Source organism: Amblyomma americanum, chromosome 1 (assembly GCF_052857255.1).
Source record: "Amblyomma americanum isolate KBUSLIRL-KWMA chromosome 1, ASM5285725v1, whole genome shotgun sequence".
Taxonomy (NCBI): Eukaryota; Metazoa; Arthropoda; class Arachnida; order Ixodida; family Ixodidae; genus Amblyomma; species Amblyomma americanum.
Genome location: NC_135497.1, coordinates 422,763,546 through 422,828,647, shown reverse-complemented (window position 1 = coordinate 422,828,647; position 65,102 = coordinate 422,763,546). Strand labels below are relative to the sequence as shown.

The 65,102-nt window shown below is 44.5% G+C and overlaps 1 protein-coding gene and 1 pseudogene across 3 annotated transcripts; both read right to left on the bottom strand.

Annotated features, from left to right (window-relative positions):
- Positions 1-4,550: 4,550 nt before the first annotated feature.
- Positions 4,551-29,554, bottom strand: LOC144115844 (tRNA methyltransferase 10 homolog A-like). 2 transcript variants are annotated; one of them, XM_077650349.1, is made up of 7 exons: positions 29,152-29,554; positions 26,249-26,411; positions 24,361-24,432; positions 18,713-18,784; positions 12,765-12,911; positions 12,080-12,185; positions 4,551-4,830 (listed from the first exon to the last, which is right to left on the bottom strand). In XM_077650349.1, exons 1-7 carry the CDS (start codon positions 29,385-29,387, stop codon positions 4,676-4,678), a joined length of 951 nt encoding a protein of 316 aa, XP_077506475.1. In that variant the 5' UTR covers positions 29,388-29,554; the 3' UTR covers positions 4,551-4,675. The 2 variants fall into 2 exon arrangements, with proteins under 2 accessions (XP_077506475.1, XP_077506474.1); XM_077650348.1 differs by lacking the exon at positions 4,551-4,830 and adding an exon at positions 5,037-5,360 and having other exon boundaries at positions 29,152-29,520.
- Positions 29,555-37,238: 7,684 nt separating this feature from the next.
- On the bottom strand, positions 37,239-59,588 carry LOC144115843 (MOB kinase activator 1B-like; annotated as a pseudogene). The gene is made up of 3 exons (XR_013311571.1): positions 57,916-59,588; positions 55,529-55,926; positions 37,239-48,054 (listed from the first exon to the last, which is right to left on the bottom strand). The product of XR_013311571.1 is annotated as an MOB kinase activator 1B-like (transcript).
- Between the last annotated feature and the right edge of the window lie 5,514 nt (positions 59,589-65,102).

Sequence of the window (65,102 nt, the reverse complement as noted above, 5' to 3'; positions counted from 1 at the left end):
ATGCTATTAGCATCGGTCGTACCGCGTATACTGTGGTTTTTAATATTTCAATTAGCTCGCAAAAACAAATTCGTGGCGCTGACGGTGTCACCATACAGTGACGGTTTTTAGAAGCCGATATGACATCACTTTGCGCGAGCTTGATGATTGGACAAAGGGTAAATATAATGCAAATTGGGTTAATAACTAGAGATACGTTTTGTCGTTTTTGTTTTATATTACATTAACAAAACCAGCTTGTTTACCCTAGATAAAAGCACTGTAAATCAAGTAAAACAAAACACGCCACCAGAGGCACTGGCTACTTTTGGCATCGAAGGACTTTGCGCCTCTCTGTAAACATCCTACGACCTAGCACTAAACACTTATGGCTACTCTTATGTATCTGAGAGCGGCTTTGCGGAATCGATCCGATCGAGCCATTACACTCTATAAGCGTTCGTTTCAGTCCCAAGGAAGGATGCGTTCGTTTCACATTTAGCAGGCAGTTCGCATCATCAGTTTGTGGAGAATAATCGGGCGGCGGCGCCAGATGGCGCCACGTTCCCGTCAACAGCGCGCGCTCCTTGCTCGCCGAGACCAACCAGCACGCTAGGAGGTAAGCAGTAGCGGTATGCGCTACGATAAATGCCTGATATCTTGCGCAGGCTGTCACACCGTCGCAGTATCTCGCGCTCAAGTTCGGATCCATAAGTAAGGGAACGTCACTGATCAGTGTTCCCTTCTGCGCCTTCGACATGACGGTGAAGCATCGCTGGGTCAGTTGGGCGTTCACATGGTTGTTGTAACCATGCAAACGGCGCTGCCAGCCTTGGCATGAACGAGTTACAGAGAACAGGCAACCATGGAGTGCAAACTTCCGCCACGTGCTAAGATAGGCTGTTTTGATTGGTCGCCCTGAGTGTCGTCATTGGGAGAGTGAAATGGGAATGGGAAGCTGCGCGAAAATCGAGTTGAGGGCAGCATTTCGTTTGCTTCTATTTTGAAATTTCTTCATTGATTAACTCCCGTTCCTATGCATCGATTCTCGCAATTCTTTTTCACTCAGCATCTGTGTGACATAAAGAATCCATCTGAAGCGTAACTGGCATCCGTTCAAGCGGTGTTTCGCAGCCCCTGTAAGGATCAAGGCCCTCCAGATAAAAATATGCGAGCTGGTTCCCTATACGCACCAACTACATTATTTGTAATCTAGACATTTTAATTCAAATAAAATTTGTTTGAGACCGGAACCAGCCTCACCGGCAGGTACTGCTAAACTGTCTTCACTGCAGAACTCGTACTATCGTACTCAATATGAATTGTAAGGTACAAAATGTGATAGGAGCTCAGTTCTCAAACCTCTATGAGCCCAATGGTGCTAGAAATTGTTCGAATTAGCAGTTGTTGCAAACAGCAAAATACACTGAATGCTTGTGCAAGTCGGGTGCTCTTTGATATGGGGCATTCATTTACCATAAAGCTGAAACACCAGTGCAAATGAGTAAGAACAAAAATGTAATGCACAGAATAAATCGAGATTACTTTGGGTGAGCCCTTATTCCAGGAACCCATAGGCTTCTGCCGCCGCTCTTGCCCGGTTCACAAGCCAAACTGGGTCTTTCATGCTAAAGCTGAACAGCTCCAAGTCCTCAGTTGTTGGGTTATTGAATCGCGCAATATCTCTGTTGTTCTGACATGCCCATACCATGTGGTATAAGTTAGCCATTTCACCGCGGAAGGCGCAATGCGGATCATACGAATTTGGAAACATATAGCTGAATTTGACCGGGTTATAATAAATTGGTTTTGGGGGAAAGGAAATGGCGCAGTATCTGTCTCATATATCCTTGGACACAACCGCGCCGTAAGGGAAGGGATAAAGGAGGGAGTGAAAGAAGAAAGGAAGAGGTGCCGTAGTGGGAGGGCTCCGGAATAATTTCGACCACCTGGAGATCTTTAACGTGCACTGACATCACACAGCACACGGGCGCCTTTGCGTTTTTCCTCCATAAAAATGCAGCTGCCGTGGTCGGGTTCGAACCTGGGAACTCCGGATCAGTAGTCGAGCGCCCTAACCACTGAGCCACCGCGACGGGTTGATATCACGATATGTAATTTCCTTAGGATGACCAGGGCGCTAGCTCCCCGTTTAGATTTTTGTCCGGTCCGGCGTATACTTTCCTTGCTAATATCAAATGTTGGAGTCATTCCTTATAGCTTATTAACGGCTCTGAATAATTATGCTTCTGCGAATGTAGGGGAACTTTGAGTAATAGCGCGTGGGCGGGAGAGCGCCCGGCTCCCATCTTTAGTGTGTTGCCATCGCACGGGTTGAAAGCTATTATGAGTGCAACAGCATGTACTTACGTGCCGCCGCCTGTTTATCTGGCAGTAATATGCACTGTGGCTCTCTGCCAAGCAAGTATGTACAGTGCCGCTTGACGTCAATATAAACACATCGTAAGCGACGTATCGTAAGCAATGCAGGCACGAGAGTGTTCTGCAGTGAAGACACAGTTCGGCATTATCTACCGAGGTTGCTCGTTGAGGACTTCAAAATACCTTTTCTCGCCTTAAACAAAATTTACACCAATTAAAATTTCTTTATTACAAGCATCGAAGGTGGAGTGTAGTATAAGCCACCTCACATTTTTCTTACCTGGAGGGCCTTACTCCTTCATTTAGATCTGGATCTCAGTAAAAAGCCACTTTTTGAGAACTTTGGAAGCAATTTTCTTGAAAGTATACTCACAATTTTAAATTTTTAGCATTAACCAAAGCAACAGGTGAAAGCGGAAAAAATGGCTGCGACGCTAACGTAAAGAAAAATGTTAAATTACATTTTTTGTTTTACTGAATCAAGAAAACGCAGAAAATTCTTGAATGGCTTCATTATTGAAGTCAAAGAACAACGCGTGAAATATTCTAAAATAAGATTTGTAATTGTAGCTTGCTTCACATTTGATAAAAAAATTTAACTCCAAGCAACTTTTGCTTCTTTGCGGAAACTTCAAAAGCTCTCACGTGGGCAATTTTTCTTTTTTTTTTTTGTTTAGTGAAAAATAATTTGTTGAAACTCAATTCACACAATCGCTAACTAGAGCAATTTTTTTCAAAAGAATCGGCGGTGGTCGCTCTTGGGGCCTGGGACGTTCCACATGGAATAACCTACATTCCAATAGTTTACGGCCTCTGATATTTCTCTGGTGATTATACCTGCTTGTACCAACAACTTGTACTAAGGTGCAGATGACAGTGCAACAAAAGGAGATCGTCGTTATACCCATCAGCTCACCCGCGGTATGCTAAAACACCACGCACAAGAATGCATTCTTTACTCAGTTTCATGACCGAATGTCTTCCAGAACACCGGCCAATTGGTACATCGCTTTAGTGTGAACGACCTGCCCCATAAGTCGGCTTCAAAAAACCCAGTAAGGAAATCTCTTCTGTATGTACGTACAGTACACACTTGAACGTCCTGCTTCTGACGGCGCATATCCATTAACCGTGCCCGTGGTGCCGGCGATGAGACACACACAAAAAAAACGACGCTCCATTCGTTTCTTGTTAGCACGATGCACAGCGAGCGAACGAAGGTGAATTCATCATCAAACGAACGGCCACAGAAGGGCGCTTACTTCGACAAGAGCCGCCATGTTCCAGACTGGAAGCAGACTGGGGACAGATAGAGAAAATGCTAGGGGAGAGCGTAGAGCGCAGTGCAGAGCTAGGGCAGCTAGGGGAATAGAACTAGGGAGAAATCTGACACTCTGTCCTCACTTGTATAACTAACCCCTAGCTCTGTCACCTCAGTAGTGTGCTTGCCCTTTAGATGTAGTCTAGGGCTGGCAAGCTGTACCCTCAACCTTACATCCTCCTTAATTAACCCCCCATAATTACCGGGAAAACTCATGTGACCGGTTCCACGTCCGCAGGTCATCACTAACTTGTTGAATGGACCTAGGTAGCGGCTGTTGCCTTCGCGGTAGTAGGGATTGTGGCTCTACGCTCCCTTTTCTAAAATGAAGACTCCCACTGTCTCCTCCCCCAGAAAGCTGAGACTGCCGATTTCCATTTGGTCCGGAAGAGGAATTAAGCGCCCCGGGACCTCGTTCTTTTTTTTTTTTCTGTTTTCGCAAGCAAGCTGGTTGTCTCGCATGAGACTTTAATCGAACCGAAAGTGATGTATGATAGACCGGTTTACAGAACTGTGGAGATAAATACGCCGTTTTTATTGGGATAATAGTGCACTATACAAAAGGCCAAGAAATAATTAAACTGGTAATTTTTGTTTCCATACTGTGCATTTGGTCATGGTTCTGCTTTGCTATAGCTCAGTTTATCTTCGTCTCAGCACGCTGAAATTGAACTGTATTACTTCTGTGAACAGGAGAAATAGAAACCTTCCAAAACCACTGCCCTTTACAGAAGTGTAGCACACTGTAACTGCCACAAGCGGTATATATGCAGTAAATATGCACAAAGCCTCACCTTGTTTTGTGACAATCACATAATTCATAAATCAACCTCTTGTACTTGTGATGCAAATGAAGACTGCTGTGCACTGCTGTATAGCACTTGCTGCTAGATGACATTTAATGAACACCATTCCACAAGTTAGTTCCCCTCTCTTCAGAGAGGAACTTCGTGCTGCTGTCTTCAAACTCCTTGACATCATCACCAAACTGTCTCACATGTCTTTCGACTCATCCCCGTCACTGTTATGTAAAGATGAAGATTCAGATTCATGGGCCAATGCCTTGGCACCCTTTCGCTGAGGGATGGCAGCCAACAAAGCCTCAGTCCAGGACTTTCCCTCAGTCACCTTGAGCAGGATTGCGAACACTACAAACAAACAACACATTACACCTAGGTTACAAACAAGAACCGTACAGCATGCAGTGTAGAAAAATGACAGCATTTTCCTGAGAGGAGTATAAACAATATATTTTTTGTTGTAAGTTTTCTTCTTTGGAATAGTGCATAATACATCAGTATACATGGATCATTACGTAGGATTTGCCTATGCCCAATAGATAAATAACCTATAATTGAATTTCTTCTCTTTGCCGTTTCAGCTTTGGTTTTAATAGTTGAATGGCTGCTATGACAAAGCTAACTTCAGAGATCATGCGAGGCATAAAAAAATCCTGACTGAACTGCTGCTTTGTTTTAACTCACTACATCCCTTAAACCAGCCTGCCTAGAGAAGCGGAATGACAACGAATGAAGAAGCAGATACAATATTGCTGTTTTTGTATGCCTCATGTGAATGCACTCAGGACGCGCTGTCAGCCAGGCAAAGTCCACTGCAGCACAGAAGGCCTCTCCCAGCGGTTTCCAATCAACTCCATCTTGCGCAATCTGCAACAACCCTGTTAAAGCAAACTTCCTCACCACACAACACAATCCAAGTCGCTGAAAGCTTTGACTAGGATCACATTCTCTTTGCGTCCACTCTGTCACTCACAGAGATGACTGTTAATCCATTTTGAACATTTTATGTCTTAACAGGTCCATTTTCTATTTCAGTTTCAAACTAGGCCATCATCAACTACCCGCTTTGTGATCAACGATGCTCTTTCGGGTCCTTATTGTTACACTTACAATTTTCCTTTCCGTTGCTCGCTGCAGTGTTTTGATTGTCCTTTCAAGCCTTTTGTTTAGGTGCTTCACTTTCACAGGTATTCACCTGTGAAAGTGAAGGAGACAAACAAAAGGCTTGATACATTGGCAGGATACATTGATCATGTACAGAATGCGTCAAAGCTCTTAAGCCACAGGGTCTGCTTTTGAGACGCAGTGGGGCATATACAACACCCCCTAACCTCGAAATCTCCGAGAGGGTAGGAGAAGTATTGTTCTCACCTCTGAGGACTTTGGTAGCTTCATAGGTGGCTTAAGTGCCAGAATATACTACTGAAAAGCACTCTGTAGGCTGGAAACTTTTGATGCATCTTGTACCTTCGTATGAAGAAATACTAGTAAGCTGCTGTTATATCATGAAGTGTAATAAGATGCACTCATACCCATTATTATTCTACTCCTTAATCCCTTCTGCTGGTTTGGATCTGCAGTGACCACTAGGCCGAGACAAGGGTATGCCCTCACTACTTTCAATATCTCGCTACCTATCATAGAACGCTGCTCCTTTGCTAGATTGCAGCACATTTGTCTTCTCAATATTAATATTTAAGCCCACCACTGTATTTTTATTGTTTAGATCCTCAATCAACTCCTGTAATTTGCCCCAAGTTAGTTAGCAAAACATCGTCATCACTAAACTGAAAGTTGCCGAGGAGTTCTTGGTCAACTCTTGCATCTAATTCTTCCATATCCAATGATGTAGTTACTTCCTGAAAACATACAAAACTATGGACAGACTGTGTATGGACCTACTGTGAAGAAATATGGTTATTGTGCAGATTCCACATATGTATTTTCCAACACACTCAGTATACTCCCTTACTTCTGTGGTTGTGCAATGCCTGCACGACTGATGATGTACTGAATCAAACTTTTTTTCCTGTAATCTATAGTGGCTAAATATAGAGGCTGATAATACAATTCTGTAAATTTCTCTATCACCTGACTGATGACATAAATGTGATAGTATATAGTCAAGTACCAATCTCAGAACAAGCCTGTAGCTTGGAATGTCTAACAGTGCTATAATTCTATTAGCCAATACCCTAGTAAATATCTTGCATTTAACGCAGGGTAAGCTAGAGGGTCCATAAATTCTGCAGTTTCTGCCGTATTTTTTTTTATGGACACTTGTATTATGTTAACATTCTTCAACACCTCACGATAGCTTAATTTTCCAGCACCATCGCGGTGGCTCAGTGGTTATAGTGTTCGGCTGCTTACTTGAAAGATGCAGGTTCGATCCCGACCGTGGTGGTCACATTTCAATGGCTGCAATGTCAGTGCGCATTAAAGAACTCCGGGTGGTCAAAATTATCGGGGGCCGTCCGCTACAGCCTCTCTCATAGCTTGAGTTGCTTTGGGACGTTAAACCCCATAAACCACAGACCAAACCATTTTTCAGCACATCTGTGGTCACTTCATCAGCCCCTGCCATTTTTCCACTCTACACAACTTGTAAAGGTTTCTTTACTTGTAATTCCTTAACTGGAATTCACATTTATTTAATAACATTGCTTTTACGAACTGTACCCTGGCTGGTGTGGCCAATGTACCAATCAGTACAGAATCACTCTATCTCATCTATCTTACCTAAATCAATGATGGCACTGACATCTTTATCTATTTCTATGCACAGTCAGCATCAAATGAAATGCAAACAAGATAATGACAATAGATACAGCAAAATGAGAAGATTTTAGCTGAAGGAAAGTGAATACTAGTTTACCTAATTTTCACTTCGACGGTGCACAGACCGTCGCATGGATGTGTTAAACCAACGTATGCATTTCTTATGCACAACCTAATAGTTTTGTGCTCTTGTGTTCAAACTTCATCTGATGCTGATGATGCATCTTGTCTATACCAACACCTAGTGTCTTCTTCACTGCTATCAGGATTTCCTCCACGCTTCTGTTTCCTCTAATGTCTCCATGTTACGCATCTGAACAATTCTCGCTATCTAACTACTGATGAAATTAATCATTGGGGCCCAAAATTTTCACGTTGTCATGTTTTTTTAATAAGCCTCACTGTTTGCTAAGAGAGCTTGCTAGTATTTTGCGCAGTTCTCCATCACTTCTCTGGCAAGGTTGCCTTGCATAGTCTGCACACTGCATATGTCTTGCTGGGCTTAAAAAGGGTACCCATTTCTTTGATAAGGTCTTTGATGCATAGTCTCTACTCCATGTCTGTGTTCCTCAGTGAAGAAAAACTAGCTATTTAACAAACTAAAGAGTGCACTGCTGCACATGGCAATACCTCCTTACTCCTACTAATATGTTTACCTTCAACGTAAAACTCTTTTCTTACTCACTTTTAAAATCTACACCCATAATAGCCGTTGCGATGCTCTGGTTATGCTACTTCACAACTCTATACATATTTGCACGATACTAAGAGTGACACAGTATGACAGCTTCCATTTTTGTGTTTGTATTGAGGCTCCTCCATGTCCACTTCCCTTTCTTGCATTCACACAAGAAGACACTCGCAGTTTATATTACTTCTTGCGCAAATTCTGCACACGAATTTTGTTCGTTTAGATTATACAAAATTTCGGATAGGAATTTTTTCGCGACCCTGCAAGATTCGTATCGCCGAGATTCTACTGTAGTGCTCCAAATTATCCCCTAAATAAACCCAAGAAAAACCAAATGACATAACTGTTCTTTCAAAAACTTGATTTGTACAGTCTGCGTCACCCTTGTGTAGAGTGCTCGGGAGGTGCACTTCCCTGCAAACAAATCCAGAATTTGTCGCAGGCTCTCGGGTCCAGAGGGGCAACAAATTTGCGCGGAACTAGTGCCAGATTGACTCTCAAACAAAGTGGACATGAGCACTTCGCCAAGAAACCAGGGGCTGCTCTCCGATTTCAGTTTTTGTTACCAGGTACGCACTGCTCTATTGCTCTACACAAGGACACGGACAGTACTCAATTTTCAACTAAAATACACTGCCCAATTAATTTTTCAGTTCTGAATTTAGAAAAAAAGTAAACATAAAAACAAAGGGCCCTAGACAGACAGTGTCTTCCTGCTTTGTAAAGGAACCCCTCATAAGAAAAAAGCACTGCAAAGGAACTCTTCGATGGTCTACTGTTGTTCACACAGTCCACTCTAACAGGATGTAAGTGCAAATATATACTGTTGTCAGCCTCAAATGAAGGAAAAAAAAAAGTCCTCACATCCCTTGATTCACTTCACATGTCACCTGTTTCAAGCTTCTGCAGGAACCAGTTGTGCAGCCGGCACTGGTGCTTTTGTAAACAGCACAAGTGCACACAGTAAATGGGTATCACATAGACATACCGTATTTACGCACATAATTTGTGCCCTCGCATAATTTGCGCACCCTTAACTTATCACCCAGGTTTACAAAAAACAAATTTTTACTCGCATAATTTACGCACCGCGCTGCGCTGGATTACCATCATGCACGCGGGCTCTACCCAGTAGCATTCGCCTATTCCGCGTGTTTGTTCGGAAGGCTTTTTGAATCTTCTGTGCACTGGGCGTTCATGGTGGCGTCAGGGGCCGCTGTTACAATCGCGGTGGCACCAGCGGCATCGCCACTCGGAACGGCCAGCAGCGATTCCAGGGAATATCGGCAGCTGATAGAAGAGCCAACACCGCTGTTTGTTTGGCTGATGCATGAGACTCGACTACTGGCTACGCTTTTCTTGGTGGCTCTGACGGCTTGTGTTTGGGTTGTTCGGTCGTGTCTTGCGATGGGATATCACAACTATACGGCAAGTTTCAAATTGCTTGTTAGCGCCTTATCACGGCGCGGAGCGGTGAATCCAGCGAGAATAACTGCGTGCGCACAAGTTTGCCCATAGACGACAATCGTTGTGTCGGGAAACTTGTGCGCACGTGGCTATTCTCGCTGGCTTCTCAGCTCCGCGCCATGATAAGGCGCCGACAAGCAGTTTGGTCGACGCTCGTGTGGTACTGTTAAAGAATTGTGTGGTGTGATAATTGATTTATTGATTCGCGGTTGCTTTCCCGGGCGAAGTTGCGAAAGCAAACTTACGGAAATCCGGAACTACCAAACAATTGGCTGGGCTGCAAGCGATGACGCTGTTTTATCGTCTTATTCAGCTCCGTGCATGCACCTTCATGCCATCCCGCAAGGGGGGGGGTGCGTGGACTTTCATTTAGAGTGAACTTTTTTCCGGGGGCCGGCCAGCGTAGGGTGCGGGTCGGGGTGCTGACGTATACACAGCAACATACTCTATACCTATATTGCGCGTTATGACCTTTGTGGAGTTCTTTAACTCGCGAGCGCGAAATCCCCGCGTAATTTGCGCACCCCCTTCTTAGAGCCCTAATTTCTGAATAAAAAGTGCGCAAATTATGCGTGTAAATACGGTAACTCCAGTTGATAACAGCACGTGCTGCATGAATATCCGGGCCTTATGCTGCCATGCCTCTGTACGTCACTGGAGAGCAGACACATCGTTTATTCTACTTTCTTTGTTACCAGCCATAATTTCTATACATTACCAACAAATCTTGTCTATTTGTGATGCACGCCTGCCTTATTACCTCCAGCACACTGCAGAGGAAGTGTGGTGCCGAGAGCGAATCCCGTGTAAACATGTTGGTGGGACAAATCAGAACAGCTCAATCAAGCAGCCATTGATAGCAGCAATCAACATGCAACAGTTGCTTTTTAGAGCACTTTGCATGGCGTCAGGGTCGTAATGGCAAAGAGCCACTCGCACTACAGTCCTACCCAGACCACAGTCTTGTGCACACTCAAACCTTACAGAATTTGCATTTCTGAAATACCAATTTCGCTAGCAGTTGCTAGCCAAATATAAATCAAAACACACAATTTTCCAGAGCAAAAGCTCACATGAGTTAGCATGTTGTGCCATATAATGTGCACATACCACTGCCCCCTTAGCACACTAGACAGGAGGAGTTTCTAGACCAACTGAGTGCTACTTATTTCAGACGAGCGCACAGACAGACATGACAGATTGGGCTCAACTACTTTTCTAGAAACAATACAACACCAACTAGCACCTCAATATGTTTTATTAAGCGTGAGGAGTGCTTCGTTGCTCTCTCAACAGGTGGCAGGTCTCATAGCAGGCCAGGGTGCATTTGAATTTACCGTATTTTGCACAAACTCAGCAAGCACAGGAGTGGGCACAGGAAACTGAATGAATCCAGCTTCCAAATTCAATAGTATATCCATGAAGTTTGTATCAAAGAAAGCCAGTAGTTACCCTTCCTTTCCTCAAAGCCATCGCTGTCTAGAACATTGTCAATGCCAACGAACACACTGAACGCCCACATCTTTCGCTTTGTATATCCTGGATTAGCTGAGCTAATCTACATATATTTTATTTGTATTTAAGAAACATAAGTAGCTATCGCTAGCCAACCCGTCGTCAGAGCCAACGTGAACGGCATTTCAATATTGATATATGCAAGAAGCCTGAGTGATGTGGCCAAGAAGCAATGGGATTACAAAGTTTAAAACTGCTTCACAGAAAGGAATGTGTAATTTGTGGGGTTTAATGTACCAAAGCGACAGATGGCCTACAAGGGATGTTGCAGCGAAAGGTTACGAATTAATTAGGCCACCCAGGGCTCATTAATGTGCAATGGCATTATACAGCACATGGGCGCCTTTTGCGTTTCATCTCGATCAAAATGCGGTTGCTATGACCAGAATTGAGCGTGGGTCCTCTGGCTTGGCTACTAAGCTGGAGGACCCGGGTTCAATCCCAGAAGGAGTTATGAAGTTGTAGATGACAGCCTATCTTTCCAATCACCCAATCTGCTTGGTGGTGCTTGGAATGGTTGCATCAATAATGAAAAGTACATGACTGGATCATGAACACTGCCACCCTGAAAAACTGTCTTAGCCAGCCAATCACCATAAGCTGGTAAACAAGCCCCACTCCCCTGAGAAGTCATTTAGGCCTTCTCGATAAAGTCATTGAGAAGACATTTAGGAAACCAAGAATCAAACCCACAAGAACACGACAGTATGATGATTATGGATTTTTATGGCACAAGGGCATCTATGGCCAAAGAGCGCCATGGAACAAGGTATTTTTTCGATTACTCAAGGTGGGGTCAAAGACCCATTTTCCAAGAACTTCACTCCTGACAAGCCGAGCACCAGGCCAGGGGAAAGATTGTACCCACTGTATCACCGGTGGGTACCCGGCGGCACTGCAGATCGAACCCCGCACCTCCCGCTTGCGAGGCGGATGCTCAACCACTCGGCCACCGCTGCGGTCCCACAGTATGAGAACAGCCCAGCTACTGTGACACTACAACAGCAGTCTCCTGACCACACTTTTGAGCATGCACATCAGTATTATTGCACAAACTTCACCCTATAAAAGCCAGCATCATCATGGCTTTTCTGGCACCCAGCAGCCAGCCTCAAAAAGAGACTCCACAGGACTCCAACTTACCCTGGTCAATTGTCAACACCTGGCGGGTCTTCATGACAAGACAGTTTCCGATGGGCAGTCGAGCATGTTTCACGCCCTGTTCCTCCGCCAGCCTGTGGCACAAGCCCTGAATGGTAAAAGACAAAACCTTTTTTTTCTGCCAATTCAACAGTGGTAAATGGGACACAACACCAAGAGCAATTTCTAGAGAGGAGGAAGTATCTTTCAGAGTACTTTTGATTACAGAAATTTCTAATGAAACTAATTCGCAGGCAAAGGGAGGAGTGCACAACTCAGATTTTGGAGAAAGTGAAAGCACTGTAACTCAAAATAATAATAAGAAGAAAAACAAAAGCCAGTGAACCAAATTCGGATCCTCAGTGGAACCAATCATGCTTTGGTAAAAGTTCTTGGTCATTACGCAAACTACCATGCACACTGCAAGAGAAGCTGAGCCGAACATGAGTGCCTGATGCACAACCTCTGCACTCTGCACAGAGTGCACAAGCTGGGTACATGCTGTAGGAACATTCGTTTTTTCCATTGAGGCACTTCGCCCCTTTTATCAAGAGTTACCTTTTCTGTGCTCTGCATTAAGCTGCACCTGAAAACATCATTCAGCACCAAGGCTGGCTGGCCCCAGAAATGTTGCATGTTTGAAAAGTGGCACCACAATGAGGAAAAAGCACAGTGGCAAGTCAAAAACCTTGCTGTGGTTGTGGTCGACAAGGCCTCCAATGATGTATGCCTTGCCTTCCTCCAGTTCCTGGAGTTCATTCTCCGACTCACTCGACAGGTAGACCACATTTTCCTTGCCAAAGCAGCTTAGATGATCAGCATCCGATGTGTGCACCTGCAAAAAATGCCATAACCAGTAACAATGAAACATACAGTCTCGCACCAAGAAGCAATGTTATGAGTACTTTGTGGCAAAAGACTGCACAAAACGTGGATAGGCCAGCCAGAAGTCTCTTTAGTGCTCCCCTCTTTTTTTCTGAGAACACAGAGTACAAATTTTACAGTGCTGTCCGACAGGACCCCTAGCAATGCTCCCATGCACAGTCAAATTTAGAGCATAGGTGCTTCTGAATTTTTGCATGTACTTTCAAAATAGCAACAAATATATCAAGCATGTGAACATGCAATGGTGGTCAAATAAGGTGAAACCCCCAAGGTGGAGTAAATTTACTCCACCTTGGGTATTTCCCCTAAACATTTGACCAAGACTGTTCCCACTTCCAAGTTATTGATCAATCCGCTCTCGCCCTACCACAAGCTAGCCGTCCTGGTTAGCACAGTTCGTAGAGCGACAGCTCCGGTGAAGCAGTGGTCCCAGGATTTGAACCCCGGACAAAGACGAATTTTTCTTTAACTACTAAGTTTCTGTGGAAGCTGCATAGCTTTCCTTTGTAGCCGTATAGCTGCACTTGGGTAGATGCCAATGAGCAATTTGCTTCCTGAAAACACAATCAGGAATGAGCGTTCACAGCACACTGTCTTGATGCCATGCTTCCCAAGGGAGACAGGTGATATCAAATACGAGTTGGTGCCAGTATTATCACCAATTCTCCCAAGACCTTAAAACAATAAGAAAAACGAAGTGCATGGAATGTCACCCAAAATAGAGAGCTAGGAAAGAAAAAAGAAAAATCAAAGCGCAAAGAATTTTTTTCTACTCTGCTATGTGTACAAATCAACATACATACGTACAGAACCGAAATATGCTCAAAATTAACACTGATGATGCAGAAGCATATCTCATTTGTAAACATTTCTTCAGAACAACAGGAAATACTAATTGCTTTCCTCCTGACTTACTGCATCAGAAAAAAAAAAACAACAACAAGAAACTCCATAAGAAGCAAAGCCTGAATCAATTGTAACAGTAGGAAAGTGTATATCCAGTGGAACCTCACTGATACATTCTCGGTTCGTATGACTTCGCATTTCATATGTCTAAAATTGTAAGTAATAAAAAGTTCGTAAAGTTATTGCTTTCATTCCTGGATAATGGAATTTCCAGGCATGTATGATCATAAATTCATCAGATTCTGGACATATGATGTGTTTAGCGACACCAGAAGGAGCGCTAACATAGCAGCAAAGTTAAGCCTGGGGGCACGCGATATCAGCAGAAGCGCAGCAGAATGTAAGGGTGGCTTTCGCAGTGAATAATCACAACAGGGCAAAGCACAAAAAGAAAAATGCGATTCGACGCGTGACCGTACAAGCGGATCGAGCCAGGGGGCACGCTACACAAAGAGCAGAGGTGCAGTGGCAGTAAGCTGTCAGGGTGGCCTCCCCGCAGTGCAGTACTGCGATGAGGCGAATCGTCAGATAGTGACAACAATGCGTTAATGAGCGGGCCAGGCAGGGCAAGCGTTGAAGCACTTGGCAATTTTGCTACAGCCCGGCAAATCCTGTGGTTGGCGATGGTACCCCTCAACTCTACCTGGTGCCGTCACCAGACACAAACCGAAGTGCAGCAGCAGTCAGCTGCTAGAATGGTTTCTCAGCAAACCATAAGTGCAATGGGGTGAAACATTAAAAAATAATGGCAGTGTAAACAGACAAGTCCCAGTAACTTTTGCCCTTGCCGGCCTGGATATGCCGCGAAGTTTATTTCACACTAAGGACAATGAAAATGCCAAGAGAAGTCTGAAAGCACTAGAAATGCTTTTCAGACCTTGCACCAACAAGCACTGACCGGGCCCTTTTAGTAAGTAAAAGTGTCAACAATTGCCTTTCTTCTTCATTCTTCCCACATTTTTAAAAACCTTAGTGTTTTGGATGATATGTTTTTTTCAGATAACACACTTTTTCCCCCATTTCTAAAAAGGCATGTCAACTAGGTTTACTGTAGTGCATCTCTTTGTCCTTGATATATGTATGAAGGAGGTGTCCCTATAGTGTATTCAGGCTCCTTGCTCCCTTGTTTTCTGAAAGTGATTCCTTTTAATGTACAAAAGAAGCTGCTTGTGACATTATCATATAAAAAAAAACACGCCGCTTCTAATGAACCATTTCTTCCCGGCCATCCTCAGAAAGGGCTGCTTTATCAAGTCTACAAGGAAGGTGCTGAGCTGTTACTACACTGATGCAGCTTAAATACAAAGAAGTGCTCATACCAGGTCATCCGAAAAGATCAGCTTTCTAGTGAAAAGCATCAAAGTGCAACTTTTTGCTGGTATGGCAGAAATGCAACCTGTCCAAGGCGTTAGTACAATTTGCCTCCAGTGCGTCCGCTATCTTGGAGGCGTCAGGTGTTTGAGCTTACCAACAGAACCAATAGCTACGGTCACAGTCACCAGCAAAGATGCTCAGCATGACAATACCCACAAGGCTGTTGATTAGCCGCACTATTATTTTGATCAATGAAATACCCTCTGAAGACTCCACAAACAATACAATAAAGTCGTTCCCAAACTATGAGGCTGATCTCCAGAGTAATCCGTATTTTTTACTGGCTAAATGCTGTCATCCATTCAGTGCTACATGAAACAGCGGACTTTTTTGGCTTTTTATCAGCAAGCAAACAATAAAAAATCTCCAATGTGAACAGCACAGTATGTAAATGTTTTTACTGCCACATCAGCATTGTAGATGCTTTAACAAATAACACTGCTGTGCTACGGTGTTTCAAGAATTCAAACTCACACTCAGCTTCATGCAGTTTCCCAACAAATGTCACTCACCACAAAAAGTTGGTATGTGCCATATTTAGCACACCATGTATTTGTTTACACAGCTATAGTCAAAAAGCCACACAACAAAATCCTCGCCTATGGCAACCCAGACAACAACTAATCTGCCAGTTAAGGGGGATTGCAATTTTCAGCAAAAACTTTCATTTCTTGATGCATTTACATGAAATTTTTTGAGCATATTAGAAATAATTTTATGGCTACTGTAACAAAGTTTGACTTTATATCTACAGAAAATTGGTTTCTAATAAATATTTTTCCTCTGAATCTTGAGAAAAGGCTGCAGAGTTAGGAAAATTTGGCAGAAGACTGGTTCAACATTCACTGAGTTCATACTGGCGTGCTACATGTCAAGGTATCCTTAGAAATTTTTTTTCGAAAAGCACAAATTTTGGTTCCCAATTTTTGTGATGTAGTGTCCATCAACATATCTGGAGTGAGAAAAAAATTTCGTACAAAAGCTTAAAATTCACAAATTTCAAAAACAAAGAATGTCTTGACCTGTACTACTGTCCCAGGAGTGCAACCAAATAAGCGGGGGTTAAAACAGATGGAACAGTCATGACGAAATCTGCTCCACAATGTGAGTATCTAGGCAGAAGACCGTAATGGAGAAAAACGCTCATTGTTCAAGCCTTTCCCACAATGCACAGCAATAATTCATGGCACACTTTCTTCACTTCCCAGTTAATTCCAGCAATGAAACTTCAGAAGAGCATAAAAAACGAGGCATACAAGTGGATACAACAATTATTAAAAAATCTATTTTTTTGGCAACTTTTGGGATTTCAATGTCGCGTCCTCCCTTCAAAGCATAACCCCCTTGAGCACGACGTGCATACTGAGCTCACAAAAATTAGGTATACCTCATAAGGGATCGCTACTTCAGCACTATGGTACACTTTTATTAATTCTGTAACCATAGGTTACTTGTCAAGCAGGCAGAATGTGATATCCATGGGGCACAGTCAGAATAAACAAGCAAAACTGCCACCTGCAGGCACAATGCATCCACTCCCAGCCTACAAGTTTCTAATGGCTTACGTGAACCTGGACCACACTCCTTCATCTTTAGCAAGCAGGTGAACAAGGAAGTTTTCAGTCAGAAAATGTCACAGTGACGATGACGCCATCTATGTCAGAAAGAACCCCTTGTAAACCTACTGGTGTAAAACGGAAAGCTTGAGCATAGCTGACAGCGGTAATGCAATTCAGTGAAAAGTTGTTTTAGAGCCTAGGGGGTTCATCACTTAATAGCAAATTAGTACTGCATTAGTAGTGTATGTGGCTCTTAAGAGTGTGACCGGGGCAAGCTGAAAATGAAGAAAATGTGGCTGAAAGTAAATGCTAACCTTAAAACAATCGAGACCAATATCCACAAAGTTGCTTCAAGGTACACTACTGGCATCCCGTCAACGTGAAACTTAATGCGTATAAAACACTCGTAAGACCGACCTTAGAATACGCGGATCTTATTTGGAGCCCACACCAAAAATATTTGATAGGCAAGCTGGAACGTATTCAAAACCTAGCAGTACGCTTCATATACTCAAATTTTTCTAGACATTCTAGCGTATCTAACCTACTTCACAAAGCAGATCTTCACACCTTAGCACAGCGCAGAATAACATCAAGGCTTAAATTTCTGTACTTACTTTATTACGGTCATTTGAACATCTCAAGAGAAACATACCTCCAGGAACCATTCCGTCACTCTTCAAGAAATAACCATGAAAAAGCACTTCATCAACCCATAAGCCACATTAATGCTCATAAATATTCTTTACTCCCATCGGCTATTTTTTGCTGGAATAAACTACCACCGGCTGCTGTAAACTGCAACTCAATCGAATCATTCATAGAGCATGTTAACAGAGTTGAAACACTGTCAGTACCACCGTGATGAACCTATGTCGCCCAATTTCCATTTGTATTTTCTTTGCAATTACATATGTTTCCTTTTCAACCCGCTAGTTTCTTCTCCTGGCTTTGACGTCATTAGTACCCTGTGCCACTATAGCGATGAAATGTTATTTTTGTACCCTTGTACTTTACGTATTCCCTTTGTTTTATATTCCCTCCTTGTAACCACTCCTGCATGGGCCCGAGAAGGGCCTGCAGTATCTGTAAATAAAAAAGTGCAGACTTGCAGCATTGTGTCCATACACCATACACGGGTATTGCAGTGGAACATGTTCTTGCGCAAGTTGGTGCATAGCTTGAGTAGATGAAGCGCATGAAAGACAGAACACAGGCAAAGAATGACACGAGACAGGCACCTTGCAAGACGCCCGTCTCGTGTTATACTTTGTAGGTGTGCTGTCTTTTGTGCACTTCATCTACTCAAGCCATACATGGGATTAGACCGGAAGCATACGGCTGTTGAAAAGAGCTGCAACTCTTATTCCGATGCACTAACTGTGAAGAAAATCACACTCGTTTTCCTGGTAAGCAAAACTCCCAGATTGTTCACCATCCTGCGGGTGAACAATTGACAGCAGTGATGCAGACCCTGACGGACGAAGACCTCAAGAGACCATTATTGAATCATGTGCTCCCCAGCCCACATGGCCCTGAAGGGCCACGTAGTATGATTCTTAAGACACATGCCATAGCTTATCACCATGACATAAAGTGAAGGTCCCAAAAAAAGTCTCTACAACATGATGAGCACAGAAAGACTCGCAGCACTCGAAAGAAAGACTCACAGAAAGGCTCGCAACACAGTGGCACCTTCAGCTACAGCTAATGGTGCCACTGTGAAGCACCACCAGCTGCAGCTGTTTGCTTGGTGACTGCTTCTAGGGTGCTCCTTGCAGGCATTTCACAAAAACTTGTTGTAACTGCCTCTGCTGCAGTATGTAGGTCGCAGCTCAAACTGCTAATTGCAATACCATCATATTTCATTCCGCAAAAAAAAAAAAAAATTAAGGGTGCTATGGCAACTTACATCCCACTTGTCGAAGCCATGCATGTAGGAAGAAATGTTTTTGAATGAGCCAGCCATGCCAGTCAGGTACAGCTTGAGGGAAAAAGAAAGGGAACAGTAATATTTAAGACACAATTCTTGTGGCACCAAACAACAAACCATGAGGGAGGTGCAGAAAAAATAAAGAATGCAATACAGGTCGTGCTGACAAAGGTATAGGCGAAAACACACGTGGCACTTCGTAGTGCAAAGGCAAAACAGAAGGCTCATCAAGCTGTACTGTAATGTTTAGTACTAAAGCCTTTTTGGAATGAAGGATTCAATACAAAGTTTGAGTACGGAAAGGCCTGCACCCTACCTTCAATACTGCCCAAATGCAGCCATTTGGGCATACTTTTAAGACAAGCACACTAACGCAGTTTTCCGCTATCGCAGTGTACATCATTTTGCACATAATTTTTGTTTACTTTCCCCTTCTCCTAGTATGATACACGATTTCTACATTGTGTGGAAGAGGCATCTACACTTTTGCAAAAAATATTTAAGCCACAGGCTTTGCTGCTGGGCCACTCAGTAGCACTCTTGAACCACCGCTATAACTCCCAAGCTGTGGTAGGGTGAGGATGGTACGAGGCATGTCTGGAAAGTAAGAATACACTGCATGCCACCCGGTAATTACAAAGGTAGTCTAGCGATGGGAACACTGTCATACATTTTGAACCTTAAGCTTACCTCTCCCCTCCACTTTACAGTTCCCCAACAGCGTACGGTTTAGTAGCACACTTTACAAATTATCTGTGCTAATCCAGACTTTTGCCAAATGCAGGGTACAATCCATGATAAACCTTAAAAGGACTATGCAATGAATAAAACGTCGCTTGTAAATGTTTTCAATGCTTAGAAATGATGCTAAGAAGCACTCACACCAAGTATGAGTCTTCAGAATTGAGCTGGAAATTTATTATGAATTCTTAAAAATCGTGTTTTTCAAAATTCGCGGGCCGATTGGTGTGCTCGTAGTGACCGATTTTGAAACTAAAATTGTGAAAAAAAGACGTCACTGCACCCATGACGTCGCCAGGCCACCACACGCTCTCATTCGCTGGAGCCACGGCAGCCACGACGTCACAGGCACACTTCCGGTAGCCGTGAAAATCGTCTGCTCGTGCCGCCGCGCGACCCTCTCAGGCAAGCGCGAGCCAGGGCATTGCCTCCGCGCATATGGTTTCAATTTTCCTCTGCCGCCTCCTTCTGTCAGGAGTTCCGGAGCCACTCGCAGTGGCTCGCCGAGCCGCTACTGTCGTCGCCAGCGTTCAGCCGGTACCGCCGTACTGGTACGGCGTTCACGCCGGTACGGCGTGAACACATAGGGCTCGATGCCCATCGCGGCCGTAAGAGCGAGCAGTCGCGCCTCAAGGTCCGGGGCCATTATTGCTAACTACAACAGACGACAAGCAACGAAACCCGACGCGCGCCGCAATAACGCCGCCGCCGCTGCTGCTGGGGTGCTATGTGCTACAACCGGAAGTTGCAAAAGGAACGTCAGCGGATGACGTTTTCATGGGCGGGGCCCAGTCCCAGAGCTGTTTTCTTTATTTTTGTCTGGTGCCCCACGTGTACGAGTTGAGGGGGGGGAGGAGGAGCGTAATTTTTAATCGTCTATATCTTCGTTGTTATTGATGCTAGCTTAAAAATTCTTGCGTTGGGGTGATGAGTGATGAAATGCCCATCTCTCGTCTGCTTTACATAATCTCAATTAATTTATTGCATAGTCCCTTTAATGCACACTAGAGGTGGGCCACAAGCAGCCATTCACAGACTGACCTGTGCTGTTTAGGATGATGTTAAGAATCGACAGAATATGGTGAAGAGGTGTCATGAATTCTTGGAAGGCAGAGCCGATGTTTACGAGGAAAAAATGAGTGGGAGCCCGTCTGTGGTCACTGATGAAGTTCTTTGCAAAATCGAAGATGGAATTTGTTTGAATAGGTGGGTGACAATGAGGCATATCCCATGAGGCATATCCCATGAACTTGAACTTCACGCCTCTAGGCACAATAATTAATTCTGTTGCATAATGAGAAACCTTGAAACAGTTACGGCAGTGCATTTAAAGTAAACAGAAGGGACTGCTGACATGTGGCATACGCTTGCTTCATGATAGCCCCTGGGCCTATACCGTGCACACCACCACCTCGCCTCTGGCAAGATTCAAAGTGGAAGATTTTGGAGCATGCTCTGCATAGCCCGGACCAGGCGCCCGGTGATTTTCATTCGTTTCTTCATCTGAAGAAACGCCTTGCTGGAAAACGAGTTCACAAGAGTAGTCATGGCATAGTACACAGTAGGTGGGAGACTTCTATGACCACGGAATCCAAAAGCTGATTCCCAAGATAAACAATTGTTTGGATAATGGCAGCAAATGTGTGGAAAAATGAGGAAATGCAGAATAACTATACTGCAGAGTTAAAAGTTTTGGGGAGTAAATATTTCCCCACAGCCATGCCGGCCTTGTATCTTTACTTTCTAGGCGTAATCCCTCATCCTTGAGGGATTTGGAGCACTGTTGACACGAAGCGATCCACCCTGCATAGCTCTAAAATAAATTTGGTAGCCTGTATATTTTTCACAAAACTTGTTAATGCCCTGTGCCACCAATAAGACCTATCAGTCCTGGAATATGAACAGGCAGACCTAAAGCCTAGGCTTGAATATTGAGTCTACAGACTACAGTGACGACTGCAGAGGTTCCGTAAAAATGCAAAACCTGCTGAACAACACATGAAACGTCCTGAAATTAAATTTTGGAATTAAACAGGATGCACTTTCAACAGGATACACAATAGTAACTAGACCCTAAGAAAAGTACTACTGTGGAGAAAGATGAGCTTCCAAAAAACCTAAAAATATGTAATGCAACCAGGTGAGAAGAGGGTTCATTACGTAAATAAACTAAGAAGGCAAGTCTTTGAAACCAAGAAAAGCAACATGAAATTTCGAATGAATGCATTTTTAATTGCAAAAGTGAAATCATGCTGTTACCTGTTTACACCGAAGATGAGGCGACAGAAGGTGGAACAAAAACACAGCACAAAAGAAGACTACTTTCATGCTAAAAAAAGATTATGTATTTGTTGTACCACCTGTACAGGGCCTGTCTAAATACAAGTATTTTGCAAGTTGAACCTTCTGTCAAGTACACCAAGCATCATAACTATGACGTGAATCATGGTACGTTTGGCAGTTCACAATGCAAGGACACAATATATTCACATCATCTATGTGTGGTATCACCCTGAAACTAGCTGCCATGTTTAAGGAGCACTAATTTCATTCCAAAAGACTAATTGAATCAAATGTTATGTATATCATTGTGGTCAACACATCTGTACAGGTCCTTTTGAATCAGTCTTCTGATGTACCAAAGAATGCAACTCAAAATGACCAAGATAGAGCCCAGGAATATTTAGGAACCTTATTTGGCCAGCCTGGAAAATGCTCGACGAGTCTTCCAAGTAAAGTTTGGTGCGAATATAAGGCCTGCAGGCTCACAACAGTGTTCGGGAGAGCTCCGCAAACTGGATTTGGTTCACAACGAGGGAACAACGACTATTAATCTCCACCTGGGTGTAGCCATATGGTCACAGAGGAAAGGTCTACAGCTTTCTCAGTTCTTCATATATACCTGAAAAACCTGCCCAGGTCTTGAGGCCCAGGACCAAGACAAATTTTTTAACTGCGAGGAGTGAAGAAGCTGTACTATAGCCTTTCAATGCAGCCGTATGACTGTGCTTGGGTGGGTTGCGGTAGTAAAAATACTTCTATGCCAACCAGGCTGTGCTTTCGCTCCAAACTTTGCTTGGAGGGCTCTTTGAATTTTTTCAGGGCTTTCAGGTGACTAAACGCCTGGTTTTTCAGAGAAAGCCCACCACTAATATTTAAAAATAGGCATTTTGAGGTATAAAGATGGCTTCTACGGTATATATACTAGTGTCGGCAGACATCAGAACACAGGTGAATCATGTTAATTAAGTTCTGAGAGTTAACATTTAACTATTACAGTTAGGCACCTGGCTGCAACTAGAGAATGTTAGCGATATACCATATCAGTTCTCAGAATTTCAAAAACATGATTACCTTTGGTGTTGTGGCCCAACAAATTTTGGCCACCTCCTGCCCCTTTCAAAAAGTGCGTGTCTTTAACACACACAAAGCAACGCCCACCAGTACACATAACTCTGTGTACTGGTGTGTGGTGCAGACTGCGGACTGGTGCAGTGGCAAGAATCTCAGTCTGGGCGAGAGAGAGAGGCTCATGTGACATGTGCCACGGAGCAAGACATTAGCTTTGTTGTCCATAGTATACTACCAATAAAATCTGGTTCCTCTTCTATCCTGATGAAAATCCAGTTTGCTAAATCTGTCAGGTTTTAAAAGTACTGGGGCTCCAGCTACTGGTAAGGTCACAACCCCCATCCCCACCTTAAATTAGCCTGCTGTTGCAATTAAAATTTCAAACAAGATGTTGCCAAACTACTGTCAGCCACAATCCTTAAATTGGTTGGTTCCTATTTTTATTACTTTATAGTAGCACACTGTTTTTACAGGACAAGCTGAAAAAGTACAGCAATCGTGACATCGTGGCTAAAGATGCAGAGCCCATGTCAGAACAATGTCATAATTCTTTAACGGGCCCTGAATTACCATTTGAGCATGGTAAACTAGCAGATTCAGGGGGAAAAGCATGAGGCTACGACATGCTCTACGTAGAATGAAATGCTCAGAAACAAAGCACCGCGTAGGCACTATTTTCTTTCAGTGGGTTTTCTGTCTAATTCATGCTGCCACAGAGCAGCAGCCATGTGACACGAATGTTTGTTCCTATGTATGGTGGATGGCACCTGTCTTGCCATGTGCGGTTTAGGAAAATTTATTTTGGTACAATATCATCAAGGCCACTTATTTCCCTCATTTTATACCTTCCTGCAGCAGCCGCCACTGTGCTGACGCTTCTTGCCTTGCTCCTTCGTGCTTTGTGCTGCACAGGTCTGTGCCCGTTTGCCCTTTTCTCGCTTCCCTACTTCTTATGGCTCTTTCACTGCCTTTTTCTTCTTTCTCTTCGGACTGAGCTGCGTTCTTTCAGCATTCGTAGAAACCCCCTCTCGCCAGTGCGTGACATGCGCTTCACCTCGTGGGTCATCGAGAAGCTGGCATTCCCTCACAGTTCATGAGCTTGGTGGGTGAGCTCGCTGTGGGTCATCTCAAAGAACAGTGAAAAGGATTTGCGCTATATTCCTAGTTTGGTTCCAAATATTTCCTGTGAGCACATTGCTGCCAGCGTCACATCATTTCATGTGCTAGCTTGCTTGTGGAAATGAGGGAACAAGCATGGCAAGGCATCAGCAGAACTCCGTTACTTTATTCTACCTTTCAAGCGAATTCAGATGATTCAATTAATCGCATTCCCATCATTCGACACATCTTTGCTACTGATGTCCACAAACAAAATGTCACCAAAAAGGAAAATGGTGCTGCACACTTCTCTGCGAAAAATGCTCAAACCCACAACCACGACATTTTGTTGCGGCCAATGGAGAGGAGTTTTAGGGCCCTTTTAAAGCAAGGTAAATTGTAACTACGATAAAGTGATACTGAGATGGCAATGTTACCTGGACGGGAGCTGGAGACCTTCGGTTAAGCGAGTAGCAGCGCTGGATCTGCTTGCGACACTTCACCTTCTCCTGCAGTTAGAGCAGAGTTTCCAATTAGGCTTCCGCAAATTAAATTCAAGGCATTTTTGAGCCTCACTCTCGAACTGAAGGTTCTTTCAGCCAGTTGCTTGTTCATGTAGCCAGGTCACTTGCACCCCTATAGAAGAACAGACACCTAATTTTTGGGTGTGTGTTTTCTTCTTTGTAATGATGCGCAAGGCATTACTATACATGGATTACCATGTGGTATTCACCTATGACCGATAAATAATAATTTACAATCGAATTTCTCTCTCATGATGTTGCGGTATCGGTTTCGACAGCCGAACGGCAGCTGTGACATAAAAGTGGTGTTTGGGTCATGCGAGGCATGAAAAAACTTCTATATATTCACTGCTTCATTGTTTTAATTTATGACAACGCTAAATCCAGCCTGACTCAACAGCGAATGAAGAAGCAGCGGTTATATTTCAATTTTTGCATGACTCAAATGACCTTAACGCAACTTTGACATCACAAAGCAGCTGAAACCAAAGGCAAACATCATGAGAGAAAAATTAGATTATAAATTATTAAGCGGCTGTTGCCGAATACTGCGTGGTGGTCCGTGTACAGTGATGTCCTACATATTACTCCAAATACGAAAGCATACCACCAAAATTAGGTGTCTATACTCTCTCAATTCTATTCCAAACACACCCCAGAAGTGAGTAGTCAGGATAGCAATGAAAATAATGTAAGACAAAGCGACAGAGGCAAAGAAACTGACAGGATGAGCACTCACTTTAGTGAAAGTTAGCAGTCATTCTGTTCATTTCTTTGTCTCCATCTCTTTGCGCTATTTTCACTGCTGTCATGTCTTACGAACAAGCCCAAATTTTTACTCTCCTGGAAGTGAGCAGTCAAAATGAATAAATGACATGTTACTCTCAATACAACAAAGCAGAATTCACAGTGCCAGTACATTGCCAAATGAGGAGGGGTGAGCGGCATCTAAAATCACAACCATAATCAGAGTGTGATACTGCCAGTGGCAAAGTACACTAAACTAGGTAAATATGCTCACGATAAAGTTTAACAAGCTGTTGGTTCACAGCCTAACAATGATGATCATTGAGCATGATGTGTAACTCCACTTAGAAAGTATTCCTGAAGCCAAATCATGGCAGATACTATGGTTGGTTAAATAAAAAATGGGGTCGAGTTGCCCACTTTGGGGGGAGAAGGTCACATAACTTTAGTAACGTCGAACGTTGGACCAGCTGGTAATGATTCATCATGAAACAGTGTGCACAAAAAGGACAAAACACAAAAGTAGAGAACTTAGTGTTTCATCCTTTTTGTGTGTGCTGTTTCACAATGAGTCATGTAACTTAGGTCATGAACTCCAGATGGAAGATGGAGGACAACTCCATCCAAATTTTGTTCTCAGTAAAAATTGATTCTCTGGCTCTTTCTGACTATGTTGACATTTGTACGGCAGCAAAAGACGTGTTTATTACCGAGAAAATTGGATTTAATACCCCCCCCCCCCCCAGTCGATTCAAATTCATGATGTTCTTACCAAAAAGGACGGATTATTTTGCAGTGAATGGCAGTGTAACTTACCCTCTCGTATCCACACCAAATATTGGCATCAACGCGTGCAACTGACTTGCAAAACTGGCTCGTGGTGGCGGCACCTGCATTTCCTTTTTTGGTCTTTTCTAGCTTACAAAAGCTGTCTTTGGTGGGAGTGGTCTCTGTCTTTAGACTGCCATAGTCTATTGATGCAGGCCAACTTCAATTTGTCCTCAGTGTCCCTTTAAAAGGAACTCCTGTACTGGTGATTGTAGGTTTACACTACCTTGTCAGTCATGTGACCATCTAAAGAGAGGTCAATGGCCACCCTAATCCTGCAAGAGGATTCCTCCATCTTGGTAAACTTGGGCCTCTTGTATGATGCAGCTTCCCCATTCGCACCCTTGCATTCCTCGCGTTTGCGCTTCTTCTTTTCTTTTTCCAGGGCTCTGCAAGGAAAAGGTAGGACCATATCCCAGCAGTCCAAAGCAAAAACTCTCAGGTTAGATGGCCTCGAGCAATACATTTATGTGAGCATTGGAAGCTTTACATCCTCACAACAGTTAGTAGCAGCCAAATCTGTTAACGAACACACTCATCCTCACAAAGGTCTCAAACAAGGCACTAAGATGACAATGCTTCTATGTGAAACACACATCCACCAATAGTACAGTCAACTTTCATTTCATTAACTTCATAAGGCTGGACATTTTTGCGTGACTTTTTAATTATATTTTAATTAATGTCTAAGAACTGAATAAATTTGATCCAAGACTAAACTGCATTTTCAAAAATCGCAAAGAAAGAGAAGATGTTGTTACCTTCACAATCACTGACAAAATGCTTTTAAATACTTCACAGCACTACACCATGGATGCAACATTTCACCCGCTCTTCACATCATTTAGCTTCCAGAATAGACCGACACAGATTCTGTTGGTGCATCTTAATTCAGCTTCGCCTATAACAGCCAGCCCCCTATTTAGGGAGTGAGTTTTATACTTTATTTAATGAGACAAGTTTTTAAAGGTTAAAAAGACAGGTGAGGATTCACAACTAGTTGACAGCGGCGGGTAGGTTCGCGTTAATTTTCTGGTAATGACACTGGTGAGTGCCAACTTTCCTTGAGATTCTGCCAGGTCTTTTGGGCAGATGAAGATTGTCTAAAAGGGCAGATAGGTTGCTGCTCATTGAAGGTGTTGGCTTTGTATATTAAGAGTTCCTTCTTGGCGGCTTTGGAAAGCAGAAGTCTATCTTGAAGTGACCATGGATCTGAACAAGTTGAGGAAGCTGGACATAGTGCTGATCGGCGAGGACTTGGGACTGAATGTGGGGAACATTTACAGGAAGCTACATCTAATCCAAGCAATTATAGATTGGCAATTTACTGGCACCACAATCTAAGATTGCAGTGCGGATGATGATTGGAGCAGATGATGACGGGAGAGTGTAGGTGTGGACGATGATGGGTGTGGATGATGATGGGCTTTCTAAATGTTGAAACCTCATTCAGGAGAGGCAAACAAAAGAAGAAGGAATGAGCAGATTTTGAATGCAGAGAGGCTGAGGAACGAGAGTGTCTTAAGTGCAAAAGAGGAATTCGAGCGTTGCAGATGCAAAGAGGAGTTTCAGATACAGAGCAAACACCAAAGAAAAAAGGAAAGGTTGCAGCCTTTAGTAGAACCTTCTGGCGTGCGATCTGTATTTCCCACTCCTGCCTAAGGCCTCAAATGAAGGCTGGCAGTATCTTCGAAATAAATAAATAAATAAATATAGAAAAGGCGAGATAAACCAAAGGTCAGGAAGCCAGCAATCGGGGATCTTTAGTAGAGGCTGAATCTAGTAGATGTGCTGCGAAAACAGGCACACAAGGGCAAGGATGCAGCAGCTTCAGATCACCACGAGCTCCATCTGGTTGGAATGCGCCATGAGGACATCAAGGTAGATGAATATGCACCACCTATGGCTTAAAACGTTGCCAAATAACATCTGACAATAGCATATATCTTTGTAGTTATACTGGTTGTTCTATTTCCAAATTTTAGACGTGTCTGTTAATGCTTAAATGCCAAACTTGTCCATACCAATTACCTAGCCCAACTTTTATTAATATTTATCACCAGTTGCTTTTATAAGTGGAAACTCTGTTCTCAGGACACTACTTTGGCATTTTGATGAAGGTTATTTAATAATGTACTGGAAAGATAGTGGACCAAACAAAACAATACAATTTTTTAGAACTCACTGAAAGTGCGAGCTACCAACAGTTCAACACTCACAAGCCAACTGCACGATCTGGTGCAAAAATTCTCAGACCAGTGCACCCTAGCCAACAGCAAGGTTGCACATGTCTTGGCAAAACAACAGCATTAATTTGCACATGCTTGTGTATGAGTAATCACTGCGTTGTGAAACAGTCAGCCCCATGCCTATCCTGGTCATGGCTGCTTTGCTCTTCGGGAACTTCCATGACCGATGGTTCTGAAGACTGTCCTTTGAATTGAGTGTACAGTAGCAACTAACCAGATGCTGCCCACTGGTGATGGGACTGGCTTTCCTCATCCTGCCTGAAGTACCATGTCTGAAGTATTGAACCAACTGGCCCGACAACACGTTCTACTGGGTACCATATTGTTCTCTGCAACCAAGAAGACATGAACGGGTGCTACCATGAACTTTGCCCCCATTATTATGGAAAGACCTGTGCCTGTGCACGCCTATACCCAGCACAAATGAACAGAAGCAGTTTCAACTGTATGCTCAATGCTTGTTCATAACCTCAAGAGTAGCGATAAATGATACAAAAGGGTCAGTAGAGTGGCTAGTGAGCACAGGCAGACCAAAACACTACGAATAACATTTTCAGCTGTCTGGTGATCAAATAAATGGCCAAACCGTTTAGCAAGCAAACTGCAGAAGATTCCTGAAAAAGGCTGTCTTCCCTCCTGCATTCAACTGGAGACGCGTGAGAATTTTAAATAATAGGATTGATGAACCTGGGCAGACTGTCTGCATTTGGCAGTTGTCAACAATAACAGAACTCCTAGCGACTCAGGTTCATTCTAACGCTGCAGAACACGCCACAGTATGAGACGCAGTAAGTGCAATATGACGATCCTGAACGCTCAAACACAACTCAACTCCGTGTTTGCAGCGCCACAGCACTTGAACATATCAGAGCCCCTTTACCTTCTCTCTGGCCTCCGCTTGAGCCACTGAATTCTTCGCAGGACTCGCTTCCGATACCGTTTCGAGACCGTGGAATGCGGGTCGTTTAGCACAGCCTCCAGTTCGACGATTGTCATCATGTTGAACTCCTTTTTCGGCGAATTACTATCCACCCCGTTCTCGATGGCACTCGACTCAACTTCGCAATTAACAGAGTCGTTCACAGGGGTTGCGTGTTCATCCATCCTCGTTTCCATCGCTGCTACTGGTCAGCAGCAACTTCACTTCTTTGTTCTGAAGTCAGTAATGAACATGAAACAACATACCACAAGAAAAAACAACAAAAAAACTTGCGAATAACACGCGCTGTTCTAGAACAGCGCGCGCCGCGCTCACGAACGCCCGCACACGTGCGCCATACAGGAACCGCCGGAACTACCGGAACAACTAATGTTATGATCCGCAGAAATGTTACTAGCGCCCCATGCGACAACTTTTTCTCCATTCTGTTCGTGTACAATTTGCTTACAAATCCTGTTTGGAATTTTACACACAGAAAAAAATAAGCATACGAGGAAAATGTGCGTGCAAAGGAAAAACAACACAAAAAGAAGCTGGCATGCTGCTTGTGCGCTGGTGCGGTAGGTGTGCGCTAGGTTCAAGGCATGGCCTCTGTCATTGCGTTACACACGATGTGCTGTGTGTTCCATGGTGAAACAACATTTAATGCTTCAAATACTTCAAGCGTGCAAGTGCGTGCAAGCAAGCATGCACATCGTGCGCGTCAAGAGCATGCAAGTGATGAAAGCGGGCGCGCTTGGGGAACGCTGCACTGCACGATCCCTAGACCCCTGCCTGGATCACATGCTGCATCATGACACGTTGTCGGTTGCTGCTGCGACAGTGCGACCGTCGCAGCCGTGGGACAGTCTGCGCACATAAAAAGAGGCCCAACTCGCGTAACATGTTCTTTGCGTACTTTCTGCGCCAGCGCTGCGTCCGAGCGATTGCACGTGCACACTGCTTGGTGTGCGCTGCAGCTTAACAGAATTTTTGTGTCGAGAACTGGAAGGGTAATTTACATAGGTTTTATGGGGCTTTATTTTTCAATATTATGGCGTGTGGGTTTTAACGTCCGGGACGTTAAACGCCGAAGTGGAGATCTCCAGATTGACTTAGCCTTGCCCTTTTTGTTTCGTGGGAACAGTGCAAACGCGTTCTTTTGCGACCTACCAGCGCCTCCCTTGAAAGGGCTGGTACGAAAAAAAACTTTCTGCCCGTGCATGGTTACGTAATAAAACCATTAACGTCGTGTTTTGGGGCTATGCTGACTAGCAACGCTAAACGCGCACTATATGCGAAACAGATTGTTATAATTATGGGTCACCAATGCTGCAGACGATTATAAATAATTCTGATCAGATCAGGAAAGTACATCGTCCAAAAATGGTTTTGGAAAAGGCTCTCGTATATGCCATCTCTGCGCCAAATTACAGCGCGATAAGCGATCGGTTTTGACCAGAGAAGCATTTTACGGTGTGCGTTTAGCGTTGCAACGTACTGCAGACAACCGCTATGAGCGACAACGAGCACAAGCGTATTTAGGTTGATTAGTTTAATAGTTTTATGCCTCGCGGCTTATAGCGACAGGCGCAAACCAAAGGTAGGGACTTGTAGGTACTTTTTGGCTAGAGTGGGGATTTTGAGGCAAATTCGGTCGGCAACGCTGCCGCGAAGCGCGTTTGCGAAAAGCATAAAACCCTGTAGTGCAAAAAATTCGTGCACTCTCGCTGTATTCGCGAAGCGGCGAGAGTTGCGTTCGGGAGCGCCACCACGAAAATATGGCGGGCTGTTTCAAAACGGTAGAGAACATTTTCAGCGACAGCCCCAGACGAATCGCTCAACATTCGGCTGCTGTTCAGGCTGTCATTCACGCCGGAGTTGAGTTCACACAACGAGGCTCACCTGTCAAGTTGCGCTGGATTCCCTGGGGGCCTGCTTATCTCGGGGCACTACACTACGAGGCTCGCCTTAACCCAAGACGGCACAGGCGGGCGCAAAATGGGAGAAAGAGGGGGGGGGGGGGGGGGGGGGGGGGGGCAAATTTTGTACCATATACCCTGCTTCCCAGAATGCATGAACGGGCGTAACCATAAACTTCGGTCCCCTTATGGAGAGACCTAGTGCACGCCTAGGCAAGGCGGGCACCCTCAACCCCACATGCTCTGAGCCGACTTATATTCACGAAGTTTCGGAGAGCGAAATTAGGCGAAGAGCCTGCCAGCGCGACGCACCTCCCCCGTTTGTGCTAATCCGTCCTACACACAAAAATACCACAAAAGCCCAGGACTGCGGCTATCAGACGTCCAGACGTCTATCCCCGCGCACACAAGCTTCAACTCGTCAAAATCTCCTAGCTGTAACCCTCCCTCCCCGTCCCACCGAGTTTCCCGGCCGGCGCCGAGCACATCCTTCTGAGCTGTCGTTTGCACGAGCCAGGCCGCCGTGAAAACACTTGGATCCCTTTCAGGTCACCCTCCGTGCCCCGGGCCTTATGGTCTCTGGCCCCAACGGGTCATTACAGGCGTGGTCCGGACACCACGACCGTATACCTATCTCCTTTTCGGCGTCGATCTTGTAAGACTGCTAGCTTCGCGCCCAAGTAAAAAAAAAGGTTTAATTGGGCTTTCCAATGGGAAATACCATTGTGTTTTTGACACCTACCTCCAACTGAAATGGCTGCTGATTCAAAGAAAAATAACTGGTTTCCACATCAAAGTTCCCAATTGAAAAGTAGTAGTAAATTAAGGACAACAGGCAGAATGGAGAAGTGAAATGAAAGAGGTGAGGGGACAGGAAGAGAGATTAGAGGAGAGAGGTAATTTACATAAAGACTATTTACACAATAATAAATATGTACAGGAATTGAAAACTTTCAAATTCTGTTTTTGGAACGAATTGGAAGTGCCAACTGGGGCTTCCAATTGGAATGCTTATACTCCTGGTGCCCAATCTCAAGTGGATAATAACTCAGTATGCCTGAAGTTGCCATTTGAATGCTGCACAGATTGCCTGTTGACTGCAGGCAACAGCTAGGTAAGTGCTTGCATGAAATGTAAATCAAATACACTAAAGACCCAGCTGAAAGAGGTGACTATAGGGCTTATATAGTTCGATCGCTCGTATGGGACTGTCCTCCTGGAGCCAGCGGTGCTTGTCCATTGAGAAAAAGTATTGTATTTAATATCGCAATTGTAATAGTGGTAATGATGAAAACAATTCAGCAGATTCAGCTGTTAATATCTCTTTACAAGAGCATGATTAGTTCGTTGTTTCTGTTTGTTTGTTTGTTTGTTCATTGTTCTGTGCGTAGAGAGCAATATGCAGGTCCCACTTAAGAAAATTATAGAAAGCTTCCTACTGGGCTTTAGAATTGGGATCAATTGGACTACCCTATATACTGGAAGTAAGAAAACCAATTGGGCTACCCAAAGGGACACAGTGTTTCTTTTTTTGCTGGGCAGACATGTCTCCGGTCCACTACCTTGTCCCTCAAAACTCGATTGGATTCCTACCCTAGCGAAAATAGCAAAACTGATAGCCTATTTGTTTACTGACAATTAGTTGGAAATAAATCTTAGAGATTCCCTGAAGCTGGGAGGTTGCACATTTTCAGGGTTACCACCGTGACAGAGGTCTCCATTTGAAGCATATGTGTATGCTACCATCTTTCAAGAACACTGCAACATCACAAGCCGAGCATATGATCTTCTACACTTACCGTATATATAAACAGGCAGCATTTACGGGGCTTTCATAGCCACACTGAACGGTACAGCCATATGTACTGGTGGTGAGGTTGTCTCAGCAAAATTTAACTGTCTAAATAGATATTAAGACTGGATATTTATTTGTGTTGCGTAAAACTGCATGAGCATATATTTGCCTATGATGTTCTGTTAACTGAAAACCACAGTAATTGGTGCCATCAAAAGATATTATAGTGCTGTTCTTGTTCCAATGTGTAATGTTGCTCCCTCTTAGATTAACACAAATTAACTGATATCAGTCTATAATAGGAGACCAAATGCAAAAATGTACTATACCAATACTTACTATATAGTGTTGCAATTTTCACTTGGGTGTCCCTCTCTCCTATTCCTAATGTCATGACTGCTTGAAGCACAAGAGCCAGAAGTCAGCACAGTGCCCACTCCTTTTTTATTGTTCTTTGAAATAAACGTTTTATGAATTCAACAACTAGCAAAACATTTTTCATTAGGCATGCTCTTTGGGCTGTTTTGCTATGTCCAAGTTCCAGCAAAAAGTTACAATTGGCAAAATAACTCCGCTTATGTTATTTGGCAGTCAGTGCAACCAACATCGCCATCCCTTTCAGATGCAACATATCCAGGGACCCCGCGGAACAGGGGAGGCAAGGGGGCGGTCGCCCCCCCCCCCCCAGATCTCCAGAGAGGGCAGCGCCCCTCTGCCGTCCCCTCCATCTACAACTGCTTGCACCAGGATTATATTTTTGATAAACACTTCAGTTTTAGGATGTTATCAATGTAAGCACAGTGGGGCTGAGCTAGTTGGCTTTGTAGCCAGTAATTAATTGTAAAGCATTTTCAAGCAACTTAGTCATGTCCCAACGGAAGTCACTGATTGTCTGACCCTTGCTCACGAGCAAGATAAGTAGAATCGAAACAGATATGCGCAAGCTTTTTTAATCCTGTTGATCACTTCTTCTGTGTACGATCAGGCCGGAATGAAACGCGAACACGTATATGCCATACTTTTCTACTTTGCAGCGAGATATTCCTTCACAACCGGTTTATGAAAATAAATTTAGGTAGACCGGCATGTGCCCAGAAACATGAATCAGGCTAGTTGTGTACTGCAGCTTAAAGTACACAAGGTAAATTAAATGTCTGTTCACAAGCGCTGCCCATTTCATTTAAAGTTTTGTATGCACTGGCAGCCTTTGAACAGTACATGATTTGAAAATATAATTAAAGAATGTAAAATTGTATATTTATAGTATAATATGAAATAATTAAATAACAAAACGAACTCAAAGCCTTGCCACCTCACTTAAAAAGAAAAGTTCAGGAGTTTCTGAACATATCTCTTGACTTCCATCAGTAACGAACAACATTGCAAATATGTTTACAAAGTTTCAAGATTTCAGACATCATGATAAACCACTAGAAGTGAGAAAGATGTGGCAGACTCTCGCATAGCATTGGGCTCTGTATGTATGCATTGATCGCTTCCAGATGATCGAGGCATGGTTAAAGGATGTGTAGTAGGTGATGTAAATTAGTAAGCCAGAAACGACCCGCAGGCATGAAATCACGTGACCTGTTCACACAAATTGTAGGCAAGCACTGATACTGCAGCTGATAAACAAACTTTCTGTACAGGGACTTTGGAATAAAAAAGCGACGGGGTGGGGAAGTATCTTTAGAATGGTTGGCACACCACACTTCTAAACCTCCTCACCTAACTAGTGTGAAGCAAAAATTAAGTGTCATGGTCAAAGTGTGAAGCAATAATGTCATGGTCCCTCTTGCATGGAGGCATAAATGGAGCCCCCACATAAAAACTAGTGCTTTTATTTTGTGCACGACTGCTTTGCACCACTGGGATCTGCAATGCCTCGAGCAACAGCAGTAGAAACTTGTGTCAGACTTAGTGAGATTCAGAACAAAAAGGCCTGCGTTAGGCCACTTCAGTATTCCTTATGCAATTATAGGATGTCCGAAGATTCGAAATCTCAAATACGAATCGAATATGTTTGACCAGATTATTCAAAATTGTCAAATATTTCATTACTTCCCGATTTTCATTAATTCAACCGTGGCAAAACCACAATATATATCTGGGAAAATTATCCAAAGATCGAGTTTAAAGTGCCAGGAGAAAACAGTACAAAGGCTTCCTCCTCGCTTTCTTCTCTGTCGTACCGTCGTTTATCGCGTGACCTGATCACGTTCGGACGCTGAAAGCTACATCACGCAAAATTGTGCAAGTGGGCCTTCCCGCATATGAACTAAATGGCCGCGACCACACCACGTCGAACAACCGCAGCGAGAAAGGGAGCGGTTTTTTGTTTGATCCTTTCAAAATGTGTTACATACTTAACGCCTACATCCATGACACTCGTACGTCTTGTCGCCTTCACAACTATTCTAGCGTGAGCTTCGCCAACTCGTTTTGCTGAAGCGATATGCGGAAAGCCCACTTGCGGAATTTTGCACGAGGCTCCCAAAGGGGCGAGCCGAGGTGTCACAGCAGAGCAATTTATTGCGTAAAAATCCCTCCTATTGCTTAGCGCATCGTCACCCGCGGGCGCCATAAGTGTGCGTAACGGCAAGACGTGACAGCAATTGGTCAGCCACTGTCACTAGGCCAAAAAATAGCCTGCAGCTACGTAGTTCCGGTTTCTGAACTTCGCCGCGAGGGTGTCTGTCCTGCGAAACCATCTACGCACCGCTTTCAGGCGCGGACTGTCACGTCACTAGTAATTTCTCTTCCCTTTTTATAAGCAGTCTCGCCGTTCTTACACCAATGTGCACTCCCCTCGCATATGTCGGCGTTCTTCCAGCATGCAGAAACTGCGCGCTCGTCACAGGCTTTTCGCAGGCTTTTCGGTATTTGTGATTTGTGATGGAGCCTCCCAAGGCTTCACCACATTTTCACTTTTTAATGTGACAGCTTTAAGGAGCTCTTGAGGCGGAAAAGCCAGCGTCGCTACTATCTGAGGTTACCGCGGCTTGGCTGCGTCGTTCGTGTCTGAAAAAACCCAGTAGCACCAGCAGCGGAGGCTTTGCGCAGCTGCTCCGTCAACGCGTGGAACCGGCAACCCCTCGCCGCGCGGCTGCCAATGAGCGGCGGCGGGCCCGATAGCGCTGTCGCGTTCTACTCAAGGGCTTAGACATTCAAGTTTTTATGCATTTTCTTTTCGGAGGACTCGGCCTGGTATTAACTCCACCTATGAATAATTCGGCAATTTCTTCCTGTCCCATGACATTGCAATCAGGCAATGAGGTTTTACTAGCCATTTTTTTTAATTTGATCATGTTTATTCATGGATTTCGTCTGGTTCATTTCGCATGACCACATTACAGGTTGCATACCGCTACACTAATCATAGTCAAGCAGTATACATTTCTGTGCATGCAGTTTGTTTCTTCAATCATGCAGAGTGAATCTAATTTTGTTTATTTCAGCTGTAAACGTTATTTTGAAAACAGTGAGGGCAACATTTGTGCATTTATCTTTCTGAAATTTTTTTTTCATACCTAATAGATATTTTTAAGGCACTGTTTCTTAATTCCAATTAGAAAATCAATATTTGCACACCCCTAATTATAATACACGAAAAATTGAGAGAATGAAGGGGTTCACTCCGTGAAGACTTCCAAAACCCTTACTCTGTATCAGGCACATAGCCAGGAAATTTTTCTCGGGAGGGGCCCAAGGCAATTTCTTTAGCTGGCTAAGCACTGCCGAGAGAACAGGGGGGGGGGGGGGGGGGGGGGGGGGGGGGCTTGGATACGTGTGCCTGCTCTGTATTTTCCCCTCTTTGGAAATGTGGCTCGTGTCCAGGTACACCTTGGTTAAAAATCTCTGGACCACATGCTTTGCCTTCCAGCTGTGTGGTGGGGGGGTTATGGAGTGAAGCTTACAATCTGTGCTGGGCAAGGTGAACCCTCGTCCATCTTTTTTTCGGTCTTTATAGGTGCTGGTACAGCTCCAGTACTGAGCTCAAAAGCAAACTATGTGGCCTGAAGACTTGACAGAGGCTGCAGTTAGCCGGCACTACATTATTTTCGCTTCCTTCTATTCCACCGTCACGTGCCGGGTTGAGTAGCCAAGTTGGGCAATAACACGGGCATGGTGGTGCCCAGCCAGTGACAAAGGCGGAAAGAATAGAACTAAAATAGCCTTGTCATACTATTCTGGCCCTCCAACTTTGTGCACATGCACAGCAGAATGCCATTGCTGTTGCATTACAAACACTTAAGAATCGCTGTGGCACTTCAGTGATCACTCGAGCTTTTTACGACCAAGGCTGAGCAACAGCAAGCAAACAGACAATGCAGTCATTATCAAATAATTTTTACATCCTAGGTGCTCATTAAAAGCAAGTGAATCTGTCGTCCCATTTTGCACAGCATACAAAAGGAAAGCATACGCCATCAAAAGTGCACAGCTCAGCTGCCCTCAAAGGCAGCTACATCAAGTTACCTCGTACAAAACTGAATCATGTAAAAGAATTTTCATCTCTGTGCTATAGATGTACAAAAAGAAATATACATTGTTCACACGAGGTGTGAACTTCGCTAAAGGATCTTGGAAGAAAGATCAGTTCTTGGGGCTGACCTTTTTTTGACAGCCAACGTGTTGTGTAAGGTCACTTTGTGCAGCTTATGAAGAGCCTTAAAAACATGAGGCATGAGAGCTAACACAGTCACAGCTCTACTTACAACTGCTGCTGCATTGCATACAGGTTCTCTATTTCCTTAAGTGAATGCCAGATTAGTTCTTTTTTTTTTTAGCCAAATGCCCCCAAAGTGCTTGTACATTAAAGACACACACCAGAGAACAAATCTTCCCACTTCAAACCTCTTCAAAAGTATTGAAAACTAGAGGCAAAACATTTAAAGGAACTTTACTGCTACATTAACTTTTTTTTTTTCAGCTGATGGAGCACACACATGAAACAGAATTTAGCAGATTTCAAACTCAAGCCACATGAGTACAACTTGTCAATCAAGCTGCTGTACCAACACCTTCTTGGTTTCAATGTCAGCCAGATCAGTTAGTTCAGGCAAATCAAACGCTGTCCTACTACCCTGCCTTCTGCTCTCCCATTCACCAGCCTTTGCGTTGGCTCAGCACATACAGTGAGAAGGGGAGAGAACCCAGTAACTAGCGACATACAACAGGAAATGGGCAAACAAATCCTTCCTCTCATTTTCTTGTGGAGTGGCACTTTATAAAAGAGAATTCGCCAATCATGCCAGCAGCTTGCATTATATACCAGGTGTCTCAGCTAAAAGTAACCAAGCTTTTAAAAACACGGAATGTCCTAGCCGCGTGAAACTAACTGAGGCTTGTTTAGAGTCGCGTGACCTAGTCTGCAGTATTTTTTTTCATTCTTAAAATTAATTAGTTATGTGTAATTAGCTAAGTTTTTAATTACTGAATTGAGGAACAAAGTGTCGAGGTAAAAGTTGTAGATAGTCTCAAAAAACCGCTAGCAGTGCTGTTTACATCAAGGTACAATTTATGTAGCTTTACTTGGCATTAAAAGAAAGCTATCACATGACCAGCTGCCTGGTCACATCTCTGCCCCAATGTGCATGCAAAGGCTCATCGGGGAGAGCACTTCAGTAAAAATGGATTTTGTTCTCTAAGACGCATCTTGGGATGTTTAAATGGCCCCACTGTCACGTAGATGCTTTTTTTTTATTGTGCAAGCTAGGGCTTAAGGCAGAAAAAAAAAAAACTACGTTAACCGTATCTCGATGCAAACATTGCAGTCAACTGTTTTTCAAAGTGATCTACAATTTTTCCATTGACACTTTGTTCCCCAGGATAATAATTAAAAAGTTAGCTAATTAGGCTCAACTATTTAGTTAACTTTGAAGAGCGAAAAAATACTGCATACTAGGTCACGCGACTCTAAACAACCCTCAGTTGGTCTAACGCAGCTAAAACATCCCATGTTTTTCAAAAGCTTGGTTACTTTTAGCTGGGACACCTGGTATAAGCCATGGCTCCACGATGAGTAAATGAACCAAGGCACCCATACGGGTCTCAAAGCAAAGCGAGTGATGTGGCTGGTATTGAAACAGAAGATGCACTGGCTGTGCATTAGGTATCAGACAAGCTGTAACCACTGTTGTGATTCTTGGCAAAGCTTAAGCAGCAAGGGGAACCTTCAGTATACGAACACTCGTACATTATCAATGCACAAACAGCTGCTACAATCCACACTCAAGACATGCATAGCTTATCACAAGTAACTATGATGAGGAACAGCAACTCCAGGTGAGTGACTGCCACAGCCATTAGGAAACATCTCATTGAGTGCAACTGCACTAGTCCCCCAACTGCATTTGCACCACATAGCTCAAGACACCTGGATGCATGGAAAGAGCAGACAGCAGCACACCAGAAAGGGTCAAATTTTGTGTGTCTTGGAAAAAAATATCCTACCTTGCTAGTATGCAGTGTACATACAAAAAGCGTTGCCTCTCGGTGGCTTAGTATGCTCTACGATATTCAGCCACTAACTTCTTTTACCAGACTTGCACTGAACACCAAAAGTAGAGCACAAGAAACAACAAAGCATATAGATTTTGCATCCAAGAAATGAGAACAGACAGTCAAACAAGTGGTGTGTGTCTGGTTGACAGGAAAAACAAAACAAACAAAAAATCAAGTTTGAAGATCACGCACAAACCAACAAAAATATTGCTCTGAGTGTTTGCACAGAAACGCACATGTAAATAGCATCTGAGTCTCACACCACACCCCTAAAATGTTGCATGACATGCCAACCTCTGCATGCAGTAAAATGCGGCTTTTACACTCAAATGAAAGTCAAGTGCCTTCAAGCTGTTCACTAGGTTTCAGATGCAGTCAAGCTGAAAGCAACACCTGCACAACTCTACTAATGCCTCAACTACATAAGGCTTCTGCACAGCCTGGGAACAAGACAGCTGTGTTGCGACCCACTATATGCAAGTGCCGAAACTCACAAATAAATAGTGGCGAAATGATGGAAAGACCAGACATTTACCAACATGCACCAGAAAGTGCAAGAGTTGCACCACAAATCCAAAAACAATAATTTTTAGTGCTTTATGGTGCAAACGAAACAGTGGCCACCAACTACCAGGACTGTCAAAATACCCTCAGAAGAGTACTAACCAACTTGCACTGCACGTTATTAGATAGACAAAGCCTGTGACCTTCTGAAGTGTCTACACAACTGGAAAAGGTATTTATTTCTCCCCCCCAAGATGGATGCACAAGACATCTTTACCTGCTTTCACTACTTAGGTTTTCTCACAATGGACGAGAAAAGAGAAGCAATGTCGCACTGAGCAGAAGAAAGACTACTGATGGAAGGTTAAACCGCAAGCTTTAAAGGAGCCCAGAAAGGGGCTCTCGATATAGTTGCGATATGTCTGGGATGTTAAAATACGCTGCTTCATTATTATCCTCCAGCAAGAATTATTCTAATGCCTTTTGTGGAAACTGAGTTATATGCAGACAAAATTTGAACTTCCGCGTCTTCATGCCTTTCCCTCTCCTCTCTCACAACAAAACGGCGGCGCTCCTCAAAGAAATTGGTCTGTGAACCAATGATAACCCCCGGCTGCTGAAGTCACTTGCACGACGAGACGTCATATGCCAGGTTTTCGCTTGAAAGCCCAGCACCGCGCGTTGCCGCGAAGTGCGAAAGCGGGAATTTTTAGAAATGTATTGTAAATTTCCCGCTCTTTTTTTAGGTCTTGTATGTGGCATGGACTCTCGTTGGCCTGTACTATATGCAGTGCAAGAATTTTAAAGCCAAGCTCAAACACCCCTTTCAGTGGCCCTTTAAGGATAAGATGAGAAAACTAATAATTTGCCACAATTGCACATTTCATGTTCAAACTGAAAACAGTGCAGCAGATATTGGCGCCACTGACACAAGGCAATGTACTACTACTGACAAAAGTTTCCGGGACATGAGTTCTAGGAAAAACGTTTACTGTAGCTCCACCTCGCTACCCATTGGGCTGATATTGTATGAAGGCATTAAAGGCCTACATGCTCCTTCCTCTCTTCACAACATCACGCGACTGAGTAGCGAGGTGGAGATGCAATAAACGTTTTTCCTAGAACTCATGTCCCGGAAAGTTTTGTCAGTAGTAGTACATGCTTGTAATGCACAATGTAATATCGTATGACTTCTTTGACATTGTTTTTATTTTGCTCCATAAATTTGGCATCAGCCCTAATTCATTCAGGCCAGCACCTCAAGCCTCAATCATTACTCGGCTACAGCTAAATTCCAGACAGTGTCACAAGTCTCTAGATATAATGTACAAGGTTGGAACGAAAAGTGATAGGCTTCTTGCATACAAGGATGAAGCGGACACGACCTTAATTGCACCGTAAGCGCATATTAAAAGTTGCTAAAAAAGTGACCCAAAAAGGTGGACCCAAAACATAACAAAAAAAACAACACTGAAGCTGAAGAAAAGGAAGAGTAGGCATTGAAACATACCATAACATACATTTCTCAACATCACGAAACTTTTTGGATGCAAAGCCTCCACTTGTAGTTTTTTTTTTCTCCCATAGGCAATTTGTAGCAATTCAGCACCTTCCAAGCCATGCTGAAAAGAATTAAAATAAATTACACTGCTGTGAAAGAAACCAAGCACAGAAACTCAAAACTTAAAAAGAATACAGCAGATTGCTGAAGGTTGAAAAGCTCCTGTGGTTTCAGCCGCACACTAAAGACTAACACCACTTGGTGTTCATTTTCTAGAACCTGTCTAACACCTGCCTTAACACAGAAAACTGAATTTTCCCTTGTGGTTACACTTCAGGTTTAGGGGGTTTAACGTCCCAAAGAAACTCAGACTATGAGGGACACCGTAGTGAAGGTCTCCAGAAATTTCGATCATTTGGGGTTCTTTAACGTGCACTAACATCGCACAGTACATGAGCCTCTGTGGTTACACTTCAATATCCAGCTTATAAGCACTAACCAATGAACCCTTTGCAGTTGTGGTCCAGTACTATTTTGCAATTTTTTAACATGCGAAAAAACCCAGTGCTGTGTATAAACAATTAGTGAAGCATTTACTTAATGCCATGCCCTCATGCCTGTGAGTCCTTCAAAAGTTACGTTATCCATACAGGCAGTGCTCAAAGAATTCTCCAGAGTGATGGCTGGAGTGTTCCACCACATGCCTTACAGTGGAACATACTTACATACTTGTTCTCTTCCCTAAAACTGTATTCACAGCCAATGAACTGTAAATCGATTTTGTAAAACCCAAACACAAGTGTGAAAGATACTGCCATGATTGACTATGGCACTGAAGTTTACTGGCCAACTCTGCATTTTTCCTCTGACCACAAAAAAAAAAGCTTGCCGCAAGGGCTATCAATGCAGTACTACGTGTCCACTAAGAGAAACAGCTGGAAAAATGTATGCAAAAGAGCTTAGTAATCATTTTGGGTAGAAAACAGCACGACCGGACAAATAACAGTGAACAAGGAAACACACAGACGTGCTCTGGCTCGGAACTACATTTTTTATTCCGAACAAAATATTTATAGCTAACAATCACGTGACCCAATAGCTCCTGCGCACATGCCCACAGTACAACCTAAGAACCACATCAGAGGTCAATGGCTAAAAACCCTATGATAACCTATGATGTGGTTCTTAGATTGTACTCTGGGCCTGAGCATGGGAGCTATTAGGTCATGTGATTGTTAGCTGTAAGTGTGTTTTTCTGAATAAAAAATGTAGTTGCGAGTTAACACTAGTCTGCGTGTTTCCTTGTTCTCTATCTTTTGTCCGTTTGCACTGTTTTCCACCCAAACTGAACACATACCAACTAGCCAACTACCCATTCTACTAGAGCTTGGTAAATGCAGCCCAACAAAAGGGTTGAATGGCCATTCACTTTTACTGGCTGGGACTCAACTAACAACTGCAAAGGGTTAAAGAATCTGACAACCACAGGGCAACATTAACAGCTTCCATGGAAGTTAGCATGGCTTTGTGCACATGCTTTGCTTTTCACATTTACATGTGCACAATGCAACGCATGCATGCACACACACACACAAAAAAAGACAGCACAGTGAAGCTACCAAAGTAGTGGCACTTCAATGCAATGCAAAGGGTTTTGCCAGGACATCTGAAATGCAGACGGCAATAGTCGTGAGGCCTGGCAGCACAAAAGTGGTAAAAAAGATATAGAACTCAGCAGACAGTTTGCTTGTGCACTCTCAGTAAAGCCAGGGCCAATTTGATTGCAAAGCTTCCATGTGAACAGGACCATGATGCCTGTGTGATATGAGCAGGCTTCCCAAGATGAGTACAGAAATGGTTCACAGTCTGGTAACAAACAAATACAAATAAAAAATAATGATGGCCCAGAGATTCTCCAAGACACTCAGGCACACACTAGACATTTCAACTTGTTATAGTGAGTAAGTTCCTCGGCAGCTTAGCAGCGAGGCAAGATATTTCCAGATAGAAAGTCAGAACTCAAAGGGAAATACAAAATCAAACATGTACTTGGTGCACACCAGGTTTTTAGATATTCAGAGGTTGTCTTTGGCTACAGCAGGTTAGATGCTTCCACTCCTCTTACACAAGAAGGCACCCGAACTGCAACATTCTCAAGTAACCAGTAACAGAACTAAGATGGGAAGAGGTAAGAGAACACCAATGTTCAAAAGCTGTGCCACTCATCTAGCTATACACCAAACATGAAGAGACCAACCATTAGCTGATTTAATGCTCTGGAATTCTCTTCACTGCTGAACCTGCACAAGTTTGTAAGGTACGCAATTTTTGATTGCAGCTTTCTGCTCCCACTGAGCATGCCTTCCCATGCTGGTTAGCAAATTCAGTAGACGAAAGCAGATGCTGTCGTACATTGCTGAAATGTGGCACTTGAGTAGGAAGAGTCACAAATGCATAAATTAACAGAACGGCTATGGTAACATGCATGCATTCCATCTTTTTTAGCAGGCTCTACAAGAGCACAAAAACTTAAAACCATACAGAAGCACACTCTGCCCTAGCACATTTCGAAAACCTATACAAAACAGAAAACACCTGGAAGAGCACTGAAATATCACTCAGGTAAAATAAGTAAACAAACAAGTTGGGTAGAGAATATTAGTTTTTTCACAGGCACTTGGAAACAGAAAAAAGTTAACAATCAGGACACAAAAAGAAAGCGGTTTTTAATTTACGCCATGTCCTCCATCACTGGGCAGCTTCAAAACAGCAAGCACCAAAACTAGCTTAGACACAACATTACAGCCTTTCTAGGAATAATGCTTTTCTATGCAGCACATGTCACTCACAAATTTGCCCAGTAAGTTAACTCTTCTCGCCCAACAGGACTGTCACGTTACTGAATTCTTAAGCACCTTTTCACATTGGCAACCCATGCCTGCTGTTCATTACTAAGTCCAAAAGTGATCAAGGTGAATGAAAATGGATACAACACGTGATGTAAGGAGCACTGGGGCACCAAAGTTGGCATAGAAGAGGTCAGTGGCACAAGGATGGATTCAGCATAAAAAACGGAAGAGACATACACGCTGCTAACATCTCTGTGGCGAGCAGTAGACTGCCTCAGGTTCCAGTGGCAATGAACTTAAACAAGAAAAAGTTGGAGATAAAATCCTACACTGTTCAACAGGTGTTTCAGGGCACTTCAACGAAGTTACTGATTGTAATCAGGGTACAGATAAGAATAACAAGCACCAAAGAATGGAAGCAGAGTGGTCAGGACAAAGCATGGATGTCAGAACCAAAAGTGGAGTCTAGCAAAATAGGATGCTGCTCTTACCAGCTATGCAAAGGAGAGGCAGGGGGGAGGGGGGGACAACAGGCCATGGCCTACCTTGACCCCTGGAAAAAAAAAAATGCCAATTTGCTAGAAGAGGCGATGTGGGGGAGAAGGTGCCGCTGAAAAGCCTGCCATCACCCCCTACCCCTTCACACACACACACATGCTTGGCGAACAGCCCTGCGGTCCTCAACCATACAAAATGCAGTCAGTTATTTATCAATGACAATGCAGGCATGCATTAAATCCTTGGTGGCTGCCACACTAAATACTACCATCAGTGCTTGGACTCTGGTCTTCATTCTGTGCTCAGATGTCTGTTCCAGCCTCTCGGGCTCCTTTGCTGGGGCATTTTTCTGTGGCCGCAGCATGACACCACGATCATGGCATCATCAGCCACGCCCATAGGAATGCACCTTTTCTGTTACAGCATATACCTCAGAACAGAGAGGGTGGCATATGGGTGGTGTGGCGGGCCAGAACTCCAAAATTTTGTGGTGGACCCATCAAACGCATGCAGTTAGAAAATACCAGCCGACACCTTTCGAACAGTACGTTCAAATTTCTCGCAACTTTTATAGTTTGCATAAAACTTAAAGTGACAGTTTTGCGAATGGGAACTAAAGCCCTATAGTCAAACATCATATAATGAAAACAATAGAATTACTCGCTACATCAAACACCTTGTAATTATTTTTAACAAACACGTAATTTCTACTTCATATATATCGAACACAGTTGGCATGAAACGGATATATCGGAATTCCCCAGCGCCAGGGGTGCCCGTTCAGATGGCAGGCTTTGCTGCAGCTCACAAGCAACTGGTGGTGGGGAGGCAAGCCTTCGTGTCAAGTTTTGCACTTTTATCTTGCACTAGTGTTCTCGCACTCGCCAACAGCGCCCTGGAAGATACAGCAGCCTGGAGGGTTGGCAGTCCGGCAGTCAGCACATTCACGTCTCTCGCACCATTAACAAGCAACCTGGAAGCAGCGGCGTGGATGGTTGTAGCCTTGAATTAACCATCCTGCTCTCATGTCAGCTGTCATGGAGGTGGTGAAAACAGTGACAGCTTCCGCTCTGACATACCACTTTCCACGCAACATGGATGTGATACAGGGAAGCCACCCTGACTGCTGTTTAACCTGGCGTTGTGCGCTTACAGTGCTGTGCAGGGAAGCCGACCTAACTGGCACTCTGTTCCTTGTGACTATTGGAAACGCCACGTGCGCCTTTGAAACGTCGCTACAAACCTGGGAGATCGCCCCAATTCTCTATTAAAAATTGCCCAAGTTTCAGTCTCTTCACCAACTAAACTGCACTGCTCTGGCAAGCGTTTCTGAGTAACATATATATATTTAGAATTTAAGTTATATCAAAACTCCTTCATGATTTTTTACCTATCCACGTTAATGAGGTTTGACTAACTTTATTCTATGAGCAACCTGCAAGAATTGTCAAATGCACCACTGTCAAAGAACACAACGCAGCTACAGCAGACAAACATGGCATGAAGGCAGTAAGCTTAGTCTGCATTGACAAGTTAAGGGGGGGAAGAGGGTCTTTAAAATGAATTTTTATTAATGAAGTCACAATTACGAAATCTTCAGGGAACATGTATTTTTGCATGCTGATTCCAAATATGTAATTTAATTTTATGTCCAACAAGTCCTTATGCACTTATACAATACGTTATGTAACTTTTTGCCGAGAGTTTGAAAGAAATTATGCTGCAGGGAATTTGTTAGATTGTATGCCATTGGTTCCTCGACATCAAGCTACGCAATAAGGGTAAAATTATTTCCCTGCCTGTTGTAGAAGGCGAGTTATAGGATTTTGAAATCATCACGTATTCAAGTTTTTCTCCCATTTGGGAAGTGGTAAATTCAAAACCCTGTAACTCAACTTCTATGATAGGCATGATAATAATTTTGCCCTTATTGCATTGCTTGATGTCAAGACAAGCCAATGGCGCAAGTGTTCTAGCAAGTTTCCTGCCGCAAAATTTATTGAAAGGTCTTGGCAAAAAGTTACAGAATATTATTATATGAGGGCACAAAAACTTGTTTTACATAAAATTGAATCACATATTTAGAATCTACATGCAAAATACATGTTTCTTAAAGATTTCGTTATTGTGACTTCATTAACAAATTTTTTTTCTAGATCAGCTCCCCCCTAACATATTCCTAAGGAGTACAGGTGCAGCTTTTGCAAGTGCATTTCAGGTTTGCTCCTTAAAAACCTGATAAAAGCTCACATTTCAGTAAGACTACCCCTTGCATTAGCTTACAAAAGAGATATGAAGATGGCATGTGGCAAGTGTCAAGTGGCTGGGTGTACCTGAACGTCTTTGAATACGGCAAGGCAGCGAGAGTAGTATGTGAAGAAGCCATAGATAAAAGTGTGTGCAGAACTCTTCGCGAGACTGCAAATGTTTTTTTTTTTTTTCATCCTCAAAGGTAAGTATAAGCTTTTAAACAAATTCGCTCTGAGCCACAGTGCAAAAGAAATAAAAACGTGCGGACTGCTTGTGACAACAGAACTGTTGGCCTACACAAAGCACAGGCAACATGAATCAATGATTGCGGTGTGGGGGGAGCGCCGCTGAATGGTCAGGAAGGCTCATCTGTGTGTAAGGCAGATGGCGCTGTTTTCAAATAACTGCCACCTCAGAGCAACGTTTAAGAATCAAGTGTAGAATTGCACAACTTCGTAAGCTTTTGTCCTGTGTAAACACTTGCAGCCCAAGCAGACTGTCAGAAATATTAAGCAAGAAAAGATGGGGATGGCGACAGTGGTTGAAGAACATCAGAGTGGTAGAACATCAGAGAGTCGAACATACTACCGTTCCTGCTGTGTCCAAAAAGAAACACCCGGGTGTCCTAGTGCAATGTCCCAGTACAGTGATAAGCAGAAGGCTGGGCAGCGGCAAGGATAAGGAGAACGTTGACATGAAAAGGTGACAGGCAGGGGGTGGAGTGGCAGCACGTAGGACAACATTTTCAGATGGAAGCAAGAGCAGGAAATGGCATGTTCTAGCGCGATGGATTGCTGTCCCTGTCCTTGCTGGTAAGCTTTTCAATAAGCTCTTGCAGAGGCACCAGCTCTCGCCGATCGATGAGCCCAAACTCCTGGACAAAGAAGATGAAATGCTTGAAGCTGGTGTTGAGGTGTGCCTCCTCGCCCAACTGTACCACCTCTGAGAAGTGCTGGTGGTAGATGTGTGCATACACCCGAAACAGCCGCTTCAAAATGGTCTTGGCAATGGAGAAGAAGTTCTTGGGGAACGGCACACCTGCATGTCATATAAGCAAGCTCGTTAGCATGGCCAGAGAGCAGTATAAAAAGGCAACACTGTGCCCATGTCTTCTGGCTACTGGTCACTGCCCTTGAGGGGAAATTGCACGCATACAAGTTACTTCCACCATGCAAATATGCTTAACAAATGCTCGTCTTTAAGTTAACTGCATCAGCAGAAGCTATGCAGTCTTTATTTACTACTTTCCAAAATTCAATTGAACTCTCGATTAGCGATTAATTGTATAACTGTAAATGTAATGTGTGTACAACTTTCAGGAAACACTGATGAACACTTTACCTAGTTTCACAGTCAGCAACACAAATTATTTCATGACATGCCATGATATACACCACATATGCTTCTGTTTACTACGTTAAACAATATAAGCATCTCGGCACCTGTGGCCAGATGCCACCACACTGACACTGACACCACATACATTGCCAGTCACCACATTTGTAAGGAGGTGCACTCCGAGAAATGAACCCTGCATTTCAGCACTGCAGTTCAGTTTCAGCATTTCCAACCTTCTCCTTAGGTATACTTTCCAGTCAACAAATTGTACTGTTGTTCCAACCATAACTGCCTCCAATACAATGCCATCTCCACATAAATTTTCAGACAAGCTGAAACACGCAGTACTCCGTGCGAAGTAAAACTTCATCAATAAATAAGTATATCTCCACTGTCACTGCAAAATGTACTTGAGTGTAAGCAACTTTTAACTTTCCCATTCTTGCCAAGGAATGACTTGGCAAATTTGATGTGTCAGTTGCCTTCACACTACAGAATATAAAATACTCTCATTAAATTTACAACACAACATATGACACTAGCAAAAGAAAGCCTCTTTGTAAGCATCTGTGTCAAACTGGGTCTATTGATAATTCTGATTGGTTTCCTTGAGTAGAAGTTGAGCTGAAGTGAATCAGCAACACTAAGTGCCTAGGTATCTCTTTGAAAACCACCACAACATTGGAAGATGTGTACTGATGCTCTTTGTATCAAGTTGATTGTTTAGGCTGGTATACTAGATCTTGCTGGCAAAATGAAAAAATTTCCACGGCCATAATGCACATGCTGCAACCACACATAAAGAAATGGCCTTTATCTTTATTTCCAGTACAAGATGATACTGAACTACTCTGGTGCACGCCCCATGCTGCAACAGTACTGGTGGCTGCCATAATAAATGTTTCGAGCAGTTTACTGAAGGAAAATTATCACTAGTCAAGGAACCTAGGCATAGACTCATTTAAGGAGAAGCTATCAAATCTATGGGTTGCATTTTTTCACAGCAAACACTACATATGGTGTTAGGAACCCTGAAATGCAATATACCATTCAACAATGCGCTTTGGATAATTTAAAATGTACCTTATCAGCACAGTTTCAGTTTTGCAAGTCCTAGTCATGGTAGTACAGTCGAACCCGACTATATCGAACTCGTTTATATCGAATTACCCCGTATATCGAACAATTTCTGAACACCGTAATGTTATAATGAGAACATATAGGAAAAAGTATGGTTAAATCGAACAAAAATAGCAGCCGCACGCGATATATTGAACTTCAACACCGCAAAATTTCCCCAGAAGTTGGCTTTCCCGCGCGGCAGCCGGGCCAGCTGCCGACAACCCCCCTCCCAAAGTGGTTTAGCCCAAGTGTGTGTGTGTGTGCGGCGCGACTCTCCCTCCCTCAGACAGCCGGCCCCTAGAAAAAGTGGTTCGACCCATCTCTCGCTCTGTCACAGCCACGTGGCACGTGCGCCTGCACACAGTTCAGTTGCAAGTCGCGTCCTCGGAATGTAGTGCTCGTCCGCTCTGTTTAACGAGATGGCTGCCGTGAAACGGCAGAACATGACAATATCCGCAAAGATAGAGATTATCAAACGAGTTGAACGTGGAGAAAAGAAGTCGGATGTCGCCGCAGCATACAGCATCCAAGAAGCACGCTGAGTACAGTCCTTGAAAAATAAGGCCGACATTAGGGCTAAGGCGGACAAGAGGCCTGGTGCTACCGTCACCCGCCGCGTACGCACAGGCTGCATATGAAGACGTGGAGGCAGCAGTGTACAAGTGGTTCCTTGATGTCAGGTCACGGAACATCCCTGTTTTTGGCTCCATAATTGAGCAGAAAGCGAAGGATCTCACTTTCATGCTGAACAGACCCGACTTCAAAGGTGGTTCAGGTGGGCTGCAGCGCTTCAAAGAGCACCACAGCATTGTCGGCCGGGCTGTCACCGGTGAAAGCCGCGCGGTGGACGTCAGCAGCGTGCAGAAATAGATTGATGGAAATTGGAGCGACATCACGGCAAGATATCATCCCCGCGATATATTTAATGCCGATGAGACAGCATTGTTCTGGCAAATGCTGCCCAACAAAACGCTGCCGTGTCGTGATGTTAAGTTAACATCCACGGCGGGAAAGTCATCAAAGCCGAATATCGGTGTTGCTCGCCACCAACGTCAATGGATCGAGCAAGCTTCAACCACTTGTGACTGGCAAGAGCAAATCGCCGCAGTGCCTGAAGAATGCACTCTCTCTTCCTGTGACCTACGTGTCCAATGGAAAAGCTTGGATGACAAGCGAAGTGGCTGAAGTCCTGGGACGACGACCTGGTAAGCAAAGGCAGAAAGGTCTGCTTACTCGTTAATAATTGTTCTGCTCACCATTGTAAGCTCAGCGTCAGCAACATAGAGCTTCGCTTCCTGCCACCGAACACAACGTCGGTGCTGCAGCCTTTGGATCAAGGTGTGATTCGTGCACTGAAGGCAGGCTACAGAAACCGCCTTGTGCAACTATTATTGCTAAATCTCCGCACTGGCCGCGAGTTGAAAATTGACCTCCTGGGCGCAATAACGATGTTGAACGCATCGTGGAACGACATCAAAAAAGAAACAATTCGAATTGTTTCCGTCACTGTGGACTCTCTGCTTCCGGAGAGGCTGGCACCAGCTCAACTGAAAGCTGTGATGAACCCCTCGACATCGGTGAACCACTCGAGGAACCTGACGATTTGTTAACACAGCTGTCAAGAGTTCCCAAGTGCCGTTTGTGATGGGACTGCAGCTACAGACTTTGTCTCCGTTGACGACGATGTTACGACTACCGGAGAGCTCGCTGACGAAGATATTGTTGCCGATCTGGCTAGGGATCTCACCGGCGACGGTAACTGCGAGGACCCAATGAGTTCCAACCTGCCCACGTGTTCTGAAGCACTTCATGCGCTGAGCGTTGTTCATCGCCACTGCGCGTCCATAGAAGGCTGTGGACTCGGCTGTTCCCAGTCACTCGACAACATTGAAAAGTGCATACTAAACAATTCTTTGAAAGCGAAAAAGCAGAAGACGATCGGCTACTATTTCTCGCGCTAATATGCACGCCGTACATGTCTTTAGGAATTAAAGAACACTTATTGATGAGGTGCGTTTTGTACATTGTCAATTTCTTTAAACGTTCTATATCGAATTACACGATATATCGAACTAATTCCATTTTTTTTTTTGCGAGTTCGATATATGCAGGTTTGACTGTATACCACAAGTGAGCAAACACAACGATGCCTTTCCTATCATAATCAGAACAGCCTCTGCACAAGCTGCGCAATGCTGCCATCAGGCAAATATTTTTCCCACCACATCACTCACATGTATGCTGGTGACATAGGTTGAGGGGGTCCAGTTATTTTTCTGAACCCCCTTTCTTGGTTCAGGCTGATAGCTCATGATGGGTTCTGAAGGCTGCTTAATTTTAGTGATGAATACTTTAAAATAGAGAAAAGCATGTTTTAAGCATCGCTTTCCCTTAATACCTACATGCCTACTTGTACATGCAGAAAGCTATCAGCAGGCTTTCTATAGCCTCAAAGGGTCCTTGCAACACTTTTTGAACATCGTAAATGCACTCGCCCACTCAGGTCATGTTGTCATCAACATCTAAGCTAAACACTACAACTTCAACTCAAAAGCTGGTTTGCTCTTTCCTTTATTTAAAATTCAGGCCTCTTGAAATAACGCGTCTATGCATATAGGTTTTGAAATTGCTATTCACGAGATATATTCATGCAACACATGAACGTTGCACAGCAACAACTGTAACACAATATCTAAACTAATGAGCTGATGAAGCTCATGAATGTTCGCAGCCCGGCCGATCATGTGTGCCATGACTGGAAGTAGCTGCCTCATGATGCACAGGTAGAAGCAACATAAGAGGGAACATAGGAGCGCTTGGCCTCCGTGCTTCACAAAACGCTGCCGCTGACAGCCGATGAGAATAGGTGGCATCAAAGGCATGCATGGAAAGAGCAGCCAGCCATGCTTTTTGAGCATGTGCTTTTGCCGCCAATTCTCGCCGCCTCTCGGCAACAGCAGTCCGCGAAGTGCGGCGGCCACCACGCTCCCATGTTCCCTCTCATAATGCTTCTGCCTGTACTAAAAAAAAGTTCAAACAAAAACCTACATGTTTACGTCAAAGATGACATTTTAATGGGTGGGGTGGCAGAGAGAGCTTTGAACATGCAAGGCATTATGAGAAAAGATTAAAATGTGCAAAAAGGGAAAGGGTAAATTTGATTTCCGATAGTTCAGCTACCAAAAAACACACTAAAAAATTCTTGGCTGAAGATATTCGCGAAGCAGTGCTGTTCAACAACGAGTGCATGCCGTGTCTTTTTTAAAAAGTGTCCAGGGCCCTTTTAAATTTTGGTGTCTCTATGCTACCATAACAATGATGACAAACAATTTTATCTTGCTAATGAAAGCACATTGCTGTCAAATTAAAGGAACAAGACAAGTAAACAGACTTCTTGCTTTTTTTCCACACTGATTTAACACCAACACAACTAGTTCTTTTAAGCATGCAAAGGTACATTTTTGACCTAAGCATGTAATTAAAAACTGCGGTTAATGCTTTCTAAGGGTCCAACCAAGGTGGCCGAGTGGATATGGTGTTCGACTGTCAAGCACGAGATCACAGGCTCAATCCGAACTGCGGCAGTGCCATCCATGGAAGTAAAATGAAATGCAGCCTGTGCCCCGAGATTTTTGCATCATAGCTTGAAGACGGGGCTTTCGAACTGGGTCCTGCGGAACCCCGGTGTTCCTCGAGTGCTTTTAAGGGTCTCAGAGCACCTGAATCTACACACTACTCAATCATCACCTTTCCTTTACCCACTTTATTGTAGACCCAATCACATAAATTGCTTGCTGCAAAACGTACACTGAAAACTAAACATTTTGACAGATTTGCCTGTCTGGTTGGGTTTGAAGACTGATAATAAACTGCACATCTCCAACCAAAATTTCAACTTTAAACCCAACGTTTCGAAGCCGACTCGGGCTCCTTCATCAGGGGTGACTGAGGGCAGTAGCTACCGTCTTTTAAGTATGGAGGGGAGGGGGGGGGGGGGGGGGGGGGGGGGGGGGGTACACTGTACACTGTACAGCAGGCCATTATTAATTAAATTTGGGCATTTTTTGAGGTGCCATGCATCTGCATGCTTCTTTTTTGCAAATGTGTCAGGCTGGATGGGATGAATGCCAAGACATCTGGGATTCCCCAAGACCAATAAGATTGAGATTGAGTGTTGCTACAGTATATAAAAATCCACCAACGAAAATTGAAGTACTCTTTAGTCAAGATATTAAGTGCATGAACAGCTCGTGTGCTTCTGAAAATAAGCTCCAAGCTCAATTGTAATATATTAGTAATATTAGCGTGGACGTCTGTACTGGTGAAAGATAAACTTCCATTTTAAGCAATTGTACAGTGTTTTCAAGCAAGACGCGCGAGACAGTGAAGGCACTGAGTCATGAAGTTCAAACATATACAAAGTCCTAACATTACCTAAAGTCCTAACATTACCTAAAGTAAAAATATGCATGCCGAGCCTCATACTATGCACTAAACCAAAGCAATATCATTCATGAGGTACAATTAGCAATATCAATTTAGCAGAGCAGGTATTTACAATGTAAAAACTGTGACGGTAAATACACGTTCTGCCTGAGGGCAAGGCTATGGTACTTTATTCATATTACCTCCTCCTGCTAAATTAGGGTACAAAGGTGCTGATTGAAAAATGTCAACTGGAAAATTCAACTGTGCAGCACCAACTCAGTACAACAAAAGTGGATTATACAAATCTCATTTTTTTTCCTGTTCCTTAAGTTTCAACTTGAATTGGTATCTGCATTACCCTTTTAATCACCAGTGTAGCGAATTAGAAACATTCCTTTGAACACCTTGTACTCGTTACTACATGGAGCTCGAACACAGTTCGCTGTGACATTTTTCTCAGTAGTCATCAATTTGCGGTCAAAATGTTTGGTATCACCGTGAAGCTGTCAAAGGAAAAAAGGGAAATGAGTGTACAGCTTCCAGCCCAACGCCGAACAATTCGTTGTCTACCATTTTCCTGCGGGACAAATTGGAAAATATTTGTTGGATAAAAAATTGACTGTCTCTGGGCATTCAAGTTGGTTCGAGGCTGTTGATTTGTTTTTCATACAATTTGGACTAGCTGCTCAAAATGGCACAAATGCTAATTGTTGCAAAGTGGTGACATTCCGATTTCTCAAATATTAGCGTGTTAAAAAAATTTTGATATTGGCCATTGAATGTGGGTATGTTAGCTAGCATAATATAGAGGTAATGATATTTTTTTCTTTGATTCCTTCATAATTAGGGCACTACAGGGTTAAGCCACTGGGCACTCCTTTTGCCACTTATTTCTACTGTTGCTAGACTGCACTTCCACCAGTTAAACAAAAAGCAAGTGCATGATGGTAACAAAGGGCACACCCACTGTTGCCACCATTTCATGGAGCAGACACACCAAATCTTTGCTCTGTGTTCTACCTATGGAACAAGGCAGAAGACATTACCACGCAAGGATCGCGATGTGGAATTCGCCTGCACATGTTAAATAATTTATAATTCAATTTTTTTCTCTCATGTCGCTTCAGTTTTAATAGCTGAACGATGGCTTATGACTTCACAGACGAGTTGACACAATGGTAAGGTCATGTGAAGCATACAAAATTGTCATATAATAGCTATTTGTTCATTTGTTATGATTACAGGTGTGGAAAAAGGCTGGAGTACAGGTGGAATCAATTAAAACGGTGGAATGAATTTTATCGCACTTTGTGTACAGCTCCTGTGACCTAAACATTGCCTCAGCTTGTCTGCGACGTCATGGCTATCGTTCGGTGGTTGAAACAAAAATCAAAACAACTTCAGGCAAAAAAAATGATTTATAAACTATATAGCGGGAGCAGGCATATTCTACATAGAGATCTATGCATACGAATGTCTAACACACCATTTCAAAGCGATAATCACGGCATGAAAAGTTTTGTGTGCCTATTCCTCTAAATTCCCATATAAACCACTTATTGCCCCTTTCCATCATCCCCTGCATGTCTGAAAGAGTGAAAGGTCAAGTTCAGCAATACCACACCTATCTTAGAAGGAAACAGGGCCTCATCGTCAAGCTGGTCCTGTACCCAGGTCATGAGGTAGTCGATGTACTTGGGGGCCGAGCACTTGATGGGCTTCTTGACTGTTTGGCCGTCTGCCCAATGGTACTCATACTACTTAGGACCCGCCGACATGACTGCACAGCTGCCTTCTGTGCAGAACTCAGTCACTGTCCCGTACAACATGTTGATCTGGTTGAAGAAGTCCACCGTGTTGACAGCCACCCACTCGTTGAGGTCCTCCCCCTCGGGCAGCATGACGGCCAGGCGCAGGTTGCCTGAGCCCAGTGTGGCTGCTGCCTGTTTCATCAGGTCATACTGGTGCGTGCCTTCAGGGATGTTCTTCTTCGGCTTGAAGGTCTTTGAGGAGCGGCCCCCACTGTAACACAAACGCAAGGGTAATATAACAGTGCGCTGGTTATCTCAGGAATCTCTTAACGGGCTGTGAGAATGTGAACTGCAACAGCCACAGTTTCAGGAATGTTAAAAAATGCGTTAAGTGCCCTTCTCTCCATCCACTATATTCAGCACTCAACCAAGTCAAACTGAAACCCTAGGAGCCCACACCTCACCTCAAGCTCTCCACCAAACAAGCTACTATGGCAAGAGGGGCCCCACTGCAAGGGTAGCACTGATGCTCCAGCTTCCTTCTGCATTTGTTTTTCAGATGTCACAACTTTAAAGGTGCACCAAAGAGGAATCTGAATGCGTCTTTTTACCGCGAGAACTCTGCCTGCACGCTCCGGGCATTCTTAGAAAATTCGAATTATTATCCTGTGCGGCCGATTTCCCTAATTAAATTGGATTAACTGTCCCGGCTCCCTCCCTTTTTTTGAACTGAATGCGCTAGGTAGGCGGAGCCAACCAACGCGTGGAGTGCCTTTCAGCCAGTCCAGTGGCGGCTCGCTTACGCTTTTATTTTGTTTTTTAGGTTTCTGTGAATAAACAGTTTCAGTCACAGACAATATAGCCGCAAGTCCAACGAAATAAAAATACATGTGGACTCTGATTTACATATCACTCGGCCAATGGCAGTGCGACAAGCCGCCACGGGACTGGCTGACGCGTTGGTTGACTCCTCCTACCCGCCGCGCTGAGTAAAAAAAAAGAAAAGGTGGGAGCCGGGACATTTAATGTGATTTAATAAGGGTAATCGGCAGCACAGGACAATAATTCGAAGTTTCTAAGGATGCCCGGAACGTGTAGAGTTCCCGCAGTAAAATGACGAGTACAGATTCCTCTTTAGTGCATCTTTAATATTAGAAAATGGAACTACCGGGTGCACTTAAGTCTGCTTACATGCTGTGAATGCACTGCACACCATTCGGAGCTCCATGGGTTAATGCCCACATCTGCAGAATTGGTCATTCTCTACGTAACATTCATAGATGGCGGCGAGTCCTCGTACCACTACCAGTGCAGTGGTTAAGAGATGTGCCACTGTGCTGGCAGGTGGCTGTTTCTGTATCACAGCCAAACATAGGAATTGTGCGACCTATGCCCTTCTCGAGCAACTTCTCACACAGCTGGCACAACACTCCTCTGAACTTACCAGAGCTTCCTCCCAATGGCTGCAGCTTGTGCAGCACTCCTCTGAACTTACCCGAGTTACTACCGAGTAACTGAGGTAAGCTCGGGTAAGTGTTAACACTTTCTGTACACACTTTCCATGGCCACAACGCATGAGCCAAGTAATGCTTACGCATTAAAAAGCATTGTTAATTCTCATGTATTTATCATTTTTCAATAATGGCTGCTGGCCCAGATGGGATCAATCTCAGTGACCCTCCGTCGGCTCATTACTATCTACTCAAACAATCCAACAAACTTTGTGAAACCAACTACCTTCGGAGTAATTTAACCAAGTTCTTTGAAGACAATACTAATACATTACAATCACACTATTCAGCTGTCATCAGTTTATTTTTCTACTGCATGCTAAACTTAACCGTGCAATGCCATGCAATGACTTTTCATTTAACTTTGGCTCAGCAAGAATGAAAGCTTTCAAGAAAGCCTATAGGTATGTTTCAGGCTCCCTAGGCTGCTTATAAAATTGAGAAGAGGAACACTGAAGCAGTTGCTGCCATGAGTAATGAGCCCACACATCACACATTAGCCTAACACAAGTACTCTGCACAATGCGAAGCAAATACAAAACAGTAGCCAGAAGTGAAGACCTGCCACATATTCCTCTTCTCAAGTTGCATGGCGAGGCAGTCCCTAATGAGGGACACATGCAGGCACTCTTGACCAGTTAGCTGCAGCTCCTGCCTATATAATAGACGGCTCAAGCTCTTCAATCAATGCCAAACTTCTTTGCATGTGTTTTAGCACTGTTTCCAAAATAAAAAGCAACACAATTTACCAGAACTACAAATGGACGTGGAGGCAGCACATTTCCTCAGATGCCCAGCTCCATGGCGTGCCTTACCATCGTGGCATATGAGGTTTGTACAACTCCAAAAATTTCAGTGGCCCCACTACAATGTTCTTACACATAAATTTCCACATATTTCTCCAATGACATTTTCTCTTCTAACTTATCCATTAGCCCCTTCTGTTCTCACTGCACAAGCAACACAAAATTTAGCACCGGACTCGGCAAATTCAATTATGCATACTTCTGGCATAATCCATATAAGGATGACACGCCACATAACAGCCAGATGCAAGAAATTTGTCAACAGTCACGTGAAAACACTCTCGGAGTCGCAGCCGGCGTACACTTTGACAACAAAAAATGCAGCGATGAGGCACAGCCTTGACTGAACTTCGGAACTTGTTCCCTTTGTTTTCCAACACCTACAGCTCGCGATGGCAGTGTTGTGGCGTCGCCGCCTGAGTACGGACGCCACCCACTTTCGACAACGGGCGGCAGTTGCCCTCGACGCCAGGCCGGCTTATTTTTGGCAACAAAAGTGGCCGTCCTCCGCCAGCCGGGTACAGGTCAGCTAAGTTCACAAGGGAAAGCGCAGGGTTGCTGATTCTCCTGCTTGGGAAAGTGGGGGCGCGAGAAGTCCGCAGATGCGGAGACAGTCACGAAAGTAGCACCATCGAAAGAAGGTTGACCACCGTGCAAACAAATCGACTCGACGCGTGTAGTCATCAACCACTCGTCGACATAGCTCTCAGGAGGTGCCCTCAAGTCGGCTCGCGAGCACACACTGCGCTTACAGTCTAATTTTTCTAAGCACAACGGGCTGCCGAAACTCCTTTCCAGATCGCAAGAAAACGATGCGCCGTGCGATGCGCCGTGCGCAACGGACTAAAGCTGCTTTCCTTTTCCCTTATACGGAGCGCATTCCGTAAAATGCTGTAATGAGGCTCGTGCAACTGGAAGTTTCGATGCGGCCCTGAGTGACCTTTCTGCAATCATCCTACCGGGTGTGTTCATTTTTTGCTTCCAAAGAAACACCAGGCAAATAACTCGACCCTCACGTCGGCCTCAAAACTACACCGCAACAACCCAGGTTTTCAGGATGAAGATAAATTTGAAAGATAATGCGCCACTTCTAATTAAAAACATGCACGACGGAAGAGACGCAGAAATAAAAAGCAATATCTGGCGGATTAATGAGTTGAGCTCGCGTGGTTCATGTGCGCACTTTTCGCGGCAGTCCCATGACAGGGATCGCCAACTGGCCCAAACCCTACAGGTCCCTTCAAGAGCTTACTGATTCGCAGACTAAAAGCAAAAGCCAGATTGGGCCTTGAAACGGCACACATCAGCCAGACGCTGCAAGAAGGCAGCCGTCCACTGAAATCCTCGCTTGCACAAGTCGCAATCTATATCACAGGAAGTACGGAACCCCGCCGAGTCTCAAGTAACAGCAACGCAAAGAGATCTGCAGGACTCTCTAACATGGACAACTTGGACACAAGCAGCCCGCTGGGTTCTCTTCAGAAACGATACGAAGGCAACACAGTGCGCCGAGACACGCAAGGCCGACTTAGGACTCGGCCACTAATCGCGCGACGTCCTTGCACTCTTGATTTGTGTTGCTCAACGGAAATAAGGTTACGTAACACAAAGTCAACAATACATGGGGCTTCTCCCGCTACTTTTCCACTCAACCGCAGATGACCTAAGCCTATCAACTGACGTTTAATCACCTAACTGAAAATAGTAGTTCACGCGAGAAGACAAAACGGCGCTTCTCCCCTCCCCCCGCCAGACAACAAAGACGTCCGAAGACGCAGTCCGAGCCTCGCCAGGACCGCACTGGATCGCAGCGAAACTTACAAGAGGAAGCTCATCTCGATGTCGCACGTCGATTGATGTTTTGATGCAGAATACCAAATCACAGCCGTACGCGTTATCCGGAAGTGACCATGTTACGCACGAAACCGTGACCAATAACAGAAGCTTGCTGCGTGCAGTTTCCGAAAGGTGTTTCCGGCAGTTCCGGCCGCATTCACGCGAGGAGCGTTCATCGTGCACAAAAAGTTTGGTATTCTTATCTATTCAGAGGGCGCTAAATAAAAGTAAAGTTAGGGTTCATAATAATTTTTTTGTCTATATGCTTAGTTGATTTGCATTTACATGCTTTTTTTCACATTTGCAACGTTTAATACAAGTTGGTCTGAAATTTATTTGAACGGAGATGAGTAAGCGTCTATGTCTTCAGCATTGTTGTAGCATACAAGCAGACAATAACTATAAAAATAAATATTTCAAACTCGCCTATTGTTCTAATATTTTTCTGCCACAAATTTCTTATGAAAAACGTATGAAGAACATGAAAGGTTTCGGTTTCGTTTTTGAGCAATGATGCTGGGATTGTGCGTGTTGTGGTCGCAAAATCAGTGCCGTCCGCGGTTCTCCACCAAGTTTCCGATCTTCGTCGCATCCGAATTTCTAGAACAAACGTGCGTGGTAAAGACCACCGTGCGTTGAGGGCAGAAGATGGGTTTTCCGATCAGCTAGGAACAGAAGGACGGAGAGGCGGGAGAACCGTCACTTTAGAAACGCTATTAAACAGCGTGCGCTAACAGGACGTACACAGGAAACTTGAAGACAGAGGAAAGAAGCGCATTTTTTTTCCAAATGCTCACGAACAGCCGTAAACAACCCTTCATGAGGAACAGAGTAAAAAAGATCTTCTATGTCTATGGAAAATCCACTGTTGGCTGTGCATTTGCCTTCTTCGAGGAACTGCACCACTTCTCTTGAGCTTCGAACACGAAACGGGTCTCTGCTTGTAATTCTGTCCAAATGGCGTCGCAGGTAGTCGCTCACTGCTCTCTGCCACGTATTCCTTTCAGACGCAATGGCTCGGAGGGGGCCCGCAGGTTTGTGCGTTTTTCCTGTAACGAAAATCTCTAGGCATCCTGTGTCTGCCGCCTTGACAGCCGTCGCCAGAGACACTAGGTTCATACGAGCAATGAGTTTTAGTGCGGCACGCTTCTGTTTAGCCGGGTGAAAGTCGACAAGTCGAAAACTTTTGTTGATAGCTTCGGTAGCTTTCTTCTTAAAGACTTCATTTGTCATGACAACAAAGCCGCCTTCTTTGTCAGCTTCCAATATCGCGTAGTCGGACGCTTTCATGAACTCAGCAATCCTTTTAAGCGGTGGCCGCCTGGTTGACACCGGTCCTAATGACTTTTGGAGGCACTCAAACCCTTCTCCAATGACACGATCCTTGTCCTTGTCCTTGACGAGGTGTCCTACTTTTCGTACCATGGATACTAGGGCTGACCGGTTTGTTCGGGGTTCAAAGCAATGCTTGGGACCTTTTTCCAAGGTGGACTTGACATCGTTAGGCAGATCAACATCACCGAGTGTTGTGACAGAGTTCACGCACTTACTGGGAAGCTCTTTAGGTGGAAGCGCAAGTCTCGTTGTCTGCCACAGGAACTCGGTAGTTTCTGCTGCGAGCCTCTTGTACCCTTTGAAGAGGGATTCAGCCAGAAAGTTGTCGTTTCCTTCATACAGCAGGATGCGGAGCCAATCGTAGTAGTATCGCACTTGTCTCCAGGCTTCAGACTTTAGAATCTTGCAGATCCTCCTGGAATGACCCCAGGAGCGCTGAAGAGGACCAAAGAGCTGTTGAATTTCCCCTGGCACAAGTCTTCGCTTCATGTAAAAGGACAGGGCACGAGAACGGCAGATTGTGGTAGCGATATGGTTCACACACACCGAAGCAGCAGCTTGCCTGGGTTGAAGACACACAAAAGAACCCGTAGTAGAAGATATATGCTGTAGTAGAACTTTCTGACGGGCTAGTTGGTACATCTCTATTAAACAGCGTGCGCTAACAGGACGTACACAGGAAGCTGTTTAATAGAGATGTACCAACTAGCCCGTCAGAAAGTTCTACTTTAGAAACGCAAGCCAAGCAGATTGCTTGGGAGACTCCATAGAGGAAGGAAAATTTAGCTTTTCTTCCTCCATGGCGTAGGACCTTTCCTGTCTTTCCTTCCGACATGGGAGAGCCGTTGCGTGCGGACGTGAGTGTGGCCAGCCAAGGAGTAGTCGGCTTGCGAACCTACGGCCGGTGCTACCCCGAACAGCCAACGCGCGGCCCAAGCTCGCTCGCCCTCATCGACACCACGTAGTAATGGTGATGTGTGTGTGTGTGTGTGTGTTTTCCAGATTTTAAAAAATTCCTGTGCGCAAAATACTGGCCTAATCGAGAGTAAACACCGCTCACAAGGTAGACTATTATTGCTTAAGTTGTTTGAGGTCTAAATAAACATCAGTACTTGCATGTATTTGGTATAATTAACGGGAAACTGTTTTCGGCTCCCAGTACAGTTTTTGCAGATGCGAGATGCGTTCTCACAGGCTGCGCGATCTGCCGGATGGCCAGGCAAACGACGTCTCGGCTCGGCGGATGAGAGAAACGCGCTCTCTTCGAAGATGGGGTTCGTCTGCTCGAAGGAATTGATGTCACAAAGAACATCGCTGCTTCTGCTACTAAATACCGCAGTGAAAATGGGACACCAACAGCACTGCACACACCAATAACCGATAAGTCGTCGCTTGTGAGTTGAATGTTCATCCAGCAGGTGGCGCAGCCTGTGAGACCGGCTGCTTGGTTCTCGTCTGCAAAAACTGTACTCGAAGCCGAAAGCAGTTTCTCGCTAATTCCACCAAATACAGACCAGTACCGATGTTTATTTAGATCTCAAACAACTTAGGCGATAATATTCTACCTTGTGAGTGGTGTTTGCTCCCGATTAGACCACCAGTATTTTGCGCACAGGAATTTTTAAAAATGCGGCCTAGAAAACGTTAGTCCCTGTATATGTATTTATGGGCGGACGGCCCGGTAAAGACCGGCGCGGACGAGCTGATGGGCCAGCTCATTGCCATCAAACCTTGAGTGCTCTGGGACCCAGCGGAGGAAAACGATGGGAGGTTGTAGTGCGGAGACCGCTCGTTCGACCTCCTGCCGCAGTGAAGCGGCAGGGTGCGGTTCTGTATGTGGTGGCTAACGGCATAAGAGTCTGAATAAACTGTGTACTCTGGGAGAGAGGGAAGGAGGGCAAATGACTGGAGGGCATGCTCAATGACGAGGACCTCGAGAGACAGTGCGTCCGGAGGGCGTAGGTACGGCCCGCTAGTGCGGGTTTCAGGAGCGGGGAGGTGGAGATGGTATAGGGCGTAGCCACAGGAACCTCGAGGAGCCACGAAAGAGGCATCCGTGTAAGCCACACCATGGGTATCAAAGAGGGGGGAATGGAGTGTCGCGGCCGCATGACGACGGCGGGCGTGCAAGACGGGGGACATATTTTGGTCGGGAGGGGGAGGATACGAATATTGGGAGCCAAGGTGGGAATAGAAGTAAAGGTGGATATGGGAATGGGAGAGATACGCGCCTGAGCCAGTAACCCCTGACCCTAACGGGTAAGGGAAAGCTAAACAAGCTGCTAGTCATGGTGGAAAGTGAGAAGAGAACGGAGAGGATGGAAGAGGCCTGTGGCAGAGGTTAGCGGTAGAGGTAGTGATAGGGAGGCTGAGAGCTGCCTTGTAGAGGCCCACAAGGGCAGTCTCGAGAACGTTGAGTCTCAGTAAAGTGTAGGAGGTCTCTGCTGGACTACTTGGGTCTTTATCATCTTCGAACCGGGGGTGCCCACCGCCGTAGACGGTTGGTTGATATGGCAGATTGAAGGCTTCTCCGCACCAGGGGTGCTCCCTCAGAGATGGTCTTGCGACGGATTAAGATGCACGTATAAAGGAAGTACGACTTGAAGTTTTATGTACAAAAATTTACATTGTACAAGTTGATGCACCGGAGACAACTTAAAGCGGCAAAAAGGTTTCAGAATCAGAATCATGTTTATTTATACAAGAAGGAAATATAGCCCGGATAAATGTATACAGAAGGAGGTCCTGTAGTCAGCGACTGTACTGGGACCTCCTAAACAAAAAAAAAAGAAAGGTGGAACTGGCTAAATTAGCGGAGGCCCCTACTCGGCATAGCCGAAGATGCATCACATCTGACAGTAGCCCAGAACAATTTTCCAGGGCTCCGGGCCCTGGTTATAACGACCTAAAGGCCCAGCCCACATTCGGTAGCGTCCAATCATATCAAACTATTAACATTATTGGCTAACAAACTGCATTGCACACCTTCCAGTTTCTCAACGTTCAAAACCCTCTCCCTGAAATACACAGCAAGAAAAGAACATCAAAGTTGTTTTAAGAAAATTACATTGCGTGAATGGGCCCTCAAAATGATTGGCCCACCAGGTTAACGTGCCGCGCCCCGTACTTCCACAGTATTACTCAAACTCTCTCCTTCACAAAGTAAAAAAAAAAACACACGAAAATACATCAAAACACCCTGACGTGTCGCAGGCTCCCTGAGAACCAGTGACCCTGGCGGTTCCCAGCGTTAGGGCATTTATCGATTTCACCCGAGCCGCTGCCACCGAGGATAACAAACTACTCGTCTTCGCGACGATTGTTGACAGGCGTCCCCCAAAACCTGGAAAGTGGCTCCACGATCTCGTTGCTACCTTTGAACGCGTGGCAGCACCCCATTTGTTGGATACGTTTCGTTAAGCCGGCCCCTTCCCCCCAAAACTGTTCGCATACAGCGTCCTTGCGTGTCGGAGTCACCGCGGCGCCGGTTAGTCGCTCCCGCACCTGACCGTACGCTACGCTTACTTGATCCCGTTCAAGCGCGAGCGTCCGGACCCGTCTCGCACGGCGGTGATGACCGTTCAAACCTAGACAGTCTTTGTTAAGACGAGGGGGGGGGGGGGGGGCTATGGCGCCTTCGACAGGGTCACTGTCCGTCTGCCTCGCCTTGCCCGCTTCTTGCCCACGCACCGACAGGGATTAGCGAGGAGAAACCACCGCTTCGCGGCGCCGAGCCATCACCAAAAGGACGGATGGTTCCCACAAAGCCGCGGTATCCACTGATCCCGTACAGTCTGAGTAAAGGAAACATCGGTCGGGTGCAAAGTACAACACCTTGTTGAGGGCGAGCGCGTGGGCAACGCGGCACGCGTGGGCTTGGTGGAGACTAGCGCCGAGTAACCACGCGTCGCAGGAGGTGATCAGTTACGGAGCGGCAGGCGGTGACAGCGTGGTGGAGG

Coding starts and splice junctions, on each gene's coding strand:
- LOC144115844 (XM_077650348.1), bottom strand. CDS start 29,387: ATGGAAACGAGGATGGATGAACACGCAACCCCTGTGAACGACTCTGTT. Junction 24,433..26,248: donor ATGGTCACATGACTGACAAG/GTAGTGTAAACC, acceptor CTCTAACTGCAG/GAGAAGGTGAAGTGTCGCAA. Junction 18,785..24,360: donor GGTCTCCAGCTCCCGTCCAG/GTAACATTGCCA, acceptor TTTTCCCTCAAG/CTGTACCTGACTGGCATGGC.